Source organism: Catharus ustulatus, chromosome 8, assembly GCF_009819885.2.
Source record: "Catharus ustulatus isolate bCatUst1 chromosome 8, bCatUst1.pri.v2, whole genome shotgun sequence".
NCBI classification, from domain to species: Eukaryota; Metazoa; Chordata; class Aves; order Passeriformes; family Turdidae; genus Catharus; species Catharus ustulatus.
Genome location: NC_046228.1, coordinates 3682686 through 3742722, shown reverse-complemented (window position 1 = coordinate 3742722; position 60037 = coordinate 3682686). Strand labels below are relative to the sequence as shown.

The window sequence follows — 60037 nt, the reverse complement described above, 5'->3', positions numbered from 1 at the left end:
AGATCATTGTGGTTGTAGTTCTGGTCCTGGACAGCTGAAAACTTCAAGTACTTTATTGGCAGTTATTTGTGATTTTGTGGTGATTTAAATAAACAATTTCTCAGTTACAAGGTCTCAGCACTGACAGGCATGAGGCAGAGGGGGTCAGGCCTTGAAAGTCTTTTTCATTAGAATAGAGACTGCAGTTCAGATTTTATTTTTAGATTTCCATTTTTTTCTTAAAATATTATATCAAAAAAGTCACATATTGCTCAGGTAACATCTTGGAAATCAGTGAAACTGGTCCTTTATTCAACAGCAACACAAACTGCTGTTCCTGTGCTTGATTCCAGCTGTAAAGTGTCAGCTCTGCAAAGAAAACAGATGCACAGATCATTTTGTGGAGGGTTTTGACAGTTCAACCATGAACCAAAGCAAGGAGACACGAGATTTCTGGAGGATGTGTTCAAATGTTGGTTTCTTCCTTCTTTTTTTTCATATGTGTATTCTTCCTTTATTTTTTAAACCTAACTTCAAAATTTCTAACCATTATTCCTTTTATTCTTCATGTGAGCCAAAGTTTAGAGAAGTAGATGGAGTTTTATATAGAAAATGTATGGAAATAAATCTGATGCAAATGATTATGGGAATTGGAGTTAAAAGGACAGAAGAAGTGGCAACAAAAGTTTGGGATAAATAAGGAAGAGCTGGAGGAAATAAGAGGAGAAGGGCAGGAACACAATGAGCTCTATTATATCCTGGGATAGGGGAACATCCCAATCCTGCTGCTCCAGCTGACACAAATCTGTGGCTGAACATTGATTTCAGGTCCTCACTGTCAGCACTGGTAACTCAGGATTTCCCTCCCTTCAGGAGGGACTGGGAAGGAGCAATGATGAAAGTTAAGGATTGGGGTTTGATGGATTTGTGTATTTGTCCCATTTCTCCATGAATGGTGTCCAACTCAACACGATCTGGAATTGTGAGTGTCCCTCTGTACATGTCACTTCACCCCTAAAATCATTATTTTATAAAATTTGTGCCTGTTTTCTTCCAAACTATCAGTGTCAGCCTCATTCTGCTTCCTTGAGCATAGCAAAAGTAAGGAGTAACTTTTCTTGGAATAATGAACCCAAATAATAGCAGATTTTATAAAGGCAGTTCCAGTCCTGCCATCCAAAAAATGACAGCTTTATGTAACTGGGCAAGGGCTGCCTTTTGAGTAGAAACCATAATAAATGCATTAAATAAAACCATGTGGTGCTAATTGATTCAAGGCCTGCTCTGTTTTCCTGTGTTGGCACTTCCTCCTCCTTTAGCTCAGCATAGATTTGGTATTTCCTGAGAGTCTCAGGTGTTAGAACAGAAAATGCATTTTTTATTTATGTAGTGTTTGTCATGGTAAAAGCACAGAAATGTGTTGGTTTAGGGTCCAAGTGTGAGCAGAATCTTGTGAAAATGGATGAATGCAAATGCTTGGCTTTGGAGGAACTCCACCTGAGCAACCCAATCACCTGCAGCAATAATGGATAAATAATGGATAAATAATGGGGTAAATAATGGGGTAAATAATGAGGCAGCCTGTGCCAGCCATGGCAGATTTTATTACAACTCACCTGGTAATGAATATTTTCTTTAGGGTCCATCAGCTGAACTTGTTTAATGTGTAAGAATCTCAACTTTCTTTTAAAAAGAAGTTCATTTCTGGCCAACGTGGCTGGGAAGGCAAACATGAAGTAGGAAACAGAGAAATGCAAGTTTCAGAAATAGCACTAAAATTTTATTTTAATTAGTCTCATATTTCATGGGTTTGGACTTTGCATTTTTCAATACATGGCATTAGCAGCAGTTCACATGTTTTATACAATATTTCTTTCATTTAATTAAACTGGAATGATCTGAAAGTATAGAATTTCTTATGCAACTAAATGTTTTTTACAGATTTTCTTTTGCCTTGTAGGCACACCATGGTCCAAGAACAAAGAACCTTTATCAGGAGTGCTCAGTAAAACTGAGATTTATTGGTACCTGTGCAGAATGAATGTCCCAGGGATGCTCTGGGTGCATCCCATCCTTGGTGGAATGGAGCAGAGCACAGCCCAGTCAGAGCAGAGCTGGTGAGGAACGAGGTGAGGAGGAGGAGAACGAGGTGAGGAGGAGGAGAACGAGGTGAGGAGTGTGTCAGATCCACAACATTCCATCCTCCAGTGGAAACCCTCTGCCCCAGGGGAGGTACCTGGGGTTTAACCCATTTAACCTGAGTGATATGAACCCAGCAGATGCTCCTGGAGCTTTCTGCCTGCTGTTTCTTTGGGATTTCTCTCACCACCCCATGGATCCAGACTGCAAACACACATCTAAATTGCCACAAATCTCGTTATGGGTGGTGAGATCTTTCTATTCTCATCCTTTCCTTCTTCTACATTTTCACTATTTTTATGCTTTGATATTGTCATATTCATATGGATGACAACAACCAAAACAGCTCTGCGCCTGTTTTCCTTTGCAACCCAATTTTTCTCCAGTAAACCCTCCATGTGTACATTTACAAACATTGATCATTCACTCTGATCCACCCCAAGGATCTACTAACAGGAACCTGGGTTGTTCTTGTCTTCTGGGGTGGGGTAAGAACCCTGCAGCTGATGATGCCTCTCTGCCATTCTGGGTTAGCCCAACAAGCAGCACTGAGAAATGGAGGAATCATTTCAAGGATATTTGGGAAGGATGGAAAAGAACCCATAGGGATAAATGCAGTGTTTGAGAGACCCTACAGAACTTTAGCAGCCCAAATCTCTCTTACTCTTTTCTTAAAAGCTTGAAACACAGTTTGGAATCTTGGAAAATGACTTTTTTTATGGAATCTAGAAGGGTTTGGGTTGTGGGGGATATTAAAGCTCATCTTGTTCCAACCCCTGCAAGCAAACCATCCACTAGATCAAGTGCTCAGGACCTCATCCAGCCTGGCCTTGAACAATTCCAGGGATGGGACATTGTATAACTGGACTTTCTGTATAGCTGGATTGAAAAAACCTCACTACAAACAGGAATTTTTGTCTCTTGTTCTTGTAAAGAAAAAACCTGTTATTTCCACTGGGAGGTGGATGATGAGTACAAAAAGATCAAACCTTTTACATTATTATGACCAATTAAAATCTTCTCTTTATTATATAAGAGCTTCATCCTGGCAATTAAACAGAGTTCCAGAACAGCAAACATTTCTTTCACTAATATTATTAAATAAGAAGCTAGAAAAGACCACTTGGGTCATCAACTCCCATCCCATGATATGGGATACCATATAAATCCCATAAATCCCATAAATCCCATGCCATATAAATGGATGCTCAGTTTAAAACCCCATCTGAGGTGACCTATTCCACACCCTGCACCACTTACCCCCCATTCAGGAGCTCAGCTCAAAGGTCCTGGTATGAAAAACCCAGGGAGAAGGGAGGAGTGATGCAGGAAATTTCCAGTTACTTTAATTTTCTGCAAGAGCAACAGTATTGCTGTTGGATAAAACTCCCAAATGTGTACAGAAATGTCCATAAATTTTGAGTAAATGCTTGAGGTTTTTTTCTTTTTAAATCTACTTTTAATTTTTTCTCTGGGCAAGCAATTTGTGATATTCCAGTCTTTTCTTCTTCATGCATCTGGAAAGGCCTTGTTGATGAAACACCAAGATCCCAAGGCCATATAAAATTTTGATGAGACATTTTCTTTCAGGGATGAGAAAACTGAACATTTCACCCCAAAGTGCCTCTTTTACTAAAACTAGGCCACTCCAACCTTCTGATTTACACAGCCAAGACAGCAGCCCACGCTTGGAGCTTGGATTTGCTGGTCAGAACAAACTCCTGGTGTGAGAAATTCCCCTCCAGCAGCAGCCAAGCTCCTTCCCAGCTGTTTCCCAGCAGGTGTGTTGGATGCACATCTGTTTGCTCAGGACCTGCTGGGCTGTGACCTGCCCTGGGTGGAGCAAACACTGCAGAAAAGCCTCCCCCAGCTGGATTTGTCCAGTCCTGCAGGATTGGACTGGTGCTGGTACCACAAATCCAGAGCAGGATTTGTGCTGTCCAACATGAGACCTGTGGCACCCAGGCTTCTGCTCTGCTGTGCAAGGGTGGGTTTCATTTCATTTCCATGCTGGAGCAAGGCAAAGCAATTCTTTTCCCAAATATATTCAATAAAATACAGAAACAAAATTGTAGATGCTGGGAATTGGTGCTGTTGCCCCTTACAGTCATATTCAAATTGACTTTAAACATGTGAAATGATTTCTGAACTGCAGTGAGCAGCACTGAATGTACATTTTGGGCATCTGCATTCCCTACTGTGACTCACCTAGAGTTGCTTTTCTTGAATAATATTCTCAGGGCTTTGCATGTCAATGTGTGCATTTTCCTTATCCTTATCATGGAGTAACTTGGAGAGATTTTAGTTCAGGGAAAAATGTATTTCTACTCCAATATTCTTCCTGATGGGTTTTAAAATGCATGTGTTCCATGGGCAGTGTCCCTAATCGTGGTGGGGAGTTGGAACTTGATGGTTTTTTTGAGGTCCCTTCCACTTTGTGATTCTGTGGTTCCATGAAAAACAAAACTTTGGCATGATGCAAGTGTTTGCATCTACCTGACTTGCAAACCTGAGCCCTTTGTGTTGCATGTGCTCATTAAAACTGGGCTGATGTGGAAATGCTTCAAGGACAACGAGGAGCCAGCCCAGCTTTTTCTGGGAAATGGTTTCAGTGGCAAAGCAGAAAATCTGCAGCATGTGTGTGGAAATCTGTTGCTCTGGGGAAAAGCAGGATAAATATGTCAGGAAACACAGGCCTGGATGGGGCTAAATAACAGTGTGCATGTTTCAAAGTAAATAAAATAATTTCATATTTTAAAAAATTCATTGTTTTCTTGATTCTTGGACTTAATGGCAACCAGTTTTTGGCTACCTTCACAAAGCTTTGTGAACAGCTCCATGTATCAAAACAATCTCAGGATATTGTTCAAGCTCCTCATTCTAATCAGTTACATTCCACATATTCCCCTTTTGCCTTGTCCTTCTAAAGCAACCACAAAGCAAACACTGGGCTGCTTCCTTGCAGCACAGGAATTTCTGGATGCAAACCTGACCAAATTCTCTGCACTGTCCTTCAGTCTTCTCACCTGGAGCCACCTGTGGGTAGCTTGGGTTTCCTAAGGGGTTTTTTTTTTTTGTGTATGTGTTTTGGGGTTTTTTTGGTTGTTTTTTATTTTCTTCTTTTCTTTTTTTTTATTTGGGTTTTTTGGTGGTTTTGTTTGGGTTTTTGGTGGTGGGTTTTTTTGTTTGTTTTTGGTTTGGTTTTGTTGTTGTTGTTTGTTTGTTTTTTGGTTTTTTCTTTTTTTTTTTTCTTTTTTTTCCCCAGGTTATCTCATGACACAAGGAACTTTTGGTGCTGTTTTGCTCCCAGGGGAATGTCAGTTCAGGTGTAAAGCCAAGCCAGCATTGCCTCCTGAGCTTTGCCAGCCTTGAGGGGAGGGCAGGGTGAGCCCAGGGCTGTTGTTTGAGGCTTCCTTGAGGTTTGGGGAGGATCTGGGGATGCCAAAGTCCTTAAGGCTCCTGAATCCCAAGGAAGCAGGGTACAGCTGCAAGATCATCTTCCTTTCCTTCAGGTTTGGTGATTGCAACCATGGGCTGGGTGGTTTCTTGTCTGGGGGAAAATCCTTGGTGCAGCATTCCTGGAAGCAAAGAAAATACAGAAGACATGAAAAATGAAGAATAGGTGGATCTCAAAAAATATATTCCTTGGAGCAGTGACAGATTTTTGAACACCCAGGTGAAGGTGTTCAGAAATTCAAGTTTTAAAGGTCTAAAATGTCTGAGATGGCTGCCAAGACAGCAGTGAGCAAACAGCTCTTGTTAGCTGGTTCTCTGCAGCTGAGGAACAAACCCCTGGCACAAGCCTCAGTTTCTCTGAAAGGAATCAGCTCACCCTCACCAGGGCTGCCCTTGGAGCCTCTCATCCCCTCTGCCCTGAGCTCTTCAGTTCTCCAGCACACCAGTTCCTGAACTGAAGTGTTAAAATTCCCAATTTCCTGCCTCTGGCTGCAGTTAACTCAGCAAACCCTGCAGTGCTGGACACCCACAGCTCCTGAGCTTTTATCATGCTCACACCATTCACTTCTGCCAGTCCCAGTGCTCTGAACCCCCTGGCATCAGAAGCTCAGCAGTTTGATTTCTCGCTGAATTGTTCTGTTTCAAGCACCTGCCTCAGCTCCTGCTGTGCTGTCTGCACTCCCAGCCTGTAATTCCAGAGCAAGAGGGACCCACTGGGGTGTTCATTAGGTAATATTCACTCCTGCAGCATGTACAGAATAAAGGGAAGCTGTTGAGAGCAGCCCAATGTAAATGTATAAATTCAGTTCTCAAATGCAGCAGTACAAAAGCTCAGGCAGGGTTGGGATGACAGGACTGCTCTGCAGCACCACCTGCTGAAGTGAAATATTTTAAAATCCAGTTTTAGGAAGGCACATATTAACCATTGGGATAGGCCATCATCCTGCTCACTTGGCTTTGGACTGGGAATAAATGTTTCAGGATTCACCCTGGGCTGTGTGACACAGCCCTGTCAAGGACTGACTTGTATTTCCCAGTTTGGTAGGTGTTATTTAATTTATTTTTCAGTCCAATAAACTTTTCTCATGGATTAATAGCACTACTGAAGCAAAAAAATACTTCAGCAGGGCTTGGTTTGGTAATATCAGGCCCCAGGAAATGCTGTTAATGGTTAAATGAGTTTTGAGCTGAGTGTGCCACTGCCACAGGAGGAATTTTCAGTGGGGATGAATTGTTTGTGTGTCCTTTTCCTGATATAGCCTGGTCAGGTTAAATGAATATTGCACTGAAATCATAAACCCAGAGGAGCTGGGCTTGTGTTTCCACTCACAGCAGGGAGGTGGGGTTTTTATTTGGCACCTTCAGAACTGCACTGAGAAGGGATTTCCATCAGCAGGGTGGGTCAGAGTGAGCTGAAGTTCCCCAGCTCTGGCTGCCTTGTGCAGGGTACAGAAGTGGGATTATGATGCCAATGGCTCTGTGTGAGGAGCATCAATGCTCTGAGCGTGGATTTCATGGCCTTAAAAGGTTTTTTTCCAACAGAAACAATTCCATGATTGTATGCTGTGTATAAATGACACTGCTGAGTGTTTTTCAGCCCTTCTGTCCAACTCTGCCAGCTGTGCTGTGCCTGAGTTGAGTTACACACAAGTTATATTGTGTTGTGTGTCTTTATGTTCCATACCATGAGAACAACTTCTCTCCACATTTTCTGCAGTTCTGGTGAAGCCTTTGGGGTTTTTGCCCACCAGACACACCCTGTCAGAATGTCCCTCCTTTTTCCACCTTCAGGTGTCCTTTGCTGCAGGACAAGGATCTGGCTCTGGCTCTGGCTCTGGCATTTCCAGCTGCAGCAGAATTTCCAGCCATGCCCTGCCCTCTCGTGGTGTGCTGCTGGCCCAGCCACGCTTTTTTCTTGCTGCTCTGACACCACTGGAAAAATAAAAAATTGCCTGGTGACCCCTGAGAGGTGCAGTGGGAGAGCTGTGGTGGCAAAGAGCTGCACCCACCCAGCACCCAAAACCAGGAGTGTGCCCCCAGACAGAGCCCAAAATAAAAGGCATCTGCTATTTCTGACACCTGTTACACATCCTGCTCTTTTATGGGAGCTCTCATCTAAAGGCAGCACTCAGGGACAGGAGATACCTGAGGAATCTCTGATGCCAATCCTTTCTCTTTTCAGCCTGAAATTCAGCTTTTAGCCTCTCTTTCAGACTCCCAATCCAGTCAAGCACCTCTTGTTCCTTTTTCAGACCTTCCCCTCAATAATTGTTCTATTCCCTTTCACACTTTTGCTCCTTCCCAAGTTTAAATGAAGCATTTGAGCCTTGTACAAGCCAGGCAGAGGAGTGAGGATCCCACATTTCTATGGATCCCATCCCTGATGCTGAATTTAAACCTCTCAGTGCAATAAACAACAAAAGCAAAGTGCAGTGGGCTCAGCTGATGCCTTCCCAGTCATACTTTCTCAGGTGATATGATTATTTTCTTTTCCTAAGCCTTTTCAGATGGTAAAAAAAATTTAAAATTAAAAAAGAAATCCACCTTTTCATCTTACAGCCACACATTCCTTTCTGCTTATTTCTTTGTCTTATTTCTTCTGGGTTTTTTGGCTGCCTTGCTTGGCTTTACTTTCTCCCATTCAATTCTGTGTCATTAATTTGTTCTCAGCATTCCAGGATTTCACTAGACACAGCTGCAGGATTTCTTTCTCATTTTTCCCCTTTCTCCATTCCTTTCTGTAGCTGTTTTATCACAATTGATGCACAGAAGTTTTCATTGTTTCCTATCTCTGATTTCAACAATTTCAACAATCTAGAGGAGGAATTAATGTGTGTTGACCCAATTATCACCCAGACAGTGCAGCACCAGCCCCAAATCTCTGCTCTCTGAGACACCCAATGTGTTCAATAATCAGGATGTACTGGTTTTAGCTTCTTTAAAAGCTATATTCCAAATTATTTGCAAGTCATCTATGGCTTAGGCCTCTGCAGCCTAAATTAAATGAGAATTTGGGAGCTGCTCTGAGGTTGTTCATCTCCTGAAATGTTCTGAGAAGCAGCAGAGCCTTTCCCTTTCCTAATTCCTGTTCACTAATAGAGGATGAAATAATTTTCTGAGTGTGTGGGACATTCCCAGACTGAGGAAGGAACTGGAAATCTTCATGTTCCTCAGGGAAGGTGTCCAGTGACTAAACTGCACTTTTAAACCACTTGAGTTGTACTTTTAGCATTTTTTCAGCTCTTCCAGAGCCCTGCCAGCCCAGCTGAGGCACCATCACATCAGCACCTGCTGGAAGGAGTTTTCACCCAGCAAAGGGATGTTCAGGAATGACAAGGGTGAGGGAAAATCCTCTGAACTGTGATGCAGTGATTGTTATTTGTGTCCCTATCAGACCTTATTTTCTGCTAATTGTGCCTGAACACATACACAGCAGGATTTAATTTTAAAGGCAGCTTCCACTGAGCCCCTGCCATGCTGGAATTCATTTTGAGGCTCTTTCTATTGCAGAGTTTTCCCAGGAGCTGTGGCTTAAAAGCATCTGTGCCCAGCAGGGTGAATCCAGCAGAGATGAGCAGCTCCCATCTTCCCCTGGATGAGGAGGGATCTGTTGGATCCCACAAACCTGGGATTTTGGGCTTTTCTGTGCTTTCTGATGCTGACCCCTGGAGAACATTGCTTTTTTAATGAGGCCTTGGAGAAGGCTCCAAATTTGGAATTAAGGGTGTGTAGTTAAATAAAAGTGTGATTTCACATCGGGAGGGGTTTTGAATTTGAGGTTTTTAGAATATAGTAATAGGTATGGGACAGGATGGAGGATTTTGGGTGGTGTCTTTTTCCATCTTCTTCCTTCTTCTTTATGATTCCAGGCAGCAGTTTCTGGCTGGACAGCTGGTGCTGCACTGAGGGTCACAGGAGTTTGGTTATTGAGTCAAAAGTATAAATAATATAGGTGTTAATTCTCTATTGGGCTGTTTAGTTTAAAAGACCTTGTAGCTAGCTAAATTCCATTTTGCTCGCTTTTAGCTGGTAACTGGAAGTGCTGCAGAATTCTCTGTACTTTAGATAAAATTTAATAAACAACCAAACCTAAACAAGAGAAAATTGGTCTTCTTTGTGTTTTTAATCCTGACTCTGAGTGAAGGCAGAAGAAAATGAAGAAAGTCACTAATTAAGTGGGGCATTACAGGATCAGTGTCTTCTCCCAAATAACAAGGGACAGGACAAGAGGGAAAGGTCTCAGCAACAGGGGAGGTTTAGATGAGATTTTAGGGGAAAATTCAGCATGGGAAGATTTATTCAGCCCGGGCACAGCTGCCCAGGGCAGGGGTGGAATCCCCATCCCTGGAGGGATTTAAAAGCTGTGTGGATGTGGCACTTGGGGACAGGGTCAGTGCTGGGGTCTCTGACTCGATGATCTCAGAGCTCTTTCCCATCCTAAATAATTCTGTGATTCCACAATGCTGAGGCTGTGCCGAGCCAGCCCACTGGAAATCTTATTCCTGTGAGCATCTGAAAAGAAGCAGAAATTATTTTTTCCTTTTGTACCTGCCTCTTCTTTTTGCAGAGCAGGAAAAAGCCACGTTGATGGCACAGAGCAGTGCTGGGGCTGGCCACGAGATGGTACTGCAAGACCAGAACTGCTGCTCATGGAATTGTTAAGGCTGGAAAAGAGCTCAGAATGTTCCCCAGCACTGCCAAGGCACCACTAACCCATGTCCCCAAGCTCCACATCCTCTCCATCCCTCTGGAGGTGCTGCCTTCACTGCCCTGTTCCATGCTTGACAACCTTTCCAGTGAAAGAATTTTTCCTAAAATCCAACCCAAACCTCCCCAGGTGCAAATTGAGGCTGCTCCTATCAATGTCCCCCTCACCTGTGTGAGGGGCACCAGGCAGGAATGACATTTTATGGCACTTGTGCCTTGTCTTTAACAAAAGAACATCTGGCTTAGTTGGAATGTGGATTCATTTCTTGGCAGAAAGATTCAGAACTGCAACAACTTCACCATTTATCCTGTTTGCCAAGCTGAAGCCCTGATATCATAACAGATTATAACACCACCCTTTCCCACATCAACCAGGGATCCTTTGTTTTTGTTGTACCTCTTCCAGGTGCTTGGCCCAAACCCCCAAGGTCTTACAGAAAACACATTTCACATTCCTCTGCAGTGGCAGCGAGGACATTTGGAAACAAGCCTTTCCTCAGTGCATCTTTGATTAGTTTTGTTCTGCAGAGATAAGAGCAAAAGCACAGCACGGATTTTCTGAGGTCTCTGCAAGGAGCCACTGCTGTACTTTAGCACAAAATACCAAAAAAAGAAAATATATTCTTAATTAATTCCGACTTCTTGGCAAATTGCTCTTTTGGGGATGTGGGTCACCTCAGCTCTACAGTGAATAATAACAATAAAATTGCATTTTTTCACAGCTGGGATTGTCAGCAGAAAGGAGAAGGGACCTGGAGGAACTTGGGTGAGCCTTGTCCTGTGCAGGATTTGCTGTGAGCCAGACTGGCTGTGGCTGGAGCAGAGGGGCTCTGACACCAGCACTGCCCCATCACCTGGGGAAATGCTGCTGAAATTTCATTCTGAGCCACCAGATCCATTTTACCTTTACAGCCTGAGCTAGAGGGACATCCTTACCTCCAAAATGACTTCTTGACCAATGTTTGCTGCTGTTGGATTCTTGGTCACGGCACAGCCCAACAGCACAAGGCTGCAGGGTGGAAAATCAGCAGATCCTGTTTGGGAGCTCATGAAGGACATCAAAGCAGCTTCAATGAAGATTTCACTTTCAGAAGGACCACAGGCACAAACCAGAGTGTGTGAGCTGTTCAGTGCTCAAGTTAATGGTAAGAACAGGTGTATTAATTAGCTTTTAAAATAATATCATTAGCTCATGGCTGTAATTGACAACTAAATGAAAATATTTGAGCGTGGCACACCAGGTTAGGAAACATCTGTACAGAGTTATCCTGACCACAGTGTGTTGATTCCAAATCAAAGCACAGCTGGGTGACCTCTTGGGTGTCAATAAGTTGTTGATTAAATTTTTAACAACGGCAAACGGTGGCAAATTCATTCTGATTTTCTGTTTCATGGTCCCATGGTACTTTATACTTGCTAGAGAAGTCTGTTCTCAGCTCTCCAACCATTTCTGGTCTCTGAGCATTTCTGAACTAGAACTAATCTGTTCTGCTTGTCTAAAATACTTCACTAAATTATTTATTTTAGGCTTTTCAAACCCCAGACTGAATCCTTTTTTAAACAGCACATTACCAGCTGGCAAAGAACTTAGGAACAATCTTCTGTTGCAAAACATCTCACATGTCACCGATCCTATTCCTGTGTGAAACGTTCAGGATCCATCAAGTTTTCAGCATTAATTCTCAATTTAGAAACACATGAAGTGAATAATAAGTCCCCATGGAGGGGGATGGGGAAAAGTTACCTTTAATGTTTGTAAATGTATTTGTGAATCTCAATAAATCTGCATTGTGGGGTCCAGCATCAAGGCTGGAAGGACACAGGAAGCCAACCAGAGAATTCTCTGGGGGTTTCACAGCTCTGAGCTGACAGGAGCTTCCTTTGGCCACTCAACACATTCAGGGAGGAAACGGTTTAGCCCATGAGAGGAAATGATCAATAGCATTTATATTTGTCTCAAAAATTCCTTATTGAGGTGGGACTTCACCTGCAGATTACAGCTGTGGTTTGTTTGAAATCAAAGATTGAATTGCTGCACATCTGTAGAAAAATCTGATCTTTTTTTGCCAAATAAAAACTTTCAGGTGGTCCCAAGTTTCTCCATAATTTCCAAAATGTTGGGGTTTCTTCCTCCAGTCTGTGTATCTCAACTTCTTTAACTAAATACAGATATTTTTCCTGAAGAGGGAAACACACAACCCAATTCCTCAGGTAACACATCCTTTCTGTAAGGTACTGAGAATCCTGCACATTTATGATTTTAACAGCAAAACTTCATAAGGCTTTTACAATGAGTATTCCTTCAGAATGGAGAAGAGTAATCCTGCAGAATTTAGCAGAAATATCCATAAAAGCTCTCCATGGCCAGGAATGGATTTTAATAAAAGTGATTTCCTAGGAAAATGTGTGAGTGGTATGAATAAATTATACTTATTCATACTTACATGAACAAAATATGGAAGGCAATGAGTTTGTTATGCTAAACACCAAATTTCCCTGTTTAGGTTTCAGCCATCCATCCTTACCTGAATTATAAAATTTTCTTTTAGAAGAACTGTGGCTAGTAAAGTCCATTTATTTTGGAAGATATTGAAGAGACATTTATGTAAATGCATTTAATCTTTCAGGATTAAGGAAACACTCAGTGAGGACTATTTGAAAAGAAGATGACAAAAATAAACAGAATTTTAGGTTGAATTCAATTAAAAATTTTAATGACTAAATGACATTGATTGCTTGGAAAAAAAGAGTGAATAACATATATTGAAAATGAGAGGTTATAAGTGTAATTGTAAGAAATTGATGCTAACTCTGTGTTGCAGCATCTCAGAGAAGGTTACACTTCCACACCCCTGTGGAATAAGACATCATTGTCCTAATGCTTGTCCACTCCTTTGCTGGGGTGAAAGAAGTTGCAATAAACTGATTAAAGCAAAATGTTTTCCATTCTCCCAAGGAATAGTGGCAGAGCTGTTGATTCCTGTGCTGGCTGAAGGAGAACTCTCAGCTCATCCATCAGCTGCTCTTTGGAATGGGGGGAAAAAAAAAAAAAAGTCAAATATCCACGCACAAAAATAGAATTTAAAAAAATAAAAACTCCTTTAAGCACTGTAGTCGTGGCAAGAAATTTACACATTATGTCCTCTTCCATAAAAAAGCGTCATCAAAAAGAACTTGTGCCAGTTTTGTATTAAAAGGGCGATAGAAATCTCTCAGAATTGCCTTGGTGCTGGGCAGCATGGGGCCCAGGCTCCTGTCCTCAGGTCTGCGGGTGTTTGAGGCAGGACTCTTGGTAATCAGAGCTTCTTGTTTCTCACTCAGAGGTCCTGTGGAAAAAAAGAGAATATTATCTTCAATATTTCCCCCCCAAAAAATTCCTATCATGAATAAATTTATTGACTAAGTCAGGTTTGCCATGGGGAGAAAAATTGAATTTTTGTTAGCAGTCACAGTGTTCCAGAATATTGAATATAGGGTTAGATCAGTAAAATAAATCACTACTGGTAAATATGGAAATAATACATATTCCTCTCCCATCAATTAATCATCTCTATAAAAAGCAGCATAAATTACTCTTGGAGGAAAATATCTATTTTTACAGAAAAAAAACAATGATTGAAGACAACTTCCTATCCACTCTGGAGCAGGAATTTCATGCTGCTGTTTCATTTCATGGTGTGAGCTGACCAATACCTGACAGCAACTCTGGGAGCTTCACTCAGCACTCAGCAAAGCCTTTTTTGTTTTATTTTGGAGGCTGGCAGTGGGATCAAAGTGCACACAGGTGTAGTGATGTGAATAAATGTGCATCAGCAAGATAAAACCTACAGGGTTTTCCAGCACAAACCACATCCAGGAAGCAGATGCCAAGCTTCTCATCTGTTCAGCCTGCTACATCCAAGCTCTCTCATCATCTAGACCAATCCTTGGACCAGACAGACGATTTTTCAGCCACATTTTCATTCTCTTGCTACTGTCAAATCAACATTGGGCAGCATTTTGTCTGCCGGCGTCTCTTCCCAGGATTAGCAACAGATGTCTCAATGAACACAGCAAAAACACAATTTCCCCCTTTTCCTCAGCTACAAACACAGCCTTCCATCGTGCTCACCTTCAGGTTCTGGGCTGGCAGCCCTTCAGTTTGTTCAGTGCCTTCAGAAGCAGGGCTGGCTTCTCTGAGGGAGATAAATCCCTGCATTCTGAGTGGTCTGGATGTTTTTTTTTTATTTTATATACTCTCAGTAAAATCTTCTAACACCAGGCATTTGAGAATTTAATTTTGCCTGACTGCAGGCAATGAGATTAATGCATCCTTCAAGCCAGACTCCTTAGCTTCTCTTTTTGTCTCTTAATAAACCCAGAAGGAGAAGGATAATAATGATTTTTGCACACTTAAACCAGGCAGCAAGCACCTACCCAGATCCAGGAACTGGAACACCATGTGCATGGTGTACTTCATGTTTGATGCATGGTCCTCCAGGCGAAGAACAAGGATCTGATCTTTGTTAAAAACTGTCAGCCAGTCCAGGAGATACACAACATAGAGCCCTACCTGCAACCTCACCTGCAAGCACAGAAAAACCCAGATTAGTTCACCTTACAACACTTGTAGCTGTGAAAAAACAACATTCATCTCTGTCATCTGGGCCTCTCCTGCCCTTCTCTCTGTTTTTTTTCCCTCCTCAATTTTACATAACAAGTTGAAACATAAAAAGAGTAGCCTTGGTGTTCTTAAAAAGTCCAGCCTCCAACTGTGCTTATAAATATTTTTCTGAATCCCTTCAGGCTCAGAGGAGAGGAACATGAATCCCAAGTCTTAAGCATCTTTCATAAAAGAGATTTGACATCTTCAGCTCACATTACCACAGAGCCCATGAAGTCAGACAACAGCTCCTTTCACTGACACTGCCCCATGACCTGCACTGATGCCCACATTCCTCTAAAAAAGCTGTGTTTTAAATTATTGCTGAATTATTATTATTATCCTGTGTGATTATAAGGTAAGTCTTCATATTTAGGAGATTTCTTTATAGATGTGCTACACCAAAATCTGGAACCTCTGATTGAGACAGCAGGCTGAGATGGGATAATTCTGGCAGGGCAGCACCCCAGCCCTCAGCCAGTGCCTCATTCCACTCAGCACTGGGGCAAACTTGTGGTTTAATGTTTCTTTTCTTACTCCAGCCTCTTGTAAATAGTTTCCCCATCTTCCTTGCACACTCCTTGAGGTGCTGCCAGGCCACACCCTGGTCACTGTGCCTTTCTCTGGGGAATGTTCTCCCCTCTGATTCCAGGTGTCAAACACCCCTTTGTGCCCCCTCAGCCTCCATCAGCAGCCACCATGCCCAGGACACCTCTCTGCTTTCAGAAACACACGAACAAACAGCAAATCCCTTTTTTTCCTGGCACAGGCACAGAATTAGCAACCTAATGAGCACACCAGGGACAGCAATCCTCACTTTCTCAATGCACAGAAAACCACAAACACAACAGATTTAGCAACTTGGCTGAAGAAGAAGCTAAAAAAGGCCACTGAGGAGCACAGTTGGCATGTGGGTTTTATTACAAACACCTGCTTGTGGCTCTATGGAAGGAAAGAGCCTCCTCTGCTCGTTTCCAAAAGCATCTTCTTCAGGAGGGCTGCTGAAGACAACAAACTGAGATGGGCTCTGCACCCTGAGCATGAGCAAAAGAGGAAAATCTTCCCTTCTGGTTCTGTCTCTGCCTTTCTCTGCCACACTGGGAGGAACACATTTGTGCAAGCAGATGGCTGCACAATTCTGTGATGCTGCCCAGCAGCAGCTGGTGTGTGAGGAAGTGCTGGGGGCTGCACTCAGGGATGAGCAGCTCCAGTCCACCTGGTAGGAGAGAGCAGTGCCCTGCCTGCTGCAGGCTCCAGCCCATGGAACACTCCTGTTCTGTTACTTCATCCAGTGGAAGAGGCAATAGCTTCAGCCCAGAGGCAAAGGAGGGAACTGTTCCCTCCAAATCCTTTACAGCCCGAGCAAATAAAAGAGGATTGAACAGCAAACTGGCCAGATGTGATACTTCAAGTCAATCTTTTCTGTGTTATTCTCTGCCCTCGAGCAAAACCTGAAGTCAGCTCTACGCTAAAATAGTGAATTTTGGAATCCTAAGCCTGTAATACTTGTCCATTCCCCTGCCAGCAGCTGCTGTGTTTTCTTGTATCATTTTCTGGCATGCACAATTTAAAAAAAAAATTTTAAAAAATTATCTAGTTATTGGTAGCCATCCCTTACAAAAGAACACATATTCTATTCTGATTTTGAGTCAATTTGGTACCACAAAGATCTTTGCCAGAGCTACTTTTTTGAAGACATCTGCACAGAGCACATGAAATTAAATCTTCACTAGAAGTGCTCTCCATGCACTTGCACAACAGCAAGGGAGGGTTATCCCTGCTGGCATCCCCAGGGAACAGGCTGAGGAGACACTGGGCCCCCACGTTCACATTTATATTTCCATCCCCCACAAACAAACAGAGAGGGAGAAAGTTTTGATTTAACAGGAATTTGGACAACTTTTCCAGCAGGTCAGAGCAGCAAGGAGCCAGGAATGGCAGGGAATACGTACAGGCATGGCATTGTTGAGGGTGTTGTTGTAGACACAGGCTCGCAGGGAGAAATCCAGCACACAGCCCTCAAAGAGCTGCAGCGACTCCGCCACCTTCTCGTGGAAATCCTCCGCGGATTTGTTGGCACTGGCGAAGTACAGATAGTCAGAGTACAACCTGAAAGGGAAATGTGGCACAGATAGTCAGAGTACAACCTGAAAGGGAAATGTGGTACAGATTATCAAGAGTACAACCTGAAAGGGAAATGTGGTACAGACAGTCAGAGTACAACCTGAAATTGGAAAATGTGGTACAGATCATCAGAAACCTGCAGAAATAAATGTGGTACAGATAGTCAGAGTACAACCTGGTACAGATCATCAGAGTACAACCTGCAGGAATAAATGTGGTACAGATAATCAGAATACAAACTGCAATTGGAAAATGTGGTACAGACAATCAGAGTACAACCTGCCCTGCAATTGGAAAATGTGGTACAGATCATCAGAAACCTACAGGGGAAATGTGGTACAGATAATCAAGAGTACAACCTGTAAGGGAAATGTGGTACAGATAATCAGAGTACAACCTGAAAGGAAAATGTGGTACAGATCATGAGAGTACAACCTGCAGAAATAAATACAGTACAGATAATCAAGAGTACAACCTGAAGGGTAAATGTGGTACAGATAGTCAGAGTACAACCTGGTACAGATAATTAGAGTACAACCTGCAGGGAAATGTGGTACAGATCATAAGAGTACAACCTGCAGAAATAAATGTGGTACAGATAATCAAGAGTACAACCTGCAGGAATAAATGTGGTACAGATCATCAGAGTACAACCTGCAACTGGAAAATGTGGTACAGATAGTCTGAGTAAAACCTGAAAGGAAAATGTGGTACAAATCATTAGAGTACAACCTGCAGAAATAAATGTAGTACAGATAATCAAGAGTACAACCTGCAGGGGAAATGTGGTACAGACAATCAGAGTACAACCTGCAGGGGAAATGTAGTACTGAAGTACAAATAATCAGTATTATTTAGAAACTTTAGGTGGGTTAGAAAGAGTAATTCTTATATTATTATTTAGAAACTTATATTATTTAGAAATTTTAACTTTAGGTGGGTTAGAAAGAGTAATTCTATTATTACCAAGCTGGTTACCATCTTGGTAAGAAGGAGTCCAGATTTCCTATTTCTTTTACAGGAAGTTTCACCTCCAATTTATGTTGACTTTCCATCAAAAACTTCCAATGCACAGCATTCTATCTGTTGATTTTTTTTTTTTTAAGATGAAGCAGGAGCTTCTCTAAGTTACAAAGCATTATTCCCTCATTGCACACTCTTAGCAAGTTTTACAATTACTTAAAATCACTTTAAAGAGAAAATGTAAATTCAAATTCCTTTGGGGGTGATGAGGTGAAACAACCCAAAACCTACAGGCAAGGAAAATATCAATTTTAGCATTCACCCCTGAAAACCTTGATTAGGCTTTTACAAGATAAACATGTTTTAAAGAGACAAAGGAAATGCTCAGACATGACATAAATATTACATGATATTTTAACTTTATTCATAACTGAGCTTAGAATGACTGGAACCACAACAATACCACAAGATTTTGAAGACAATTTTGTATCACTCAAGGAGTCACTTCCCCAAGTGTGTTTGCAGCACAGATTTGATGCCTCCACAGCACCCATCTCTCAAAATTCCAGAAATCCTGCATATTTTTCAGCCTCTTCCAAAAAACCACAGGTGTTTAAGAAATAAAAACACCAATCCATGCAGTAACCTTTTGTATTGCACTTTATTTATCCTTTAACTTCCCTAGATTTCCATGGGTACTTAAAAACACCTCATTTGGAAAGTTTAGGCCTTAATCCAGCAAAGCACTTAAGCACAGGAATGGCCTCTCTGCACTCATTATTTATGTCAGTGTTTTGCAGGAACAGGATTTTAATTCCCATGTGAAACAAATGAAGACACTCAGTTCATTTCAAAAAAAAAAAAAAAAAGAAGAAGAAGAAAGGAAAAAGCTGAAGGACCAAGCCAGCTGGGTTCACCTAAATCAGACACACAGGAAATGTGGGTATCAGTATCAGGACTCAGTTTGTCCCAGGGATGGTGGCACTGAGTGCTGAAAGAAACTGGGAAAAATCAGCCAGCAGGTACAGCATGGCCAGGCTGAAGTGTCATTAAAAAGGTTTAACATGACTGCTTGGTGTTTCTGACCATCCATCAAAAGAAATGCATCATTTTCCAGACTTGTTGGCATCTTATGAAAAACTGTCCTTGAAGACAAGTCCTCCCTCTGCAGGGCAGCTGAGATTTTCTTTCCATTTTTCTTTTTCTGTTTTCCCATCTGTTTTTAATTCTGGGGACATCTTTGCTGATGAGGATTTCAGCTGTTCTAGCTACTTGAAGTCCTTCCTTTCAACCTCCAATGAAACAATGACACCAGTTGACAACAACCATCTCAAAAAAAGATGTCATTCAGATATTCTCTGCTGGGGATAGCCCAGACTTGGGGCAGGTTAGATCAGAGTCCATCCACTCCAAGGAACCTGTCCCATTTCCCTGGCATCACCCACAGATGCCTGGGCTCTCCCTTCTGCTCCTGCAGCTCAGATGAGCCATCAGGAATGCAGGGAATTGCCAACTAAAAGGAAGCAATTAGTCATAAACACAGTGAAGGAGATGAGGCTGACTTTCTGTCACCCCTGCTCAAGCTGGCAAAGAGCTGCACCCCCATCACAGAGGGTGGTTAAGGCAATCAGGGAGTTTGTCACTAATTTCCATGAGGAAGCCACTCCAGAGCTCTTGCATAAAATTTCCATCTGTTAACTCCTGGGGTCAGGGATGCTGAGAGCTGCATGTGCTGACACAGGAGCTGGGAAACATCTCCCAAGCCTGCTCTCCCCACAGGCACAGCAGGGAAGCTCCTTGGGGAGCAGCAGCCCAGCTCTGGAAATGGGTACAGGCTGCCTGCACAGCACCACAGGTCTGCTCTTTTCCCAGAGCCACCAGAGCTGGGTCCTCACCAGAGCTGCATCCTCACCATCACCTGCAGCCTCATCATCATCATCTGCATCCTCACCATCATCTGCATCCCAACATGACCTTCATCCTCACCATAACCTGCAGCCTCATCATCATCATCTTCATCCCCACCATCATCGGCATCCCCATCATCTTCATCCCCACATCACCTTCATCCCCACATCATTTTCATCCCCACATCATCTTCATCACCACCATCATCTTCATCCCCACATCTTCACCATCATCATCTGCATCCCCACATCTTCATCCCCACCATCATCTGCATTCCCACCATCCTCTGCATCCCCACATCATCTGCATCATCATCATCTGCATCATCATCATCTGCATCCCCACATCATTTTCATCACCATCACCTTCATCCCCATCCACCACCTTCATCCCCACCATCACCTTCATCCCCCCCACCACCTGCATCCCATCCCCTTCCTTCCCTGAGTTTTTCTGGCGCTTTCCCCTTGAGCACTGACCGCGCCACAAGTATTCTGAATGTCCCTATGGAGCCACAGTGAGGAGGAATTCACACCCCTCCAGTCTGGTCCTTGTGGACTCTGCTCCATCCCCTCCACCCTCCCCATCACCACCATCACTATCCTGCTTCAGGGGACACAGTGGGAAGGAATGTCCCAGAAATCTGGAGGAAGACTGGAGAGAAGAAGTGAAATGCAGTGGGAAGCTGGACATTGCTGACTCTCCCCAGCAATTTAGAACAGCCCATACCTTGGCAGAAGCCAGGCCCCTTCCCTGCAAACATCAGGAAAGTCCAAGGATGAGCTCCTGTAGCTGCTGGCTGTGCAAATGCCCAGTGTAACTTTACATCACTGTCTCACCAAGAGCTTTAGAGTTTAAACAAATTGTATCATTTGCTGACTCCAGAGCTATTTAATCATTCTTAATCATTATTATTTAATCAGTTTGAACTGCAAACCCCATGAAAACATGGATTTTACTACTTAAATGAAATGAAACATTTCCCAGGACCACTTCTGCTGAGATCTGAAGACGCAGTGCCCTCCTAATCTAAAAAGCCCTGCTGAGAACCAGGGCATATTAGCTCAGATAATGGCATTAGATTGCATTTGGAAACCTATAAATTCTTTTTTTTCAGAGTAGCTTGGAGTCCAGGCATGGCACTCATGGCATTCACACTCACATGCTTCTCTTTAAAACTTTATCACTGTTACCTGTGCCAAAATACACAGAATAAAACCCCCCTTACCACAACCAAGTAGCTCTCAAACATTATGTGAATATTTACTTGCATCCAACAGAGTGAGAACTAAAAATATTATTGTAACAAGAAAATTTTCTTGCTCACCTTTCAACAGGGTCCCTCAGCATGATGATAAGTTTGGCATTTGGTTGGAAGGCATGGATGAAATCCTGGATTAGGAAGGGAGGTTCTCCTTCAGTGCTGTTGTCATAGAAGAAAATCCAAGCGTTGTTGTCCCACATTGTTGAGGCACTGGCCTCCCCTGGAAATGAAAAGCATCTCTGCTGGTAACTCATTCCATTCTTCATGTTGGAGTGGCTGAGTTTTTCAGCGTTATAGGCAGATCAAAATTTACTCAAAAATTAATTTCAACACAATTTATTCGTGCAGACTGCTCCCAGAGCTGCAGCAATCCCACTGCCCTGTGCCTTTGGGAATGCAGGGATGGTTAAGGCAGGTTTTGTGCAATTCCACCTGCAATACTGCTCTCCATAACCACACTGCTTCCTGCTGGAGGCTAACACATGCAGATAGATGGAATTTGACTGCTCAGGGCTTTAGCACATTTTCCAGTGAGGAACCACAGAATGATCTGGGCTGGAAGGGACCTGGGGGCTCCAAGCTCCATCCAACCTGGCCTGGAGGAGGCAGGAGTTTGTCACTGCTGAAGCCTTGCAATGCACCACAGATTGGCCTTAATGGTCCCAAATCTCAGAGCAGCAGCTTGCAAACAAACTGTAAAATTTCCCACAGAAAAATGTGGAAACCACCACCCCTGCTGATCAACAGTGTGCAAAACTTAATCAGGAAAATCAGTGAGCATGTAAGAAATATTTGAAAAGCAGCTGAGATGTGTAATTGAGGTTTGAAATATTATTTTTATATAATTATTTGTGTAGAACAAGTCAACTATTTACAAATAGATAAAGGATTGACAGAATAAATAGCACACTTTGGTAAAATACCAGATTCTGGTATTTAGTGTCCTTTAGTGTCTGAAGAAGTTCACTTGGAATGCAATGCTAAGGGAGAAATAAATGCAGTAAAAATCTATGCCAGAGTGAGGTATGTGATGGTTCAGCTGCTAAATAAATGATCTGATGTGTTGTTTTGAATTTTGTAACCTTCTCTGTGTTTTTAAGCAATCCTGGCATTTATGTGGCACAGTACTGTTCAATAAAACATGTACAGAAGCTTTTTGGGGACTTACATTCTCTGACAGTCTAATGAAAGCTAATTCTTGCTAATGAGGTTTTTCAAATCAAAGGGAAGGAGATTAAAAAAATAATAATGTTGTAGGCTTATAGACTTGTACATTATTTCCCTATTTTTTTCTTCCTTCCTCTGCTGGGAAAGCCCAATAAAGATTTAAAAAGATGGACAAAACACAATATGAGAAAGGTACTGGCTCCAAACTTCAGCTGAACATAATGTGATTCATTAATAAATCTGGGAGTTGTTAGAAAACACATTAATCTTCTGTCATGTTCATTTTGCCTCTTTTCAGGAGGAGGAGATCAGGTCCACTGGCTGAAGCTGGGTGTCCACAACAGCTCCATTCTTCCATTCTAAATTAATTAGCCAAAGCAGTGCCTAATCACCAGAGGGCTTCAGCTTGTCAATTAAAACTCAATTAGCCCAGCTCCCACGCTGGGTGAGGCAGAAACACAAAGGATTAAACAGAGGCCAGGAGCTGAGCTGGCCACAGAAACCTCTCCTCAGCCACCAGGACATGGGGAAATGCAAAGGGTACCAGCACCTGCAGCAGGGGTTTGCTGGAGGGCAAACCTTGGCAAGTCCCTGCTCCATCTCTGAAACTGCTCCCTCAATAATACTTGTCTGAATCATGCCAAGGAAATTAAAGTCTGTGAGCTCATCGAGCTCCATTCCCCTCTGGACTGGATCTGATCACCCTTCACAGTTCTCTGCTCTGCTCCCTGATCACCTTGGATGTTCTGCTGGGTTTATCCCAATCAGTGTGGCCAAACCTGCAAACACCTCCCTACACTTCTGCAATCTGAGCCACAAAAAACCAGAAACCTGTGCATTCACACAGAAATGGGCACATCCTCTTAGCACCAGAAAACCCTGAATTCCACCACCTAAATCTGCAGGCAGGACACAAGTCAGGGAAAATCCCAGAACCAGAAAGATTATTCTTCTTGGAGAAGACCTCTGAGATTGTCAAGTCCAACCCAAGATCAAAAAACCAAGTCATGTTAAAGCATTAACAGGGCTCAAGGTGCTGCTCCAGCCCAGCAAAACCTGGGGTCAAGAGGGTAAATCTGCCCACAATATGACTGTCAAAAATTTAATGAGGGGGAAAAAATATAAAAATATAAAAACATCATAATAATAATAATAATAATAATAATAATAATAATAATAATAATAATAATAATAATAATAATAATAATAATAATAATAATAATAATAATAATTCTGGTCCCTGCTGACTTTTATAATTTTCATTTTTTGAAGCAGGCAAACAAAAATTTTCCTGATAATTTGATAGTGTTTAGTTTTGTTTTGTAATACAGGTTTAATGTCTGTACACAGAACAAGCCATACTAAACATGAGATAAACTAATCATCAACAATTAATTATGTTTAATTATGCCACTGCAACTACTTTTTTTTCCTTATGGACCTAAAGAACATATGAATTATTAAATTGCCTGAAGAATGGTGCATAGCCTCCTCATTCAGTCATCAATGGATTAACATCTTATTGTGTTTTCACGAGTCATTCCTCTGAATTTATCTTCTTAATGATCTCACATAAACAAGTCCTGCTCAGAGTGCCTTGAGCTGGATCAGCCCTGTCCTCTTGGGTTCATCTCTAAACAGATGTTGGGTTTGTTGTTTTTTTTTTCTGAAAATGTAGTTATTACCCTCTAGGTTTAATATCCAAAGAAGCTTAACTTTTCAAAGTAATATAACATGATGAACTACTGAAATATTTACAGTTTTAATTTGATTTCTCTTTGCAGTCATCTGAAATAAGAAAAGGAAGATTATGAGCAAACCTGATATTCATACAGATTCATTTTAGGCTAGATGGCTTTGTTTTGTTTTTTACCAAGGTCATAAAAAGACTGCCTTAATGAGTGTAATCATTCAAGACTTTTCTGTAAACTTAATAAGAAAACCCAGCAGAACCTTAATGACACAAGAAATGAGACCACAGGAAAAAGAAACACAAAGTGAACTCCACAAAAAGCTGCAACAGGAGGTGGGTAATCAAAGATGTACGTTGCCAATTAGATTAGTGAATTTAATTAGTATAAGCACTTCACCCATGAAAGGACAGGAGATATTATTGGAAGTAGCAGGAAAATCTGCAGATGTCCTTGATGGCAACATTTCTTAAGAACCCCATCTTGCAAATGTTGCTCAGTGTTGCAAATGTTTAATAAAGTGAATGAGGGACTTAAATGGAGGCTGGGGAAGTATTGAACAAATGGGACTCAGACAAGTTTAACCAACCTAAAGCATCATCACCATCTCATCCAGCCAGCAATAGGTTAAAATTTTAGGTTCTGATGACACCAAACCCTCAATCATTCTGAGGGCAGCCATGAAAAATCTTGTCTCTATTTTCTGTAGAATTGTGACTTCAAGCCTACTTGAAAAGTCTCTCTTTTGACAGGGAAATGTCACTTGCACAACTACTCTTGGCATGGAATGTGTCTGGTTTCCCTGTGAAATAGGACTGGTAAAATTCCCATCCCCTCAGTTTTCTGGTTTTAGCAGACAGGAAAGCAGAATTTAGAAGTTTTTGATGCTCCTCATGGGCACTGTAAACCAGTACACCATAGGCCAGGGTGGAGGAGCCCAGTGGATTGGCCATTGTGTGTCATGAAAAGCAATCCAGGGATCCCTCCCCAGAGCCCAGTGCTCACCAAGGACTTCCATAAAGTCCAATAAACAGCACTATTAGACCATTTATAGTGGTAATTAGCCAATTTAATACCAATTAATTATATCAATTTCTCCTGTTGGAGCTTGAGAAGAGCCACTGGGAGCTTTTGCTACCACATCTCCCAGTAGCTCCAGGATTTCTGCAGCACCCAGAGTGTGTCACAACACCACAGACACTGATCTATCCCAGACATTGCTCCAGCATTTGGAACTGAATCCACAATCCCAGCACTACAGGCAATCCCCTCATGATTCACTTGAAGTGGATGTGGGGACATGAGTTAGGGGTGACCTTGGAAGTGCTGGGGGAATGCAGGGACTGATGACCTTAGAGGGCTTTTCCAACCTAAATGGTTCTAGGAAAGCAAAATGAAAGCTGTGTTTGAAGGAGTCACCAAGGTCATTTTCATTCTTGGGAAAAAAGCCCCACATTAATTAAATGCTGATGCTCATCAGATATACAGCACTCACTCAGGAATTTTCTAAAGATAATCACAGCTTCTTAACAAAGAAAGAAGGAAGAGAAAGCCTGCAGGAAAAGAAAACCAAGGCACACCAGAGAAGAGCAACATCAGGGGCTCTGTGCTGAGAACCAGCCACAAAATCCCCTGAGGTGCCCCAGCTCTGAGCACTGCCAGTGTGGAGCCACAGAGGATTTGGGGGCTGGTTTTGCCCTACCAATGATGATGTTGTTCCTCTTGGCACGCTCCTTCCCTGCATCACTCTGCAGCACGCTCTGGATCTGGTGTGCTGCCAGGTCGAACAGGTCCAGGTAATCTTCCACCGGGTAGCGCTCGTGAAATCCATCCCTCAGCCGGATGATTCCTGAGGAAACAGCCACACAGGGAGAATCAGAACCAGCAATGACAGCAGCAACAGGGTGTCTTGGGCTGCAATACAGGATGTGACCAAAAGTATCTACTCTATCACCATCTGTTGAGGGTGGAGCAGTGATCCTGATCTCTGAGGGAGATATTCTGCTAATGGGCCATCCATTGAAACCAGGCAGGGCATTGTTCTTTATCTTTTCACAACCCATCCTTCCTCCAGCCAGTCATTTTCTGCTCATGGCCATTGAGTCCCACTGTGGCACTGATAAAATTACTGCATCCCATTGGGAGTTGCTCCAGCCAGGGGGAAGAGCCCAACATTTCTTACCAAGATAAAAACAGAGGTTTTGGGACACTAAGGGAGCCCCTTTCTCCACTGGACTCCAGAGGAAAACCGGATTTCTCCACATCCCCACTGGAGCTCCGGAGGGAAACTGCACCTTGTACAGGAGCACTGCTCCAACTGAGCCACATCTGTCACTGCAGGAGGATGCAGCCACCATGGAATGGGACTGCTGCCAACACCCTGCCTGACGGGTGTCAGGTTGTACTCTGACTGTGTCAGGGTTTGGGGTTTGTTTCTTTGTAGTACTGTATTTCTATTTTAATTTCCCTAGTAAAGAACTGTTATTCCTAATTCCCATATCTTTGCCTGAGAGCCCCTTGATTTCAAAATTATAATAATTTGGAGGGAGGGGGTTTACATTCTCCATTTCAAAGAGAAGCTCCTGCCTTTCTCAGCACACACCTGTCCTCCAAACCAGGACACAGGGCAAGACTAACCACTGGTGCAAACCAAGGTGGTTTCACAGATGTGGCTGGCCCTGAGCACGAGATCAGACCAAGTGCAAACCTGAGATCAAAGTGCCAATAATGAAGTGGAGGAGATCTGAGATACTGAATGACTGCATCACAAATTTGCAGTGATAGGAAATATTTTAAATGCTCTGTTTTGTAGTCCCTGCATGAATGAGCTTGGATTTATCTTCTTCTAAATTTAGCTTTTGGAAGGAATACAGAAGATAAGATTCCACTTCCATTTGCACCCATGTAAATTGCAGTAATATTGGACTCCCACTAGATTTACTGTTTTGAGATTGAGCACAGGCTCTGATGCCAGATATGCAAATCAACACACACTGGGAAATCATTCATGGTTTTTTTTCCTTTCACAGGTATGCAAATAAAGCTCCATGGTAGTATCTTATTTTTCTCTCCTCCTTCCCTACACTCCAGGCTGAGTTCAGTATCACCTGCCCCCCAGGTTTCTCAGCATGCTGAGCAGCATCCTGTGATTTTTATACTCCTTTCTCCATTCCTGTTTCCAAATCTAGTGTCATTTCTCCATGTGCTGTACATGCTCCCCACACAGGACTTCTCAGCCCTCCCTCTCTTGTCCCCACAAGGCCAATAATTATCAATTATGTCAGAGGAAAGCTCAGCAAGGGAGTTCTTTTGTCCATTGCCTCTGATTTTCCCCTTTAGGAAAGTGGGATTTAATGAGGGTAGGAGAAAGTTCAGCAGTGTATTTTGACTTGTTTTGAGGGGGGAAAAAAGTGCAAGCGTGGTGTGCTGCAGGCAGCCTTGGTTTGCTGCCACCCCACTCCTGGGGACAGCACCAGTGGCAAGGAGCCAGGACAGAGAGACAAGCTGAGACAAAGTCCTGTGGGGCATCAACCATCCCAGCAGAAGGGGAAAGGAGTGATTTGGAAATGGGGCCTCCCCAGAGGGCTGTTTAACCTCAGCTGAAATTAGTCAGCCTCAGAAAAATCCACTGAATCAGAGGATGCCATTGAACAAAGAGACTTTCTTGTCCAGCTGAAGCTTTAGAAACCAAACCAAGTTAATAGCCAGGAGCATAGGAGTCATAGCCACTCACTGGCTGTCTCAGTTTCACTTGTGAGGGTGTTTGTCACAGTCTCTGTTTTTCTTTTTTTAATTCTTAAATAGTAACCATTAGGTAATGCACTTTTATGGCAGAATTAAAGGATTAGCCATCAGGAATAAACTTGATCTTTCATTCTCAGTGGCAGACAGCTGAGATGGTCAGAAGGTCATCCTTACAGATCCCTCTCCCATGAGACCACGAGCTCTGCAATGTTTCCTCATTCTCCAGCTTTAAAAAACAACTTCAAAAACTGAATTATGCAAAGAATGTTCTCTTCTAGGATCAGCACTTGGTCCCCAGTGGCTGACCACAAGACTCTGCAAGTGGAGAGTTTGTGAATGCCAGCACAGAGATAGGAATTCACCCTTGTCCTCAAGTTAGATGCACTCCAGCCTGATTTTTTACATTCTTCTGCCTGTTTGGAAGGTCAGGTTCAGAGCTTTAGTGAGCCCAGTCTTGCTGAAGTGAGGTTGGGTGCACTACCTCCTCCAAAATTGATTCCAAATATTTATGTTGAGGTTAATGTAAGTGGAGGGAACTATTTGGTACAAAACATTTTCGTTTCGGGTATCAGTTGGGTTCAGCCTTTCCTGCCAGCACTACCATGGAACACAAAATCCTCCACAGATTTTGCTGGCAGTCCCTTGTTTTCATCACTTTATCTGAGCAAGGGAAAAAGCTGTGGCCTCCCCTGGATCCCTGGCAGTATCCAAAGCCAGGTTGGACCTTGGAGTTTGGAGCAGCCTGGGACAGTGGGAGGTGTCCCTGCCATGGCAGGGGTGGAACTGGATGAGATTTAAGGCCCCTTCCAGCCCAAACTATTCTATAATTCCCATGTTTTGTCTCCAGTCAGCTGCTGACTGTGATGAACAAGTCCCTTTTCATGGGTTCTCAAGGAGCTTCTCTTTGTTTGACTTGGTGTCACTCCTCAGTTCACACTGATGCCTCCAGTGTTTCTCAAACAGGACTAAATTATCTCAAAAACAAGCTGTATTTTCATCACATTGCTTTCCATATTATTTTACAAAAAAAGTATTTAGAAAATGTCCAAAGTATTTATTTTGGCAACTTTCTGACGGCATATGCGAAGGAAGAAAATTGAAAATTTAACAGCAAAATCATGAAATCCCATCTCTGTGGCTGAGAGCTCCTCACTAAGAAGCAGAGAACAAAACCCTGTCTGCAGGAGCTCAAAGATTCTTCTGGGATCCAGGGAACAGGGAAACAAGATGGAAATGACAAGACCACATGTAGGAGAAATGAAGAATTTGAGGTATGATCTCAAAACAAAGAACAGAAGCAGCACTGCTGGTGTCCCAACGCCTCAGAAAGTGTCCTTTCTTGTCTTTAGCCACAGAAATTCATTATTTTCCCATTCCAAGGAAGCTTAGAAAAGCACCAAAAGAAAGCAGTGATCAAAGTCCTCATCTACCCTCCAGTGCCAGTTTGTCCTGTTCCAAACTCTGTGTCTGCCATAAAGCAACAGCAAATGAGAAACAGAAATTAAGATGTCGCCAAAATAAGCAGAATCTTCCTCTTGGAAAGAGTAAAATCACTGAAAAGTCTTTGATCTTTGATTCCAAAGTCATACAAAGTGAGTGCATGCCAGCACTTAACAGCTAGACCCAAAAAGAGGAAAATCCAGTGGTGGGTGGAATACAGAAGGCACAACACTTGTCCACACGTAGAGGGGAACATTCAGGAAATTAAACTGGGTCTTCTGCAGCTCATCTTATCTCTAACCACAAGACTGACCTTTCTCAGCATCCAGAGAGAGATAAGAAGCGGAAAAACACTTCAGATGGATGAAATTCTGTGCTCAGCCCGCTGCCCCAGACACCCTTTGGAGGAGCAATCACGAGGGGTGGATGCATTTGCTGCAGTTGGCCGCAACCCCAGCTACTCAAGTCTGCCTTCAGAGATGGAAACACTGATATCATCCAGGAAAAGCATCAAAAATATGTGCAGGGCCCTCGGTGTGAGAGAGATTCCTCATGCAGAGCATCTCTATTGATCAGTGTTGGCCAGAGCTGTGGCCCTAAAGAAGCTCCTGCCACAGTTGTATTTACTGAACCATAAGGACTGAAATTTTCAGTAGTGACCCATCATTTATTGATGTAAGAAAGGCTTTGCAGAATTTTGCAGTACAAAACTATCACTGCTGCTCTTCAACTCCCCCATGACAACCTAACAGTTTCTCTTCTTGCCTTTATAAATTCATAAGGTTGGTTTTATCCACTGGTTTTGTTTCCCCTTAGATTTTCCAAACCGCTGCAAACAGACCAAAATGAAATGTGCATTTTCCCAAGAGCTTTAACCCAAAACTCCACTGAACGAAAGCAGGTTGAGCATCCACCACCTGGATTTCTCAAAACCAACAACTCCAGTAGTTTCTAGGGAAAGAAATACGGTGCAAATTTATAAATTTAACCACAAATACTTAAAAAATTATAGGAGACACAACTTGCCTGGATGGCAAAGGACATTGTTGGTTCTGGGCTAGGGGAGTGGTGAAAAGGATGCAGCAGCAATCTTTCTTCAGGTGAAGAGAAGCAAAAAGTGTTTTATTAAAGAAACAACTGCATTTTTATGGACTAGATTGTGGAACTAAGGACAGCCATGATTGCATTGGTGCAAGGAAGGAAACACCCCTTGTAAACATTCACATCTTTCACACATCCAACAGGTGTTTAATCATTGTTATAATTCTTTCTCTCGCGCTTTCTCTGAGCAGCCTGAGAAAACACAAAGCTGCTTGTTGGAGTCAGTGAGAATCCTTCAGGCAGAACCAGAGTGCAGGAATTGAATTAAAGCCCTTGGATGGACTGAAACATGTTAAGCTACCCACACATAGAATGGAAGTTTAGGCAAAAGAATAAGCCTAAGTCTGAGTATAAATTTAGATGTAAGTTTGAGTTTTAGACTAAATAAGTAAGTCAGTAAGTCAGTGTGGTCGGTGGTGTCTCTGCAGCCTGAGCTGATCACCTGTGCTGTTTTAGAGTCTCTGTGTTCCAGCCCCAGCACCAGAGAGAGTCAGGAGACTCTTCTGTTGTTTCCAGAGCTGTTTATTTTATCTCATCTAAAAGTTCTTTCCCTGCCCAGCCCAGGTCTGTTCAGCAGCTCAGCCCCAGGCACTGCCCACCCTGGGCTGGGATTATCTTTTTATACTATAAACTACATAAACATTATTTACAGTTATCTTCCAATACCTATCACTTATATTGTACAGTCTGGTTCTGCTCTAAACCAATCTAAAAGTGCCAACATCACCCAAAAGATGGATGCTAGGAAGAAGGAGAAAGGACAGAACATGCCCAAATTCCTCCACCTTGACCCCAGATCCTTATTGTAAATGATCTGATAAACCTACTTTTCCACCTTATAATAATCTAATTCACACTCTACTTATTTTTTGTGACTTGTAATTCTTCATGTAAGGGTGGTAATTTTTCCCAGGGCGGGAAATCAAAGGCACAGGGGTTCTGGGCTTTGTGCCAAGGCTCCTGAGCCCCCTGCCTGGGTCTGGAACCATTCATGGAAACCAGAGGGATGTCTTGGCTTCCCACAAGTCAGCAGCATCCCCCACAGGAGATCTGGACTCACCGAAGCGTTTCCTGGTCCACCAGTGGGGCTCCTTGATGGCCGAGAAGCGGACGTCGGGGTGCAGCCGCAGGCGGTCGTACAGGTCCGTGGTGCCGCACTTGGGCTGCCCGATGATGTAGAAGTGCGGCAGGCAGCGCAGGCGGTAGTGTTTGTCCTTGTAGTGGTACAGGTGGTTCCAGAACACCTTCCTGAGGTAATCGAAAATGATCCGGAAGCGCTTGGAGTAGAGCGCGTAGGAGTTGGTGGCGTACGGATCCGCGGTTGTGTTCCCTCGGTACTCCTCGTACCAACAAGGGTTCTTGCTGTTTGGAAGGAATTTGTTAGGGATTACCGAAAACATCTGCAACATAAAGAACAACAGTTTCAGTCAATCAGTTGTACTTCTCTTACTCAGCATGGTGAGAGAACAGGAACGCTCCCTGGATGTTTCTGCCTACAAAGCTGACCCCGTTTATGGGGTCAAATCCTGTGCAACCCACTGGACTGGGGGACAAGTATTTAGAAATTCTTTTATTTTAAGGCCAGAAAAGGGCTCAATAATCCCCCAACTCAGCTGCAACCCCCAGAAACTGATTGTTAAAGTCAAACACCTAACACTCAAATCAAATTACCTTCCTTCCTTCCCTTAACTCTGAAATACAAGGTTTGCAATGATTTTCAGGCAAGCACCCTGGCAAGCAGTTATTAGAACGGCCCTCTTCTTATTTATCATTCCAGGTGACAGGTAAATCTAAGTCACAATGATTTTGCATGAGAGAAGGTGAAAGTTCAGTGGCGTTGTGCAGCTATCAGAAGGCTGCCTGATTTTTTTGCTTCAGGTGTCAAGACCATTTATAGAACCCATCCATCCTGCCCGTGACTCAAGAGGGATGTGATCTACAATATCAACTTCTCAGCTGCTGTGAATCAGGAGACTCTAGGTGGTGTAAATCACTGTATGAACATCCAGGCAGTTGCACTTGTTTATATCTAGGCAAGAGATTGATCCAAAAGCCTTGAAATAAGGATGTAAAACAGTTTAGGGCACTCCTCAATTCATACTTACATGTGGCTCTTGCTTCCTCAGCTCCTCTAAATCAGGGCGCTGCCTCGTTATAAACTCTATCTTCGAAGTAATGGTGTCAATAATTAATTTAATGCTTGGATAATCCTTTACGTATGAAATATTCATTTTTGAAGGCTGGTAATAGTCTTTCATGTCACTAAGGCTTTCATTGTCCATTAAGCTGGGATTGCTAGCAAAAGCTCCATAATGGAAGGGAGATGGGATCAGCAACAGGCCATGCTTGGCTCCAGTCAGCATGTAGGATACCATCACCAGAGTCATTATGATCAGCCCAAACATCAAACTGCAGAGCTTCCCCTTCCTCAGGCAGAAAAGCCCATTCCAGCTCTCACAGTGATCAGTCCTCACTTCCAGAACCGCGAGCCACTTCATCTGCTTGCTGTCGGTGTACAAAGGGATTTTATTTTCTCCTCTGCACACAGGACACCTCTGGTTATTGTGATCAGGTCCACGGCATCTGAAACACTGTCTGTGCAAGTCATTTGGTAATAAATGTATGCAGCAATTAATGCAATACCTCATATTACTACTGTTAAACTCCTACATTAACGAGCCAAGCACAGCCATAAAAACAGTTCTGGAGTGGATGAGTCATCTTCTGCAAGTCTGAGATTATTTCGTTCCTGGAGTGGTTCTACAACTACTCAGCAATGCAAAAGGACAGGTTCAAAACAGAATAAAAAGTGACATGTGTCACAGGAAGAGAAAGAAGCCCCAACCACCACCAACACACAAAAATAGATGTACTCTGGATGTGGTTCCCAAGAATTTGGCTCAGTAGGAGGAATGTGGCGAAGTAAAGGATCAGCTACAAAACTGGCTCAAGTTTTTCCCATAGAACAAAATGAGAAGGAAGAATAATTGTTGTGTAGTGTGAAAATATGCAAAAAATAAAAATAACTCATTGTCCTCTGCTTTATGCTGGAATAGGCAAATATGGGAAGAAATTTCCAGGTTCCTTTAAAACAAGCAGGTTCCAAACTGCACTGCTGCTGCTGGAAGCTTCATCTTCCCAGAGGTGGCTCCAAAGAGATGCATTGTCCAACCTGGAGAAACAAATCCAGATGTTTATACACACCCAGACACCATCCACAGCCACAGCAAACACTTTCAAACATGGGAGATAAAAAGCTGAACAAACAAAAAAAAAATCAAAAGCCACAAGTAAAACATTCAGCAAAGTGAAGGGATTAAAAAGCAGACAGAAGGGAAAGGCTAATGACAGGATCTCAGGTTTCTGAGCCAAATGATGGGTCCTCTTATTACTCACCAAATCTCAAAAAAGTGTAATCATTACTATTATGAGTCCCACAATTTGACTGTTTTGCCTTTAGCTCTATCAACACCTATTTTTAATGCTTAAGCACCACTGCTGTAATTCTAGATAATAACTCCTGGTTCAGTCCAACCAAAGTGTCCTGATCAAATCCCACGTTTCCCATCATCCTTCTGGCTGCATTTTTGTATGAGACAAAGTGCTTTTTGTAAAAATTATTTGTATTCTGATGTTTCTCCCACTGAGCACTGTCACATTTTGGAGGATTTCTGCAATCAGAGCAAGCAGGCTGTGTCTCAGGGATTCAAGGATAATTACATAAATATTGAACAAAAGTATTTGCAAAATACTTTCCTTCCCCCCCAAGAAAGTTCATTTCCTTAATGAGTTTATTCTCTAAACCAGATGAGGCAGAAATTGCAGTATCATCATTGCTGACTATATTTAAACCAAAGGGAAAGAAATCAGTGCAAGACTTCTCAAAGAGACCAGTCTTAAAGAACTTCTCCAAAGAAGCCAAACTGTGATAATTTTGACAGAAGTTTGAACCATTAGAGATATTAAATCAGATTCATATGGGTAATTTTAAACTTAGAAAGTTTATGCTTTCTTACACATAAAATATCCCCCCAGTAAAAGTCCAAAATAAAAAGAGGAACTATGGTAAGGAGCCAAGATTGGAAAGACCTTGATGGTTGTCCAAACACCACCAATGGTGGTGAGAAGGAGGGCAATAAAGGGAAGTCCTGACAAGAAATGAGAAGTTTCCACTTCCCAAGTAAATATTTCAGGCAGAAATAAGACCCTGATCAAACATTTTCAAAGAGGAAGCAAAGGGGAACAGAGACAGAGGCAGTGTCAGGGCAGATTCAGGCAGCATCCATATCCAAGAGAAGTCATGAAAACAGAGATAGATATTAAAATAACCAAAAAACTGTATAAAAGAGAGGGTGGAGATGAGGGCCTTCATCACAAAAGATAAAAGAGGAAGGTGAAAAAAGCCCCACTCAAAAAAAGACACATGAAGAGGAGGCTCCAAGTTAAACCAGAACCTAGAAAAGGTCTGGTAACCAAAACCCACCCTACAGCATCTCTTCAATTACATTAATCATGTTCTACACATTTGTTTTTATGTAATCCTCCCACCCTGAACTCCACCTCAGGACCCTCCCACCCCTCTGCTCCCCAGCTCCTTGCTGTTTGTTTTCACAGACCAGTTCCTATGCGCTGGCTATTTAAAATAAAGAAAAAAATCTAATTTATCTTCCAGTCCTCTTCTAACAGGGATCTGCAACCTGCTCAGTGACACTGACTGAACAGATTTATCTGAGATGGCCTTATGGGATCAATTCCAGGTTTTGTGTATTTGACATCAATTCCCAATTTTTTAAAAAGAGCAATCAGAAATACATTAATGAATACAGACCACAGGACCTTACAAAAACCACATAACCTCCTCTGTCCTATCCTATGTCCATTTGTGTGTTAAAAAAATGGACTGGAATTTATTGAACCCTTCCCAGATGCAGACATTTCTCATGAAAATCTGCTACAAATATTACAAAGCCAAGGAAAAGCCATGTTAACTACATCTTTGACAGGTGAAAAAAATGGTTTATCAGGAAGCTGATACCAGGGAGAAAAAATAGAAATATGTTTAGGCTACAGGAAAACTGAGATATTAATCACACCAGTCATGAGGGGAGATTTAAAGTTCCACCAGCAACCATAACTCTGCCAGCTCATGCACAAGCACTGCAGCAGGCTGCTTAATTAGATGATCAGTTTGATGACCTATCACAGGACAATGACAGATCACTCAGCTAATAGAATAGAGACATTGATTATTTTTTTTAATAACTGCTAGTTGCCAGCACACTATTTTACATGACTTTCCACCGTCACGTTCATGAAATTAAAAAACAGAATTGTAATAAACACATAAAGGGATGTAACTCCCTGGTGCCACTCCCTTCTCTTTCCCAAGAAGTTTTGGTAGAAGTTCATTCCCTGATTTTACTGTAGCATGAAGGATGCTCTCCAGAAGAGCAGGATCCTCCCTCATTTCCCTGATTCACCCCATGAAATCAAGGAATCTACAGTGCCTTGGTTTTGTTCCTTCCATCCAACATTCCCAGGCACAGCCACCAGCACACGTCACCTCTTTGTATTCCACCCCTGAGAGCACAAGGATGTGGATTGCAGGCAGAGGGAAGGTTATGAGGCTTGAGCTGGTAATAAACCATGTGTGTCTCCTTATATTTTAGCTGCAAAGCTGCTGGCTGTTCGCTGGCAGAAAATTACTCTCTTTACACAACAAGCAGTGTCTTTGTATATTGAATAATGTAGCATGTAATTTCCCCTTGTTGGAGGGGAGGGTGAATTATTTATGATCACGTCCATACTGCATTTGTCTGCTGTACATTAACGTGTGCCAGCCCTAACCACAGAGCAGAAATCAACAGCAACCTCTGCAAGCTCCTTGGCCAAAAGCAGCCCTCCTCATAAAAATAAGGATCTCTGGGAATAGCCTAAGGAGGAAGCATGGATGTACAAGATGACACACAGAGGAATGGGGAAAAATAATAGGAAAAGCTCTCTTAGATTTCAGTGTACTCCCACTGAAGCCAGGGGGACTTTGCTCCAGGCTCAAGGTAACAAAGGGATTTATATGCACCAGAGAACTTAATAGCAAACAGGTGAGACCTTTTAATGCCAGTATCCCTGAGCAATTCCTGCATTCCATGAGAGGAGGGGGTGTTGGGGGCTCAGGATGCAGGAGAGGAGCCTGGCAGGTAACACTGGCAGGAACCAGAAAAACAAAGAGCAAAAGGCTGAGCTGAGCCCCACACCAAAGCACTGAGAACACAGCATCCACCAGGCTCTGCTCACCCCATAACAGGGTAAAGAGACATTCCCCTCAAAAAAAACCATGCAAGGTTTTTCATTATCCACATGGGTTTTGTTGACTGTATAGAAAATATATGAAATTCTGTATTATTCCTATTAAATAAATATTTCATTAAATTCATCCCCTTCCTCTTTAATGTTTGTAAGGGAAGACAGCAGCCAAAACGGTAATGGAATCTCAGAATCAGGAAATTACAGTAATTTCACAATTACAAGCCGCACCTGATTATAAGCCGCACGTTACAATACAGGGTGTGATCAAAGGTATCTGTTCTATCACCATCTGTTGAGGGTGGGGGCAGTGATCCTTATCTCCACAGGAGATATTCTGCTAATGGGCATCCATTGAAACCAGGCAGGGCATTGTTCTTTATCTTTTCACAACCCATCCTTCCTCCAGCCAGTCATTTTCTGCTCATGGCCATTGAGTCCCACTGTGGGACTGATAAAATTACTGCATCCCATTGGGAGTTGCTCCAGCCAGGGGGAAGAGCCCAACATTTCTTACCAAGATAAAAACAGAGGTTTTGGGACACTAAGGGAGCCCCTTTCTCCACTGGACTCCAGAGGAAAACCGGATTTCTCCACATCCCCACTGGAGCTCCGGAGGGAAACTGCACCTTGTACAGGAGCACTGCTCCAACTGAGCCACATCTGTCACTGCAGGAGGATGCAGCCACCATGGGATGGGACTGCTGCCAACACCCTGCCTGACGGGTGTCAGGTTGTACTCTGACTGTGTCAGGGTTTGGGGTTTGTTTCTTTGTAGTTCTGTATTTCTATTTTAATTTCCCTAGTAAAGAACTGTTATTCCTAATTCCCATATCTTTGCCTGAGATCCCCTTGATTTCAAAGTTATAATATTTTGGAGGGAGGGGGTTTACATTCTCCATTTCAAAGAGAGGCTCCTGCCTTTCTCAGCACACACCTGTCCTCCAAACTAAAACAGCAACTTTTCATTCTCTGTCCATATATCAGCCACACGTGATCATAAGCCGCACTTTGGGTTCGGACCAAAATTTTAGTCAAAATGGTGCGGCTTATAATTGTGAAATTACTGTACATGGAGAGTTACACTGGAGCTCTTAAACCCCTCCAGTGTTGGTGACTTCACTGCCCTGCTCAACAACATTTCTGATGAAGGAATTTTCCCTAATATCCAACCTAAACCTCTGCTGATGCAACTTGAGGCCATTTCCTCTTGTCCCAGTGGTGGTCCCTGGGGAGAAGAGCCCAACAGGCTATAAAAAGCAATTACTTTCATATGCTCAGCCACAGAGCTGAAATTCTCCTCCTCCATGAATAAGATGAAACACATTGAACAGATTTTACACCTATGTGTGTGACCTGTTTTCCAGGTCACCAGTTCCTTAATATTTAATATGCTTTCCTCTCTTTCAAAACTCTTTCAAATAAAGATAAATCAAACTTTTGCTGGTGCTCTTCAGGCTAAATCTTGCAGTAGCCTGGTTATTTCTAATCACAGCCAGTTTTTCCTCCCACCACATGAAAAGGTGACTCTTAACCTCTTATAAACACATTTCAGGTTCATCAGGAACACATTTCTCACCCTGGGGTAAAAATGTTCCCCTGAATTTAGGTCAGTGGAGCTACAGCATTTTGTTTCTTCCCTTCATACAACATAATTGAAGATTTTATGTAAATTTGTCCTGATGGGCAGCTCACAACCTAAAATACAGATGTGAGAAAATAATCCAGCAGCTCTCAGATTAGCTGGGATGAAGCCTAATTGAAAAGCTACAGATGCTATAAAATAAAGCATAAACACTTTTATCCAAAAAAACCCAAACAAAAAATGAGACAAAAGATAATACTGCTGAATCATCTGGCCAGTATCATCACTTTGCTCCTAATTTAATATATCTAGTGCCATTCTTAGAGCAACAGCTATGTTATTTTATCCATAGTCTCCTAATTGTTTCCACTAATCTGGATAAATATTCCTTCTGCCTAAGTGCCTTCCCTGCCAAATCAGGAGGGTTTGTTTGAATCAAGTTCTCAGTTTGCACTGCTGATGTTCTCTGAAATGTCAGAGCAAGGCTGATCCCATGAACACTCCAGACATGAATTTCCCTGTGGAAAGGGAAGTTTTCCTTTCTCCCTCCTGTGCAGACAAGGCTGGCATTATTCACAGAGGGATGGATGCCCACAGCCATACCATGATAAACTTTCCATGACTCACACCAGGAGGAATGGAAACATGAAAGGGCAAAGTGAGGCTGCTGGAGTGAAATCCTCCTCACATTTTCATATGGAAAGGAAAAGCCCAACAATATTTAGTGGCAATGCAGCACAACCATGTAATTCCTTTTCCATTCCCCTGTTACTCAGTGCAGCCCTGTCCATGTACAACAGCAATTCTTCAGCTCATGCAGGATAAATTTATGACCTCTGGACACAAAAAACCTGCAAAACCTTACAATTACAGATATTTTTTTAGCTACCAAGCTCACTGGAAATGGTTTGAAGTGAAGCAGACTACAGGCAGCATACAAACAACCTGAAGTATTTGTGCAAGGGCAGTGAAGTATTTGTACAGCAGGAGGAAGTTCATCCTGTGAGTGGGCAGGTTGTACCATTTCTATAAAAAATACCCCAGCAGAAGTAATAAAATCTAAACTAAATTAAAAAAGAAAGAACATTATGTAAGGCAAAGAGAGAAATAATCATGGATTTTCTCTCTCCTGCTTATTGGACACGTTTGGCTCCTCTAGTTAACATTTTTTGAAATAAACTTTGCCTGAACTCACATTTATTTACCTCAGAGAAATCAGAAAGATGCCAGAAAGATGATATGTCAATAAAAAGAGGATCATGAATCACTGACCTCTGCAATCTTCTGGCAAAAAAAAGGGGAAAAAAACCCTCTGAAACAAAACAATAAAAACAAGCAAAAAGCAATTACAGTGATTTAGAAAAGCCCCAGGACTCATTACAAAACTCAGCAACCTCCTGCAGACTGAAGTTATGTAAAGCTCCTTTATTTACTTAAACCTTCTAATTTTTAAAGAATCATCAATAAATGCAACTCCCAAGATGCTGTATAAACCCCCAGAACCATTTTCAAGGCAATCAGCTGGAAAACAAGCACACCCTAAAAGCAAGAATAGGTGGCCACAGCCCATGGTTACACACTCAACCTGTTGAACAACTGCTGAACATTTGTTCAAGTCTAAAATTTTCTTTAAAGAATCCATTTCATGGCCTTTTAAAGCCAAAGAAAACCTCCTGAACCACCACTGAATCAGCAATCCTGCCTAAAAAACAACAGTGGCTTCTCCCATAACCCAGCTGGTTTCTTTCTGAGAATCTAATCCAAACACAATCTGCTCCTTCCCCATCCATACACTTCCAAATAAAATGTGAGAATGGAACAAATTCTACGCTCCACATAAAAAAAAAAAAAACAAAAAAACCAAAAAAAACAAAAAAACAAACACCCCAGTAAACTCCCCAAAAATCAGCATAACAGTAATCATTTCAATGCTCAGGAAATAGTTACTGAGCTTGAATCACCACTCCATGAGGGCATAAACACTGCCTGAATAAACTGATTTTTGGAAGCAAGGGAAAAAGAGTGGGATTGGGAATGGGAGCTCCTGACCTGGATCAGAGGCAGCAGGGTCATGCCCTCCCCCAAAAACCTGTTCTTGCACTTGAAGTCTTGTGCAAGCTCCTGGAAATTACCAAGCTCCAGTTCCTTGCTCTCCTAACATGCCACAGCCACGTGTTCTGATGTATTATTGTTTAACAAAACTCTCTATTACCCATTTTTAAATTAAAGCATTTTTCAGCAGGCAAAAAACCAGCCCACTAATTATATTTAATGACTTTGGTGCTCCTTCTTTCCATTCTATCTGATTTTCATCAGTCTAAATCAGATTCATCACTCGTTTTCTGGGCTACTTGAAGAATAAAAAATAAAATAGAACCCAAAAATTAGCAATTTATCCAGAAATACAGGTCCAAAAACCATGGAAATTAAAAAAAAAAATTTTAAAAAAAAGCACCAGCAGCCACCCAACCTGTGGCAGCACAAGCCTGGAGCTCCTGTGCCAGGGCAGAGCTCCCATCAATGTGTTTAAATCCTCCCTCTTGTACAAACATGCAGCAGAGTGCTGTTCTCTCACATTTCTGAGGATGTTTGGAGCAGGATTTTGCCTGCAGTACACACTGGCTTCTCAACTCCTGATCAAAACTTGCTGCCTACGACGTGCAACAGCTCCAGCAATTCATCTTTTCCCTTCCCTTAGTTCCTATTCATCTCACACAGCGCCTTGCTACAGAATCACTGACAGGTTTTTATTGAATATGAAAGAGTTGCACACTGTAGGAAAAAGCTGTGTCTTTACATAAATTACTCCAGTGCGTTTCTTCTCACAAAAAGCCACTTTAATCCACTTCCAGAAATCATTCTGCATGGTTGAAGTTTAGTGTCTTTATTTTCAATCCTTGTAGGAACTGTGAGCAAGCTCCCAATATTCCCCACATGGTGCTGGGGGTTCTTCCATGGAAACAAGGACAAACCAATGCACCCATCCTGTAGGGCTCACACATTCCTTGTCCAAAAATCTGGAGCCAGATGAGAAAGTTTTGACATTCAGAACACAACCAGAAATTGCAATTATTTAAATAAAACCAGCCAGTCCCTCGTTAAAATTACCAATTCACCAAGAGCCAGGATGATGCTGCTACTGGGAGTTCATTTTTACCACTTCCTAAGAAAAAGTGCATCTCCTTAAATGTCCAGAGAGACACCAGTGCCAAAATAAGATAAAGACAGATGTAGAAGGTCAAACAATTCATGCAATGAATTAATATCCATGAGAATGGTTCAGTCTAAATTTGCTCTATGTACTTTCTTTTGTTATATGGAGAAAAAAAAACCCAAACAAACCAAAACCAAAGAGCTGCCTGGGAAGGCACAGGGATAACCTAAAATACAACTTCAGATGCAGAAAGTCAATGTGATAAGGCTGGTCATGCCATAAATGTTTGTATTGCATTTCTGATAAAATCAAAACACCACTGAAGTTCCATTTCCAACACAGGACATCACGTTAATTTTACAATAATAGAAATTCTTACCTGCCTGCTCTTTCAAGGAATACATCCCACTCTCATCCCACAAATCACCCAAATCCCTGTTCTGTGTGCAACAGGGAACCACAGAGCACGAAGGCTGAATCTGTTATGAAGCTCTTTCACTGCAGTTATTTTTATCGAACAAACTGAAGAGGTTTGGGGGTTGGCAAGAGGGAAAAAAATATCATCTCTAAATACAGCTCTCATAAAGCCCTGCAGTCAGGCTGTAATCAGAAATAAATGAGTGTTTATCTTCAGAAAAAGCCCGAGGCAAAGAATTGGTGTGGTATTGACAGAGCTGGCATCTCGAACCCAGCAGTTTTGTAGTTACCTGTTTCTCTCTATCCACTGTGAATCCTCTTTAATTTCAGGCTCCCAGTGCTGCTTCATTGACTCTCTGCAAAGATATTGCTGCAATTCACTCCAACAGCTCTTCTGGAGCAGCTCACTCAACAGAGACAGGAGGTTTTCCCTGGATGCAGAGCTCAGGTAGGTGAGGACAGCACGCTGATTCCACTGCTCTACTGAACACAATAAAAAGTTGTGGATTCCCCATCCCTGGAAGTGTTCAGGGCCAGGTTGGACAGGGATAGTGGAATCATTTCACTGTGCAAAAGGGAATAAACCTTCCCAGCCACTGTCACCCAAGGGAGAGCAGAGCTGGTGCAGCACACTTGGATTTTTGGGTTTGCAGCAGGGATCTGTCAGTGCTGAAGGGTTATTTTAAGCCCAGCTCTTTGTCTCTTGCATTGATTACTGGTCCAGAACCAGCACGTGGGGGAAAAAATGTTCTGAGAGTATTTCCAGCGTTCTGCCAAGCATTTTCAGCCTTGACATGGTGTAAAACAGTGGGCATAACTCACAATTATGAGTTACTCTGACTACCATCCTGTTCCTTTTACACATTTGATTTTCCTCGATTTTAGCAGCTGCTACCTCAGGTTGATTTAAAGGGAAGAACATATTCCATCCACCATCTGATCTCTAATACTTTCTGCCACTTTGCAAGGGGTATGCAGCACAAATTGCTAAATCCTGTGGGTTGTGAGAGATCAGCTGCTAATTTAAGGCTGCTTTTGAGGGATGAATAACATTGTATGGAATAAATAGAATTTGCATCACGTAATGCCTCTGGTGCCTGTTTATCTCATGCTGTGGTAAAATGGGTTTGCATTCAACAATGCAACCTAATGGTATCTACTAGAATTCACCTGATACACCTTCACACTTCATATACAAGCAGTTTTTCTGAGAGGGGATCTATTCTCCATGAGGTTTAACTTTGCTTTAAACACAATACAGTTATGGCAATTCTAGAGCAATGCAAATGCTCGCAGCTGCTCATTTGATTTTTAGTGGCTGAGAAGGGATTTTCCTCCACCCCCAAGCTGAATTTTCTCCATAAACTTTACTATCTTGACAGAGTCATCCGAATTCTTTTTGTTGTGACTCATATATGGTACCTTCTCTGTGAGACATGCATTGAAATGGATGGAAAAACGTATCTCATCTGTACATAAGTACCATGTAAGTGCTTTTTCATGAATAGGGCATTTCATCTTTCATCTAGTGCTGAGTGGGTGAAAGGAAACATACACAGCTGCATCCTGAAAAGACAAACTCAGCATTAGAGTCTGTCATTAAAGTTTCTTGTAAATTCAAACAAAAATTACTCAACTCAAACTATTCATTGATGCCAAATCACAACTGGGGCTTTGTTTGTACCTAAAAAAAACCCCAACTCTGTTCCAAGCTTAGTAGTAACTTTTCTAAATGTTCAACAACTTTAATTCTTTAAGCAATGACACATCAGATAACTCAGCCCATTAACCAAGAAACTACTTTGTTTATTACAAAGTGAAGCAGACTCAGAGCCCAAAGTAGAAAACCCAAGAAATCTCTAAGCATTCTCAAGAAATTTCTAATTAGTTTCTAATCTCTAAAATATCACCAGATAAAATTCTTGCAGGTAACTGCTGGCTACACCTAATTAAGCAAAACCTTTTTGATATAATATCATCCTGCTTCCAGCTTCCCAGAAAAGTGTTTATTCTGCAGAAGTCAAGCAACATTTACTTCCAAATTCTCCTACCACTATTCCTAAGTGTTTCATCAAAGGCTTAGGCTCCATCACCCACTCCTCTGTAGTCTGTGCTTTTTTAACTACACAAAAATAAATTTTATTAAACAGTTTATAAGATCCTATCATTCTGAAGACATTTCTGCAGCTCTCCACCCCGGGCATTGTGGCACTGAGGTATGAGGTGGAACCCAAACCCACTTGATAACTTTAAACTCTCATGATTGTCCTCTCCTATCTTCACATCACCACATCTAAAGAACAGCACTTCTGTCACAAGCTTCAGAGGAGTTCAAATATCTCAACTTACTGATTTCCCCACTGATTTCCAGCAGTGGAGGAGAGAGGGTGTGCTGCACTCTGTCAGCCTCTCAAGAATATCACAGCTCTTGGTGCTGTTCTCACAACAGGGCAAACTCCAGCCCAGGAATCCTGAACTGCACAAAGCCCCCAGTTCACAACAGTCCTAACAAAAGGAAAAAATTCCATGCTCCATATGGAACCCAGTGATAAATACTGTAATATCAGGACAATAATAAGAAAATCTGCTCCTCAAGCACTGAACCATTGACTCCCTGACTTGACTCTCTGTTCCTGCAGGTTTCCCTCATGTTTGGCTTGTTTTCCACTTGGGAAGAACACAACCACAAATACCTTTTCATGCCTTACACTGTGCTTAGCTGGCCTCCAGATTGTAAACAAACAAGATAAAAATCTGAGAACGTTCTTTACTTAATCTCCATGAAAAGAAACCAAGGGGAAAAAGAAATTAGAAAAGCAAACCAAAGCCCCAACTCTGCATAATGATGAATGTACCAAGAGAAATTTGGCATGCACCCCCTCACACCCTGCCTCTTCTGCAACATTTTCTGCAGTATAAAGACAACATTTAGCTTAGCAAACTAGATGGTCTTTATTTGTGGGCAGAGGAAACCCAAGGAAATGCTCCAAGAGACTTTTTTTTTTTCTGATGGATATGTTAATTACTTAACTTCTGTTATTGGGAAAGTGTCCCAAACTAACCTTCCACTCTCCCTCTGCTCAAACTCCAGAGGGGTCAAAATTCACTTTTCAAGGTTTTGAAGTGAGAAATTGAGAAGGCACAGCCCACTTCTTGAATGGAATTTTGATTCTCCTTGAACTCCTTGATGGAGTTCCAAGATAGCACAAGTGCTTTATTCACATCCTTACTGCTCCCTACCTGAACACCTTTTGAGAGCTACACAGGGATGCCTGGGACCAGGATGCTCCAAGATCTGCTCTGGGGGACAGAGCATCTCCCAGAGCTCCAAGGAGAAAGGAGCACAGCTGCTCCCAAATGCTCTGCTCCAGCCAGAAAGTTCTTGCTCCCATGAAAAATCCCCACGTCCCTGGAGGCAGCAGAGCACAGAAGTGAACAGTGGGAGGTAAAATGAGGTTTTATTTTCAGTGCTCGTTGATGTATTTGGTTCCAGACAAACAGAGGAGGACACAGAGCAGCCACAGGACACTGCAGGTGAAATGGCACCAAGGTGAGTTCTGAGCTCGGGTTCCACTGCTTGAAATAAATCTCTGCTGAGGCAAATCACACAAGGAGTCTGAAGTGACACAAATTCCATCAGCTGCAGTTGGCAGCCAGACTTTCAAGAACAGATGCATGACTGTTAATGATAACCCAAAAAGCTCAGCTTCTAATGCAGAAAGACTGAAACTGTGTTAACATCATAAAACTGCAAAGAACTGGAAGCATCTCCAGAATACACCCCACAAAATACTCTGCAGGAACTTACAAACTCCAACTTTAGCAGAATTAACATATCTAACAAAAAAAATCACCAGCAAAAATGCCTCCCAAGTTTTGAAATGCATTTCCATCTGTTAAATTTCTCTGTTGCTGATGGTGTTTACCTTGAGTCAAAGATATGAATCTTTGATTTCATGAGATTAATGTAATAACTTGGTTTAGGCTGTTAATGCATTCAAAGCTCTCAAACATGCAGGAGATTAAGATGGCATCAAGAGCATCCAGATACATTTGGAAGGGATGATTTTAATGGGAAATAAATTAGAAATTCCTTAATCTATTTCTGCAGCAAGGACTACACTGACATAAAAGCTTCCTGGGATGTCTTAGGCTGGAAGAGATGGCTTCCAAGTCCATTTATTCCTTCTAAGCACTGCTGTATAACCTAAATAACAGCACTGAGGAAAAACCCTAAAGCCTTATCAGATAAGTGAGGACTCAAGCTTCGAGGAATGCAATGTTCATTTCTCAAAAGCGTCACCTGGCCACAATGATAAATAAAATATGCATATTATCTGCAGAGAAAAGGGTTCTATTGGTCAGCAGAAGAGCTCAGCCCAATGATGCATGTGAAATGTGAAAACCAGCTCTGTCCTCAGCTGTCCCATCTCTGATGCCACTGAGTTACTTCTCAGTGGGCTCCACAAGGAGCTGTATGGTTTTGGGAACAAGGCATGGTAGAAGCTGCCCTGTGCTCAGCTCCCTTAACACTTCCCACCCTCAGGAAAGGTGTTTAAAAGGCACAGCAGGTGCCACCACAAGCTCTATCCATCATTGTCTGCTGCAAAGATCACTCCACGCCCACAGCTAAAGACAGCAGCGTGCAACAAAATGCCAAGAAATGCCACATATTCCATCAAATCTTTGGGAATGACTCAGCAGCTGGGCTGGAGCAGCTCTGGACACTGCATCCCCTCCACCCTGCTTTGTGTCCTCTACAGGAGATGTCCAAAGAGCAGCACTGCCCACACCCCAGAGCTCTGGCTGCAACAGCTCAGTGGGAATGCAGCAGCATGAGCAGGGAATTAAGGCTGGAAAAGACCCCTAAAATCACAGAGTGCAACCTTCAAGCTGCCACCTTCACCCCCAAACCACAATCACCCCTCCAGCACTGTCAGAGAGTGGGGACAGTGGGAGAGCCCTCCTGAGTCTGAGCCCAGTTTGGTTGTTTTGGTTGAGTTTTCACATCATGAGCTGCTGTGGTGTCCCTGCCATGGAAACCTCCATCCTCTGGCCAAAGAATGTCCCAGGAGCTCATCTCTGCTCCTGCAGGCATCTGCAGGGTGGTGGTGTCCTGGTGATGGTGGTGCCCTGGTGATGGTGGTATCCTGGTCATGCCCTGGTGATGGTGATGTCCTGGTGATGTCCTGGTGATGGTGGTGCCATCTCCTCTGTGCTTGAGGAGAGCAGCTCCTGCTCTGCAGGGCTCCAGACCAGAGCCCACCAGGGAAAGGTCCCAGGGATGGATTCTCTGCCCTCCTGGACTAAACATTGCATTTAATGTTGGACCAGACTTGGAGCAGCCTGGAATGAGACAAGCTTTAAAGTCCCTTCCTGTGGGCAGTGGTGTCTCTGGAGCCTGAGCTGACACCTGTGTTGTTTTAGAGTCTCTGTGTCCCAGCCCCAGCACCAGAGAGAGTCAGGAGACTCTTCTGTTGTTTCCAGAGTTGTTTATTTTATCTCATCTAAAAGCTCTTTCCCTGCCCAGCCCAGGTCTGTTCAGCAGCTCAGCCCCAGGCACACTGCCCACCCTGGGGTGGGATTATCTTTTTATACTATAAACTACATAAACATTATTCACAATTATCTTCCAATACCTATCACTTCTATTGTACAGTCTGGTTCTGCTCTAAACCAATCTAAAAGTGCCAACATCACCCAAAAGATGGATGCAGGAAGAAGGAGAAAGAAGGACAGAACTCACCCAAATTCCTCCACCTTGACCCCAGACCCTTATTATAAACAATCTTAAAAACCTAGTTTTTCACCTTACAGTAATCTAACTTATACTCTACTTATTTTTTGTGACTTGTAATTCTTCATGTAAGGGTGGTAATTTTTCCCAGGGAGAGAAATCCAAGACACAGGGGTTCTGGGCACTGTTCCCAGGCTCCTGAGCCCCTGTCTGGGTCTGGAGCCATCCAGGGCAGCCAGAGGGATGTCCTGGGTTCCCACACCTTCCAACCCAAACCACTCTTTCCATGTGAATTTTTCCATGTGAATAACCAAGGTCTGCTCCTTTTACAGCAGTTACTTCACCAGTACGTGGAAAATAAAGAATTCTAGAACACCAGCCTAGGTGCAGGAGAGGAAGGAGTCTCACCACTGATCATTTGATTTAATTTGAAGTTTTCCCTGCATGTTTAAATCCTGGAAAATGCTTTCAGCATCCAAACCATTTTTAATCAAAGTAAGTGACTGCAGAAGTTCAGAATAATCTATGAACCCAAAAAATTCACAGTTCTTCTCATTAAGTGAAAAAATAAATCATATGCTGATAACACACCTCAGGTTTTTTATGGCATGGCTCAGTGGTTTAAATTAGACTTTGAGAAGAATAGCAAATCAGAATGAAACATTACAATTATATGGATTCCTTTCTTTGCATATGAAAACTTGCATTTGATGTTATTCTTACTACTCCTCCTTTAGGTTACTTGTATAGGGCCAACAGAACTGATCTGGAACACACAAAATGTTTTATCCAAACAGGGATAAATTAAAACACAATGTGTATTATTTTATCAATGTTTTTACATTGTTTTTTTTTAGAAGAGACACTTCTGCCCAAGGTGAAAACTAATTAAATGAGAAAATGCAGCTGTAACCATTCATGCCATGCACAGGAGTCTCAGCCCAGAGTGCACTCAAATGTTTGGGGTTTGGTTATGGTCCAGAAAAGGAGTGTAACTCCCAACATCACACCTCAGAGTGCTTTTCAAAGGGGATTCTCCATCTCTGGGTGACAAAATGACAGAGTTCTGACATTTGTCACCAGTAATATCATTTGGAATAAAAAGGTACAAGTCCAAGAAAAACCTAGATCTCCTAACTCACCATCCAGAATCCCATTACCTGGGAACTGAGGGATTTTGAATGAAATTCAGATATGTGTTACACAAGACAGAATGCCACCAGCAATCCAATTTCTAAATAAGCCATCTAAGGCAGACAGCATTGACTCTCTGACTTTCTCCCAGTAACCACATTAAACAGAATGAATTTCAGCCTTTCATAAGCTCAGCAGACAGAGAAAGTGAATTTTCCCAGCTTCCCAAGCTGCAATCACACTCCCCATCCCAGAGCTGTGCCAGAATCTCCCTGCACAATAGTGGCAGGGAGCGTTTTTTGGGGCCAAAGCTGGCAGATGGCATTTTCAGGAGCAATGGTGCAAGACCTGCAGCAGGAAATTAAACCCTCCCTGCCATAAACAACTCCCAGTTAAGCACTGGAGCCCTCATTAATATAATTGGTTTCATACGAGGTGCTAAAATACAAATTTGCTGCATTCAAAAGCCAACGCTGTTCCTGTTAGTTAAAGGAGTGTTTTGCTCACCTCTGTTTTTGCTCAAGCACAGAGGAAAAGGGGAGGGGAAAATGTGTCATGTACTCTGCCTCCAGCTAGAGAATGCCATGCTAGAGTACATTTTTCACCTCAGATGAAAAATGAAGGCAGGTAGCCTTTCAGCACAGCCACTCCTGAGGACTGAAATGGAAAATTATTTGGAGAGCAGCTCTCACATCATTCACTCAGAGCTGTGGATTTACATCCTCCAACCTGCCTGAGATGCACAGAGTGAGAACTCCACCCCAAGCTGAAATCTGAGGGAGAAGACTTATTTAAAATGTAAAAACAAACTACAGTACTACTACTGGGGGGGAAAAAATATCACTAATCATTACCCTTCAGGAAAGCACTCCATTTTCAGCCTTTCTGCTTCAAGCCCAGAAAATTAAATTTCCTCTTTTTTAATGTGCTGCCCTTTGAGTGCAAGCCAAAAAATGAAAGAGCATGAGGGTTTGTTAGCAGGGAGCAGAAAGAGAGCCTGCACCTCTCAATTTGGCATCCCTGTGATGGAGCAGGACACACAGCCAGGAGCAGGAGCCCTTGGTGGAATTGTCACCTCCTCCATGCCCACCCTAGGCAGGAAATCCAGCTTTGCTTTGGGTACAAGGGTTGTTTTTCCCCTTTGCTCCACTGCTCCTTGCAGCCTTCAAACCCTGAGGATGAACTCAAGATGTTGGTCTCTGATTTCACAACTATTCCACTCCCTCTCCACGAGAACTTCCACTTTCTGTATGGCTTTAAAACTCCTCTCACTGCTTTTAAGTTGGCTGCAGATGAATATCTGTGTGAGCCATTGGCTGAAGTTTTTTACCATCCTATCTAAAATGTAAAATGTACATTCCCCCCTCTGAAAATGGAGTAAGCCTATTAATTATTTTCTTAAAGACTGAATCTCAAAATGGCACTGCTGGCATTTAAGGCTCATGAAAAATGCAAGTCTGTCTGATCTGTGAGAAATGAGTTTATATGATCTATTTTAAGATGAAAATATTTATCAAGGAAGACAGTTGCCAGTTGGGAACACAAACAGAAACAAAGCTACTTAGAGTAAGTTGCCTCTCTTTTAAAAAATCTTTTCCATGCCAAGGGCATGCTTCTCCCCAGAACAGTGATGCACAAAATAAGTGACATCTGGTGGCTTTAAGCTGTAATAGAATAAGGCACCTCATTTCAATGCAGTTAACCAAATCAACTTTTAAATTTACTGCTTCTTAGCAAAGCTTTTTAGATGTTTTATTTATTTATTTTCATGCAGTCACTTCTGAGGCCCCTGGGCATCACAATCCCTCTTGCAGGGTGACAACTGCTGTTATCCAATTAAAGTGGGACTGTCATACTCACATCAGGAAAAACACAACTTCACAAAGGAATTTGGAAGGCACAGGAAGAGAGCACTAAGATTTAGCTGGGCAGCACCAGAATTACATGAGTCAGGCTATAGGAAAAGGCTCTGCAGAATTTTGTGAAGGAAATCCTTCACCTGCTCCAATTACTCACATGCTCAAAGTAATTAACATCAACTCAGGTCTCTCTGAATTGTCCTTCATTGGATTTTAATTAAACCCAAAAGAAACAGCTGCATTTTTCATTCTGAGCTTAGCAGCATCCTGGTGGCTACAACTTTTACAAATTTGAAACAGCTTTTTCCTTTTTCATGCTTTATTGATCCTCAGCAATGGCCACATCTAATCCAGCCAAGCCTCCTGCACCTAAACCTGTGCTCCAGACATAAAGCAATTACAACTCCCCTTCAAACTCCTCCAGCCAGAAACACACTTCTCTTTTAGAAAGCCATAAGCCTCTCCTGGATAATTAATAGAAGTACTGTCAGCCAGCCTCAATTAAAATTACAGAATTGCTGGCACTGCAGTATCAAGGCTTGCAACACCAATTTCTGCAGTAATAAGTATTTATGGGGGGAGAAGAAATCTGTAAGCACTATGTAACAGAAATGAGATGAAAGATAAACAGACTCTAAATATTTATCAGCAGAGGAAGTCCAAAAATACACCAGCAAAAAGGGAGCGGATGGCAGCTAAATCCAGACCATTGAGGGTTCCTCGAAGGATGTGCAAGGAGGAACTTCATTTTCAGCTTGACATGGCTAAATCAAATTAATTCCTTCCTCCTATTCAACTGCTGCATAGAAACCCCTGATGCCAAAAGGACAAAGCTAAAAATGTCCCCAAGCCCATGGCTGAAGGCTGCAGCAGTGTAATAAATAAAGAGCTGGGCTTTGGGGCTTTTCCATCACTTTTAGGGGCTGAATACCCTTAGGAGGAATGTCCACCTGCATGGTTGGCTTCCCTCAGCACTGAGAGGGGGCTCCACATCTGCAGGATCTCCATAAAAAAGGGGCCTCTGGGATAGCACAGCTACTGATGGATTATTTCAAAGAGAAATATTATTTCCTGCTCACATTCCCTCATCCCCACCAGACATTATCTTCACCTCGAGACCTCCTGGCTGAGCTAAATAACATATGCACAGAAAAGCACAGCTGAATGGCTTTAGCTCCAGCCACTCATCAACAAGAAAACTTTTAAAGATTCCCATTTCAATTTATTTTTTGAAATGCTGGCATGCTGAAGTCAGCAGGAAGACATTTCAGTGAGTTTAATGAAACCAGAGGTTCATCCAGAGAATTGCTGTTTGGAATGAACACAGCATTTACGTTATCTCATTTGAAACCTTCCAAGTGTTTTGTTAAATGCAACTTAATGATATTTGCTATTTCGGAATTATTTGCTATCTTTCAAAACTCAGAAAGGAGGGTATTAAAGTTCTGCACTGTAAAATATTTAGTGATGATGGATGGGATATTCTTGTTTCAGTAACAGGCATGTTTTTAACACATAAATATTAATTGTCATAAAGTGCCTGTTCATTTTGCAGTTTTGGAAAGCTTCAGATTGTAGGAATTATAACAGTCCAAAAAAGATACTGTTGGTATTTACATATTTATCAGCATTTTCACAGCATATTTTCAGGGATTTTTTTTCCCATTTATTATCCAATGTACCAGCACAGCAAGACAAAAAAAAAAGGGAAAACTGGAGAGATGACTACACCCAGTTAATGGGCATCATTACAGGAAACACTATCAAAACTCACAGAGGCTTTTTATGCATTCCCCTGTATTACACCAGAATGAGTTATTGCAGCATTCTGACTCTGATGCTGAAGCAGGAGAATCTCAATTTTTACAGCTGTAGCAGGAATGAGCAGCAGGTGAGTGGAACCCATCTGAGAGAGTTATTGACTCCAGGTAAAAGCTGCTCCCTGACAAGCTCTGGAGGGTTTCCCAGATTCTCCAGCCTTGCCACACTCCTTGGTGAGCAGAGGGCTCTGAATTCCTCCAAAACAACTGGAAAATTTAAAACAACTGGAAAACTGTTCCCATTCCCACAAGGTTCTGGTCCCCCTCACACCAGTGAGACCCAAAAGGTGGATTACTCTGCTCTAGCCTAATGCCTGATAAATCCACGTGGGATTTCCATGGATACCAATCTAGATTGCATTTACTCTGCTGTGTGTTTGTCATTTTGCTGATCTCCTCAGCAATGTTCAAAGATCTGCTCTGAAGGGTTAAAAGCTTCCCCACTTAAAATCACCTGATGTCAGACAAATTTTTATTTCCTTTTTCCTCAGTGAGAGAGGATCAGCTCAGATTCCACTCTTCCCTTCTGCTCACCTCTCACACCTCATTTCTTGTTTTAAAGATGGTATAAATAGCTTGCAAAGTAATTCTAATACTAAATGTCAAGTGCAATAGTGGTTTTGTTCTGATTTATCCTTATCTGATCCTCAGGCAAGTTAATCCTCAACCTGAGAAACGCTTTTCAGAGCTTTATAATTGATGAAACTTTTCATCTAAATTATTTACTTTACGAACAGCTCCAATGAGTTGCTCAGGGCGTAAAGCTGTAGTACTCCATGCTGGAGTGCTCAAGACATGTTTTTGTCCTCCTTAAATTAAGAGCCCATCACTACATCTCGTGCTGCAGTTTCTATTGGCAGTCTTTAATGCACAGCAGGGGTTTTATCTGAATTTTTATGGCTTGCAATAGATGCAGTTACAACCCAGCTGTCTCAGTGTTATCCCAGCCCCGAGCTCCAGGGAGACACAAAGCAGGCAGAGCATCCCTGATCCTGAGGTGTGAATCTCACAGTGTGAACCAGTATTCCTTCCCTGGAATCGCTGAGCACGGGGCTCAAAACCCTGATGGACACATTCAAACCCTGCTCCTCTTCCACTGCAACAGCAGCACCCAAAAATCCTTCCCAGAAGCAGCCCCAGGAAATGTCCTCAGGCTCCAGCAATCCCCAGGATGAGCTGTACAGCAGCAGCTCTAAAAATGCACCAGGAAGGGGTGGGCGACAGAGCAGGAGCCAACCACCAGCCTAACACATCTACAAAGTGATGAACTTAAAAATTTGAGAACCATTATCCATTTAATTTACTTAACATTACCAATATCTGTTTAACATCATCTAATATCTACAGAGCTAAGCACAAAAAAAGAGACAAATTACAGCTAAAAAGTAGCTCAAATCAAAGAGGCTGGGAAGGAATATTAGATAAGGTATTTGATGGGTTTGCAAAGGAAGTGTTGGTTTTAAGAGCTGCTAAAGAATTTTCAGGAGATGAAGCTCCCCTGTGAGGAGCTGGGCCTGCAGGCAACCCATCTCATTATGGGATACATTCTCCTAATAAACTATTAAACCCTCCTTCTCCACTTCCTCCTATTTCCAGCTTCACACAGACAAACCTCCTGGCTGCACCAGAGTCCTTTTCCTGTGGATTAATAAATCCTGGCACTCAGACCATTATATCCCAATTTAGGCACTGCAAGGTTGACACTGGGCTCTTACATTTCCTCCAAACTATGGGCAAAACCTTCCAGAATCCTGATTTCTGCTACTTTATTTTTCCTGAGGTCTCTCCTATTTGTTGGTATCTCACCACTCATTTGGTGCCAGTTCTGAAGCACTTTAAATTAAGTGCTTTTCCTCCACACTGTTCCAAGGAGCTGAAATTGGGCAAACCATCCAATATTCCAAACTCACATCCACGTGCTGCCATCCTCAGAGAACTCTTTCAACACCACAAGGCTTCTTCCATGCTGCACACAAATCTTTACTTTTTTGGCCTTTGTATCTTGCAGAGTTTTTCATTTTTCAAAGCAGTCTTATCTTGTTTCCTCTGTATGACTTTGAACTTTACATTTTATCTTCACTCTTGTCTGACCTCAGAGTTCTTCCAGCTCAAACTCACCTGTAACTCAATGACTTATTTGAAAGAAATGACCTTCCCTCCATTCCATGCAACCCTGAGAAGTTACAAGTCTAACTTAAACTTGTTTAAGCCAGACACCAATAAATGCAAAACCAAAGTAAAATATAACAATATAAAAGCCTTTTTCACTCTCATCAGTTTTTCTAATTTTATGATTAGATAGCAGGGTACATTCACCCACACTGAAAATCAAGGTTTTTCTACAGGAAAAAAATATCTCCTCATGAAACTTATTTTTTCCTACTGGAAGGCGTGAAGCAAATGGAAAAATGTCACTTTGAGTATTTTGCTATTTCAGTACAGACCTGCACCTTTTATAGTGAGGAACAACCCACCTTAGATACAGATTTGGCCTAAAACCCCCATTTATTTATAAAATGCTGTGCTTATTAGGTGAGTAAATGATGGCATAGTAAGTACTGAGTGTGTATTTGGTGCTGCTTGCTATATAAACAAATAAAAGCCTGGGTTGCTTCCTTGCCACACCAGTTGTCCATAGAATTGGGTGATTTCCAAGGAACCCCATGGCACAGCCTCCCAACCATCCTGCTCTCAGCAAACCATCAGGGGAAGGCTTCACACCTCCAGGAGCTCCAAAAATGCGTCTGGAGATGAGCTGGGCCATGGCTTTTGTGGCAAGGTCAGAGGGAAATCGGCAGCCAGGGGCTGAGGTTTGGGAAACAAGTGTTCCAGGCAGCTCAGGCTGGTGTGGGAGCTGGAGGGAAGGTGGATTTGGGAATGAGGAGAGGCAGGAGGGTGGGACTGAGGGGTGATGCAGGAGAGGTGCTCCAGGATACAGCAATCAGAGGCTGCAGCATCAATCCTGTGAGGAAAGGCTGAGAGTGGAGGTGGAGAGAAAGCTCCAGGGAGAGGCTCAGAGCCCTTCCAGGGCCTGAAGGGGCTCCAGGAGAGCTGGAGAGGGACTGGGGACAAGGGATGGAGGGCACAGCACACAGGGAATGGCTTCAAACTGACAAAGGGCAGCGATGGATGGGATTTGGGGAAGGAATTCTTGGCTATGAGGGAGGTGAGGCCCTGGCACAGCTGTGGATCCATGGAAGTGCCCAAGGCCAGCTTGGATGGGTTTGAGACAACCTGAAACAGTGGAAGGTGTCAGGGTTGGAACTGGATGAGCTTCAAGTTCCATTCCCCACACAAAGCAGTCAGAGATTGTGGTTTGTGACCTCTGGAGTGCTGCCAGCAGTGGGACACAGTGCTGAGGGTCCCTCACTCCTGCTCACATCCACCTCCTCCTCACCACAGCTGCCCTGGCACTGCCATCAGCCCCCAGCACCCACCAGCACAACATTTCCCCTTCTGTTTTCTCTTGCAAGGCATCACCTGGCACTGCCACCAGCCCCCAGCACCCACCAGCACAACATTTCCCCTTCTGTTTTCTCTTGCAAGGCATCACCTGCTTATCTTCCCTCCGAGGATGCTCCTTGAAACTAAAGCTTACAAGCCACGTTCAACAGCTGCTGGAAACCAGGTGTAACATAAATTAATAAATATTCCATGGAAAAGCTACATTAACTGCTTGCCCCTAAAGTGCTGTTTAGTGGCATGTCAGGCACAGCTGTGTAATCAAAGGATTACAGTGCTCCCATTGCAAGGCTCTCCACCTCCTCGGGAGCTTCCCTGTCTCCCTCGCCTGTAAAAACCCAACCCAGGCACCAGGACAGAATTGTAATCATGTCTTTGAGCCAGGGAAACACAACCCAGCAGGCTGTGGGGACACACACAACACGTTTTTTGTCACATTTTTAAGAGAATGGGTCAGCAGAGCTATAGATCATTAGTTCATTTTAGTGGGATTGCAGTGTAAGGGGAGAGATGGGTGCAATTCAGGCTGCTTGCAAAGAAGAACTTGCAGGAGGTTACAGATCCATTCCCCCTGAATAGCTGTATTTAGAGTTCAGATCTGACACCACACTTGGCAAGAAAAACAGGGCACTTCACTAAAAAACATAAATAAATAAGAAATACTAATTTGTGGGGGAAAGCAGTGAAAAAAATGCTCTCCTGTTGGAAATCAACCATGTTTTTCCACAGCACTTTAGATTCTTCTAGCTGAGCAACATAACTCCAGCCAAGGAGTATGGTGGGAATTTAAAATGACCCTCTCCCTGTGAGAGGTATGGAGGAAAACTGGTGGGTTAAAAGCAAAAATGAGAGTCTAAAGACAGCAATTAAAGAGCCCAGTACAAATCAGGGTGCATCTTCTGCAAACCCTCTGAGATGTCTGAAACAGTGTTCCACATCAGGCAAATACCCAGAGTACTACTGAGTGATTTAAGTGCACATTTCCTTGGAATTTATGACTGGGATATACATGAACTGTAGGAGTAATCAGGAGGGAGAGAGGGATATCAGTATCTGTTTGTGTCGTGGCTTTTCTTCCCCTAAGTAATGCATCCATGCTGGAAGAGAGGCACAGCTGGGTGTTCCAAGTTCCTAAATCCACATGTCATTTAGGTGAGATCAGCACCCACTGGTGACACAATGCTCAGTTACAACAGTGAGATTTTGCTCTGTGGACACAGAAGGAAGCACTCAGTGTAGGAAAAGCAGTGTATAACAGCAAGGATTCCCTTCCTAGTGAGCAGAGGAAATCCATAAGAAATCCTTGCTGGCCAGCAATAATTCATCAGCTTTGGCAGAGTTTGCTGCCATCCCCCTAACCACTTGATCTTCAGTATAAAGAAAAGTTTTGAGAAGGCTTCAGCACCAGGCCACAGCCCATCCTTAAAAACATCTTCAGTGACACTGAAATCTGCCAACAAAAGCTTTGACCACTGAAACTCCCCATTCTCACAGAGCTCCTGCCACAGGTTGCTCAAAATCATGTTGAAATATAACAAAAGCTTAATTGCATCTCTGTGATTATGCTTACATAATTCTATCCTTGATAATGCTGCTGGTGGATTACACACCTTCATCCACATGAAATAATTCAAATAAGAGAGTCTGCTTCACCCTTCTCATTTATATGATTTCCAGATACCTACTTTTAGTTTAGCAATGAAGATAAAATTCCATTACTGCCTTCCATTGGATTAGTGGAATCAAGTGTTTTTCAATGCAAATCTCCACTGCTTGATCATGCTCCTGTTACAAACCACAAATAAAACACTTTGAATTTGAGATTGTCCTCCCACGACAAAATCTGAACCACAAAACTATTTTGCTATTGATTTCAAAACTGCACAGTGGCTGCAACTCACACACACAGAATCTAAGTGCTATTAAAATAATTTTGAGAAAAAGGAAAGAAAGAAGGTAGTTTCACTACTAAATCTTCATACACGTAGTTTCCTCCCTTCTGCATTCAAATTGATTTTTTTTCTTTTGGCATGTGAAGAGGCAGATGAATCCTTTGACTCAATGCCCAAGAGTGAAATGGCACCAGCAGCAGCAAGAGAAGCTCTCAGGCCATGAGACGTGTGACAACATTTTAATCATTGACAAAAAGAGGCTTCAAGGCAGCTACTCCATTTGTGTTTGCTGTTTGTAGTGTTTTTAAGTGAGATTCACTGTTCATGAGTGACTGTGTATAAAAAGCATATCTATGTCTATAAATAGCAGAGATATAAATATATATGTATGGTTCATGTACGTTTTATTGGTGGAAATTTCCCTCTCTGCCAAAGATCAAGCAGTCCCCAGTTAGTATCAAGTGCAGTGCTGTTCAATCAGGTGTTTGTTTATCCAAACAAGCACATACGATTTTCAGTTAAATCTTAAAAATATTTATCTTTCATGAACAGTTCCAGCAAACTTTGAGATTTAATCTGTGATGTGCCCAGCTGGCCACTCTGCTCTTTTTTTTTTTTTTTTTTTTTTAAGTCTCAAAACACAAAAGAACATGTTTGTTCTACAGGAGATGATGATGATGATAGGTTTTTGGTCTGGCTAAGAATTCAAGAAGTGAAACCATTCTGATGTCATATGCAAGGAAGTCAGTGTGAAGGGTACTTTAGGGCATAGAATGATAATAAATAAATAAATTTTAAAAAAAATTTCCATATGTGAGAGTTTGGTTGGTGTTTGGATGCACCATGCAAGCAATACTCTCACATATCCTATTAACCTACAAATCTGTCAGATCACTGCAGAGTACGGCTGTAGTATTACAATGAAGCAGCAGAGGAAAAATTTAAAAAAAAAAAAAAAAGAAGAAAAAGAGAAGCCGATGTACGAGACCGCCAAAGTTAAGCTGGTGAATTGTTGCTTAACACACTCTGACCATAATAACCCGTCACGGAACCTCGCCTGCATTCTCAGCAGCTATGAAGCTATTTTTAACAGCCAAGAGCTCCATTTAAGAAATACCCCCCTTCACCCAAAAACACCGCCACGCGTGCCCGGCTGGATCCTGGCTGGGATGCCCAGCATTGCCCTGTTCAGGAGTGCCCAGCATTGCCCTGTTCCGGAGTGCCCAGCAGAGCCCTGTTCAATAGTGCCCAGCATTGCCCTGTTCAATAGTGCCCAGCATTGCCCTGTTCAATAGTGCCCAGCATTGCCCTGTTCCGGAGTGCCCAGCATTGCCCTGTTCAATAGTGCCCAGCATTGCCCTGTTCCGGAGTGCCCAGCATTGCCCTGTTCAATAGTGCCCAGCATTGCCCTGTTCCGGAGTGCCCGCACAGCCCGAGCCCAGCGCCATCCGCGCAGTGACAGCATCCTCACCACCTTTGTCCCCGCGGGGTCCCGGAGCACGGACCCGCTCCGGGCTCCTTCCCCCGCTCCTGCCGAAGCTCCGGGGATGCTCTGCGGGCTGGGAATGCCGGGCTGCCCCAGCCCTCCGGGGAGCGGGGGACAGCCCGGTGTCCCCCGAGCCCGGCGGCACAACTTCCCGCAAAGTCCCGCTGCCTCCCAACTTGGGGAGCCGCGGCCTGGGGACCCCCGCCTTCCATCCCATCTTCATCCCATCTTCATCCCGTCCAGCCCATCTTCATCCCATCCCATCCCATGGCGCTCCTACCTCGGCCGGCTCGGCTCCGCTCTGCCCCGCGCCCGCCGCCTCCGCCGGCTCTGCCCTGGGGGAGGGGGGCGGAGGACGCGAGGAGGAGGAGGAGGAAAGGGGAGGAAGGGGGAGGGAGCAGCCCCGCCGCTCCCCGGCCGCGCTGCGCAGCCCGGGAGGCGGAGTGCTGGGCTGGGCTCTGCCCCGCGGCTGCCCGGGCCCGGGGGGTGCCCCGGGGATGGGCTGCAGGGATGGGGCTGGGGGGATGGGGATGGGGACACAGCCGGGATGGGGATGGGGATACAGCGGGGATGGGGCACAGCGCGGATGGGCTGCGGGGATGGGGATACAGCGGGGATGGGGATGCGGGGATGGGGATGGGATACAGCCGCGATGGGGATGCGGGGATGGGGCTGCGGGGATGGGCTGGGGGCACAGCCGGGATGGGGCACAGCTGGGATGGGGATGGGGATACAGCGGGGATGGGGATGCGGGGATGGGCTGGGGGCACAGCCGGGATGGGGCACAGCGCGGATGGGGGTGCAGGGATGGGCTGGGGATACAACCGGGATGGGCTGGGGGCACAGCGGGGATGGGACTGCGG

General features: G+C 43.0%; 1 protein-coding gene across 1 annotated transcript; it reads right to left on the bottom strand.

The window, feature by feature from the left end:
• Window positions 1-12973: 12973 nt before the first annotated feature.
• Window positions 12974-59521, bottom strand: CHST15 (carbohydrate sulfotransferase 15). The gene is made up of 8 exons (XM_033066639.1): window positions 59455-59521; window positions 32431-33497; window positions 31386-31725; window positions 25743-25889; window positions 21246-21402; window positions 16876-17032; window positions 14698-14845; window positions 12974-13607 (listed from the first exon to the last, which is right to left on the bottom strand). Exons 2-8 carry the CDS (start codon window positions 32971-32973, stop codon window positions 13417-13419), a joined length of 1683 nt encoding a protein of 560 aa, XP_032922530.1. The 5' UTR covers window positions 32974-33497; window positions 59455-59521; the 3' UTR covers window positions 12974-13416.
• Between the last annotated feature and the right edge of the window lie 516 nt (window positions 59522-60037).

Coding starts and splice junctions, on each gene's coding strand:
- CHST15 (XM_033066639.1), bottom strand. CDS start 32,973: ATGAGGTATTGCATTAATTGCTGCATACATTTATTACCAAATGACTTG. Junction 31,726..32,430: donor TGAGGAAGCAAGAGCCACAT/GTAAGTATGAAT, acceptor TTTATGTTGCAG/ATGTTTTCGGTAATCCCTAA. Junction 13,608..14,697: donor GTTCCAGTTCCTGGATCTGG/GTAGGTGCTTGC, acceptor TTTTTTCCACAG/GACCTCTGAGTGAGAAACAA.